This window comes from Polyodon spathula, chromosome 15 (genome assembly GCF_017654505.1).
Source record: "Polyodon spathula isolate WHYD16114869_AA chromosome 15, ASM1765450v1, whole genome shotgun sequence".
Taxonomy (NCBI): domain Eukaryota; kingdom Metazoa; phylum Chordata; class Actinopteri; order Acipenseriformes; family Polyodontidae; genus Polyodon; species Polyodon spathula.
Genome location: NC_054548.1, coordinates 1,118,158 through 1,190,246, shown reverse-complemented (window position 1 = coordinate 1,190,246; position 72,089 = coordinate 1,118,158). Strand labels below are relative to the sequence as shown.

The following is a 72,089-nucleotide window of genomic DNA, read 5'->3' as shown; positions in this document are numbered from 1 at the left end:
ATTACATTTATTATAATGAGGAGGTTCCAAGAATTATCAAAGTGTAAATGTTTCTGATCCCAGATTGAATGTATGATGAGCTTATCTTTAGAGTGAGGTTGTCGTTTATAATGATGTGAAATCACTGCTGTCTGTTTCTGATCATCTTGTCAGGACACTCTTGTAAATGAAGCTTCGGTCTCAATAGTTTTTTCCTGGTTAAAGAATGAATAAATAAATAAATAAATAAATGAGTTTCAGGGTTCCAGATGGTCACTATTGTAAATCTGTTCAATCAATAGGCTGCGATGGGTCACCACACTCATTACAAAACCCTAATGTAGAATAATTGGCAAAATAGTGCAATCAGAAACCATCAGGGAGGATAACAGACAGACACCTGAGCCCACAAGGAATTAAGCCCAGTTTGAAAATTGCTAAATGAAGTGTTTTTTAAAAAAACAAAACAATAAATGCACACGTAGATACAGATTCATACTGTACCCCATCATAAGTTATTTGGCTGCGCGACATGAGGCATTTCCTGTGGTTTTGGACCCTGTTTTTTCATTACTTGTCTTGTGCTGTGTCATCACCCAGTAAAGTTAAGGTTCAAGTAGTCTTTATGATAACACTTTAGATTCAGTGGCTTTATGCTGACTTGCAATTTAATTATACAGACATAGGCACACAGGTGGCCACGTGGTGACTATGTACCTGATCCACAATTACAGTTTTTTTCAAAGGTGCTAAAACTTTGTATACTTTTATACCCTTTCCAGACCAGCTAAATAGGGTCCCTTCACTATGCATTGAAACCACAGGATTACCATTCCTTACATTCATAGTCACATTTTCTAAATAATCACTCATTATTAAGGTAGCTTGGATAGGGTATTAGAGTATGGAAGAGCCACAATCAGCTTTGTGTACATTAATGTAAAGTTAGACATATAAAAAATCTAGACCTTGCCACTCTCCTAATTCAGGTAAAATTGTTTTGGTGAGTACCACTTCACAGCCTAAATAAGGATGAATACTGCATTGGGAATTCGTTCTCAATTCGAAAACACTTGAAGTAAATGTGCTCCTAGATGACAGTTAACATGAAAAGCTGTTTAAATGTAAATACCAGTTTTGAATGTATTTTCTCCAATACGAAATGGTGCGAAAACCAATTGGCAATGGACTGCAGCTGGAAATAATCAGTAGAATGTGTTGCGGTTTGAGAACTGATTGAACCTCCCTGCACAAAATATAACAGCTTACTCTAAACTGATGGAAAATGAAGTTATCACTACTGGAATAATTGAAATATCTAGAGAGTATGACTATAAACACCCCAGCATTCTGCGGCAGTTCCAGCCCCACTGATGTAATGCTGCGGAGGTTGGGAGAGCTTGTGTGCATCTTCTGTGTAGAGAGCAGCACTTTGGGGACTCATGAGAGGACAGCTGTTTGGAAAACATTTATTTTGTTATGAAACACTCATTTCTGACACTAAGGCTAATTGAAAGAAAAAGAGGGCACATATGGTTGTAATTTCAGTACAATAGAAGATTAATTATTATGTTATTTAATGCAGGCTTGGCTATTGAATTTAATGTGCTTGTGTGACTTGCTTTTTTTTTGGGGGGGGGGGCAACAGAAACTATTTGAGTGAAATGAAAAGAAACTCAATTTCACAATACAGAATGGGGAGAACTGTACTTCAAAGATAAGTCAAAAACAGTGGTGTTGCAAGGGTTAGGCCTGGTGTTGCAGGAATTTTCTTTACTACTTTTTGTTGGGTCACATTCAAGAAAATGTATTGCAGTTTCATTTTTGTGGCAGGGTATTTGGACCCCCACAACCTCATATACAAAACATCCTTTTTAAATGTATTTATTCTTTTATAGCAAAAACCCATACACAACACAAACTGAACCTATGAAGTCTTTGCAACAATAATAAACACCTTGGTCCAACAAATCTGACTTTTTGGTTCATCTCTTGTTTGTCTTTCTCCCCACGCACATCTTAAACCAGTTGAGTCTGTAACGAGTTCATACTTATTGCTTTAACATTAACACACACCATATGCACACTGCCATAAATCCCCTATTTCCTCCTAATTTCCTAATTTGTACAAGTCTGTAAAAAAATGTGCTCACATCCCCTCCATATTGTACAACCCTCTGTTAGACCACATTGACGTCTCCAAAGTTCCAATGAAAATAAGCTCAAACTTGTAGCTTTCATGCTCAAAAAGCTGTACCATACTGGGACAGGAGAAACAGTTTCAATACTGTATGCACAACCATTGTCTAGACATTCAGATAATCTGAAGAATAGGGATATTTCTGGGTCTTGTTTAGCATAGTGTGTATTATTTTAATAGATCTAGTACGATTTTTTCTTTTGTTGTTATTAATTAATAAGCATTAATAACGTATTTGTTGTTGCCTGTTTAAAGTGAAACATTTACAGCATTTGATGCTATTGAGATCAAACACGAAATCTGCTACGGAGGCTTGCCTGAGCCACTAGACAAAGCGTTTAACAAGGAATTACAATACCAGCCCGCAGGTGGTGCTGCATCGATGATTCCATAGCGGCCAGTTAGTGCCTACTCTCAACTAGACGCTCTTCTCCAAATAAGCACCCGGGTAAAGAGAAGATTGAGAAAATAAGAGTCCGGGTAAAGAGAAGAATGAGAAAATAAGAGTCCGGGTAAAGAGAAGAATGAGAAAATAAGAGTCCGGGTAAAGAGAAGATTGAGAAAATAAGCACCCGGGTAAAGAGAAGAATGAGAAAATAAGAGTCCGGGTAAAAGAGAAGATTGAGAAAATAAGAGACTGGGTAAAGAGAAGAATGAGAAAATAAGAGTCCGGGTAAAGAGAAGATTGAGAAAATAAGAGACTGGGTAAAGAGAAGAATGAGAAAATAAGCACCCGAGTAAAGAGAAGAATGAGAAAATAAGAGTCTGGGTAAAGAGAAGATTGAGAAAATAAGAGACTGGGTAAAGAGAAGAATGAGAAAATAAGAGTCCGGGTAAAGAGAAGATTGAGAAAATAAGAGACTGGGTAAAGAGAAGAATGAGAAAAAAAGCACCCGGGTAAAGAGAATATTGATAAAATAAGAGTCCGGGTAAAGAGAAGAATGAGAAAATAAGCACCCGGGTAAAGAGAAGAATGAGAAAATAAGAGTCTGGGTAAAGAGAAGAATGAGAAAATAAGAGTCCGGGTAAAGAGAAGAATGAGAAAATAAGAGTCCGGGTAAAGAGAAGATTGAGAAAATAAGAGACTGGGTAAAGAGAAGAATGAGAAAATAAGAGTCCGGGTAAAGAGAAGAATGAGAAAATAAGAGTCTGGGTAAAGAGAAGAATGAGAAAATAAGAGACTGGGTAAAGAGAAGAATGAGAAAATAAGAGTCCGGGTAAAGAGAAGATTGAGAAAATAAGAGACTGGGTAAAGAGAAGAATGAGAAAAAAAGCACCCGGGTAAAGAGAATATTGATAAAATAAGAGTCCGGGTAAAGAGAAGAATGAGAAAATAAGCACCCGGGTAAAGAGAAGAATGAGAAAATAAGAGTCTGGGTAAAGAGAAGAATGAGAAAATAAGAGTCCGGGTAAAGAGAAGAATGAGAAAATAAGAGTCCGGGTAAAGAGAAGATTGAGAAAATAAGAGTCCGGGTAAAGAGAAGAATGAGAAAATAAGCACCCGGGTAAAGAGAAGATTGAGAAAATAAGAGTCCGGGTAAAGAGAAGAATGAGAAAATAAGCACCCGGGTAAAGAGAAGAATGAGAAAATAAGAGTCCGGGTAAAGAGAAGAATGAGAAAATAAGAGTCCGGGTAAAGAGAAGATTGAGAAAATAAGAGACTGGGTAAAGAGAAGAATGAGAAAATAAGAGTCCGGGTAAAGAGAAGATTGAGAAAATAAGAGACTGGGTAAAGAGAAGAATGAGAAAATAAGAGTCCGGGTAAAGAGAAGATTGAGAAAATAAGAGTCCGGGTAAAGAGAAGAATGAGAAAATAAGAGTCCGGGTAAAGAGAAGAATGAGAAAATAAGAGTCCGGGTAAAGAGAAGATTGAGAAAATAAGAGTCTGGGTAAAGAGAAGATTGAAAAAATAAGAGTCCGGGTAAAGAGAAGAATGAGAAAATAAGAGACTGGGTAAAGAGAAGAATGAGAAAATAAGCACCCGGGTAAAGAGAAGATTGAGAAAATAAGAGTCCGGGTAAAGAGAAGATTGAGAAAATAAGAGTCCGGGTAAAGAGAAGATTGAGAAAATAAGAGTCCGGGTAAAGAGAAGAATGAGAAAATAAGCACCCGGGTAAAGAGAAGAATGAGAAAATAAGAGTCCGGGTAAAGAGAAGATTGAGAAAATAAGCACCCGGGTAAAGAGAAGATTGAGAAAATAAGAGTCCGGGTAAAGAGAAGAATGAGAAAATAAGAGTCCGGGTAAAGAGAAGAATGAGAAAATAAGAGTCCGGGTAAAGAGAAGATTGAGAAAATAAGAGTCCGGGTAAAGAGAAGAATGAGAAAATAAGCACCCGGGTAAAGAGAAGATTGAGAAAATAAGAGTCCGGGTAAAGAGAAGAATGAGAAAATAAGAGTCCGGGTAAAGAGAAGAATGAGAAAATAAGAGTCCGGGTAAAGAGAAGAATGAGAAAATAAGAGTCCGGGTAAAGAGAAGATTGAGAAAATAAGAGTCCGGGTAAAGAGAAGAATGAGAAAATAAGCACCCGGGTAAAGAGAAGATTGAGAAAATAAGAGTCCGGGTAAAGAGAAGAATGAGAAAATAAGAGACTGGGTAAAGAGAAGAATGAGAAAATAAGAGTCCGGGTAAAGAGAAGAATGAGAAAATAAGAGTCCGGGTAAAGAGAAGATTGAGAAAATAAGAGTCTGGGTAAAGAGAAGAATGAGAAAATAAGCACCCGGGTAAAGAGAAGATTGAGAAAATAAGAGTCCGGGTAAAGAGAAGAATGAGAAAATAAGCACCCGAGTAAAGAGAAGAATGAGAAAATAAGAGTCCGGGTAAAGAGAAGAATGAGAAAATAAGCACCCGGGTAAAGAGAAGATTGAGAAAATAAGAGTCCGGGTAAAGAGAAGAATGAGAAAATAAGAGTCCGGGTAAAGAGAAGATTGAGAAAATAAGAGTCCGGGTAAAGAGAAGAATGAGAAAATAAGCACCCGGGTAAAGAGAAGATTGAGAAAATAAGAGTCCGGGTAAAGAGAAGATTGAGAAAATAAGCACCCGGGTAAAGAGAAGATTGAAAAAATAAGAGTCCGGGTAAAGAGAAGATTGAGAAAATAAGAGTCCGGGTAAAGAGAAGAATGAGAAAATAAGCACCCGGGTAAAGAGAAGAATGAAAAAATAAGCACCCGGGTGCTATTTGAAGCAAATACTTCTTACTGATTTTTTTTTTTTTTTTTTTTTTTTTTTATATTCAGAATGTATGGGCCCTATTCACAAAAATTTAAATACTTTTTTTTTTAAAGTATGTTTTGATTAATTAAATAAGGTTTAGTGTTAATGAAACTGTTCCAGAATTTTAATTTATTTATTTAACAGACAATTTTAAAACTGTCATGTTTTAGTCATGTGTTTTGCAGGCTACAAAAGGACAGTGTTGTGCTTTCAAAGCATGCAAAGAACCTAACATGATCAAGAGGAAACCTTTCAGCCCTTCAGTGTTCATGTGGTTCCTAGCAGCTGATTGATCTTAAAACCTTGCCATATTGTTCCCAATGATTCAGCATCAACAACATGTGTACAGAAGTGTCTGGTACTGTCTGTTGGGAATCTGTCTCCACTGTTTTTCTTAGGTCCTGGTGTCTGTGCTGCTCTTAAACTATGGCTACTCCTTTTAAGATTTTAAACACTTCAGTCAAGTCCCCCATAATTCTCCTTTGTTTTAGGCAGAGCAGATTCAGTTCCTGCAGCCTATCTTCACAGATCATAGAGCTCCGGGGTTAGTCTGGTTGCCGAGACGGGCACTCACAGTGACAGTTAAATGTTGCATATAGACACCCATGACTGCTGTAGGAATAGCCTGGTTGACTACTTGACATTGTACTGTTGTTTAGTCGATAGTAGATTTGCATTACAGCAATAGAATCCCACACAATCAGCTTCAATACACTTTAAAGGTACAGATGATTTGGGACCAACAAGTCTCCCATTCATCCATTTTTAATCCGCCCCCCACCACCACCACACACACACACTTGCTAAAGTAACCTGTATTTTAATAGAGAAATTTCCATTTTCAATTAAAAACCTCTGGCCACTGGGGGAGGTAATGCTGCATATGTATGACCCTGGATACAATTTAATCAGGAATGTACTGTTTGATTTCTCATGTAGTCAAAAGATATCAGAAGCATAATTTTCCTCTTAACCACTACACTGCAATTCCATTAAATTTTTTAAAGGTTGCAAGAAACCTGTTTAGCATTTTGACCCTTTTCTTTCTTTCTGTCTCTTTCTATGATGCACTCAGCCGAACAATCTTGGCTGGTTTAAAGGGAGATGGAGTATGATCTTTGGCAAACTGTAAACCCAACTTGAAATATTTGTGTTCTGTGATGAAAGAGACTAAATCTCATTTACACTTACAGACAGCATTGTTCAACATTCCCTGAAAAAAGTGCTTATTTTTAGATCTTATACTAAGTGTGATTTAACCCTCAAATTGAAAAGAATCAACCGTTTCTTTCTTGCTCTCCCAAGAGAATAAGGAGTTCTGACGACTGACCTTTATCTATGATATCATCTTCTGATGAGCCAGGTGGGAAGGATGAGAAATTATAATTGACATTCCACCTGGCATTAACATCTGGTTATGGCCAGTTTTTTTATGTTAGCATTGGATTGAACCTAGATAAATTAAAAAGGAAAATCCAGGGTCACACATGCATGTATTTTTAATCCTCACCTCCAGGGATTAGGGTTGTCTTTAACAGTATCAGACTAATCCTGAAAAAGAGAGGCCAAAGACTGAAGTGCTGGCCTATCTTCTAACAGAAAGTGTGCTCTGTCTGGGACAGGCTTTGGCATTCTCTGAGACAAGAGGAAGATAAATTCGTCATTGAATGTGCCTGCCCCTATCAGCAGAACAGTGTGCTCCTTGAGAGCAAGTTACAGAAAGTGTGTCAGCACAGAGGCAATGCAGTTATAGGAGTAAAACATAATACTGTAAAATTAGTTTTAAACTATCTATTCGGTGCACACTAGTCTGCAACACAAAAGCACTGCACAATTCAGAACTTTGAATGAGAACTGCCAACCTCACAGTTCCCAAGAGAGGGATATAATATTTTCATTTAAAGGGATCCCTGAGTGGCTCCCCTAGTAAAGGCACAAATATGTGGTGTGCAGGGTGAGTCCTACAGTCAGCTCTACACCTTTGCTGTGTGAAGTTTCTGATCTACGCCGAGGATTCCACAGGGAGCGTCGCATTGGCTCTGGCGCTCCGGCAGGTCGGGGAGTCAAAATCAGCAGGGGCTGTTTCCCTTCATGTTTGCAAGCACTGCATTAATAATATATTTACAATGAGCTTTTGGATTTAGGGTACATGTCTTCATTGATCTTAATCAAGACAAATGATAAAATCAGTTAATGATATCATCACAGGTGAGAGGAATGACCTGCTCTCTGTGCAGGATTTCAGGTTAAACAATGGCCTAGCCTAACGTACCTCTACTCGCTCACGGTAAATGGTGGGATTGTGCTGACGTGTGATTAAATTGAGATAAACTGCTGCGGGAGGCTAATACATCATCTCATAATTTATATTTGCAGACAGATAACTGACCCCAGAATAAAAGTTTAAGTGAGAAGTCAGCACTCACATAGAATCCTTACAAAAAACATTATGTTAATTATGGAGTCATTATGGGAAAGTTATCATTAATGAGGTGCCCTGAAATTGGGTACAGCATTCTTATTTTTCTCAAAGGATGTCCATAAATCAAGTTTAGCTTTATTACTAACCAAATGAGTGTGAACATTTGTTATCAAGGGTATGTGCAGTATAACAGTAATGAAATATTATGAAATTTTAAAGAAATGATTTACTTACATTATACAGTACAAACAAAGCGATGGTATGAAGGGTCAAAACAATGGATTAAGCTGTTACAATAACATTAATCTTTCCATGGCTGCCAGGAAGAAAACATTAACAGCTTGCAAGGTAATTTAATATGATGCCTCACAGGCTTTAAAATTAATGTTTCTTCAGAAGATGGGCTACAAAGTGTAAAGTACAGTTAGTTTTACAACCAATTTGAAAAGCAATTGAGACCCACACATTACTTAAGGCAATCCTGAAATTAAAATGAACTTACTTCAGTGGAGATGAGCCATGATTTAAAAAGAGTTTGCATTACGAAATAAAAAAAATTTAAATTTAAAAAAACCTCTATTTTCCCAAGGGCCAAACACAAACCTTTTTTTCTGTTGCTCAACTGTTATCCCTAATCATAGGTCATTACCAATAAAATGCTACAAAAAAGACGTTGCTTGAACTGCCAAATCACTGTAAGTTAAGGACGTAGCCTTCCACAGAAGTCAGGGATTCAAATCTGTCTTCTCAGTTCACCAATGAAATAGAAAATGGTGTTCTAAACCTTCCCTGCAGTGGATAGAAACTGTAGCTAGTATTTCTAAACCTTCCCTGCAGTGGATAGAAACTGTAGCTAGTATTTCTAAACCTACCCTGCAGTGGATAGAAACTGTAGCTAGTATTTCTAAATGTAGCACTATCGAATGTTCAAAAGCTGTGGAGGAAATTGGCTGTAAGCCAAAATTATTCATTGCTGGTTGAAGCCAAGGAATGAGCACCACTGTAACAGACTCAGAGAAAGCTTCCAGACCACCTCTATATGCATCTCTTCATACAGGAAAGTACGACAACAAAAAAAATGTGTTCCTCATTTAACCGGGGAAGGAGATGCAGAGAGAGAGTCAGTACAACACTGGCCCCTGCAGTATAAAAGAGGAAGTACACGTAATGCAACACCAGGTCTGTAACTGAAAGTCTCTACCTGTCCATTGAATCACCTTGCTCTGCTGATCCCTATGTCTCATGGCATTGTAGTGCTTTGTTTTTCATAATCCCACATACAGTTTGTACTGTGATTAAAAAAACAAAAGACGTGTTATTCATGTCAAAGTTTGCATGTCCGTCATGTTTAATCTTGTAGCTCAAAAGGATGAAACATGACTCTGGGCAGGGAAAGCAGCTTGACTTGCTCTCACTCAAACATATACGCTGGATTTCAAGCACCCTTGCAAGGAGCTCATTCTTTTTAATCTGCACAGAGATTCTGAAATTAAACCAGTCACTCTGTGCTTTCTGCCTCCATGGTGTGATAAATTCGGTGCAGTCCAATGTCCAGTAAACAAAAGCCCCCACTTTAAAGGCTAGAGGCTCGACAAACCTAATCCTTTCATATGATTTTCACACAAAACAACCACAGAGTGGGTACTGCTTTGAAGGTATGCTTATTGTTGCACCACAAAAAAGCTTTTATTGGATTGCTTTGTAGTGTAGCTAAGGGGCCCCATACAATATAAAGCTGCTATTATTGCATGCCAAAGTACATATTCAGGGGCCGGTAGTATTATATCAATGCCAATGCTTTTTCTCATAGAACACTGCTATCTACTGTTGGACACCTGTTGTTTACCACACCAGAAAGCCATTTCTTTCTGCAAAATAGTAATGTTGTTTGAACCCTTGCCATTGCTTCTAAAACACACTGTGCACACCCCTTTCCTGAGAAGATTAAATAAGCTTTTTTTAAATGAACAAAGTCCTGAAGATGCTCACTGTCTTGCAAATAAATCTGGATTTCTTTACATAGAAGAAACTTCCAGCTGGTGGGATTTGATGGTCTAGGTGTGTTTAAACTTCCCTGTCTGGTGCAGATGCAAGCAAACTCTCTGTAATACACAAACTGTGCATGCTAATAATATTCAGATAATTAGGCAAAAGGGGGAAGCAGTTGGAGGAATACAATTGAAAGTCACCCAGTACCAGTGTTGTTTCCCTCTCCTATGGCAAGATTCAAACAAATTTTCCATACCCTTCTGTAAGGGTTTATAGAATGTTAACACACACTTTTACATTCTAATACCATGGTGTGTTCGGGGCATGTCCTCTGGTGTATGGAAGATTGAACGAATAACACAATGCAAAAAGGAATATTTAATATAGCAGGGCTGTACTATTGACTATTTCCCTAAGAACAGCTGTTCTAAGCTTTAAAAAAGACCACATTCCCATTTAGTTGCTGAATGAAGATAAAATTCTGTGTTGAGAGACTGTGAAAGTAGGAAAGAGGGATGTGCAGCGTATCTTGAACATCTGTGTTTCAAACTAATGTAAGAAATCACGAAAAACCAGGACGTACTGTATAACTGATACTTACAGAGACATGGAGTCAATGATGGACAGAGATTCTGAATGCGATTTGTGTGGTGAAGTGAGAAGCTTTGTAGAACCGTTATTGTATTAGTTTATTTTCCCAGTAAATAAAGAAACAAATTGTTCACACTGTTAAAGTAATTGAAAACATGTGATTGCTAGTTCAGAAAGCAGGCTTGGTTTGAAAAGTATCTTTGAATCTGCTTGTGGAAACCAGTAACACACACTGGTGGTGAAGCAGCCACAGATGTTCTACAATAGGGGGGTTCATTTAATAAGAGGGAGAGATCCAGTCAGAACAAAAACATCTGAAGGTTTCTTTCTCTGGGACCTTTTCAATCTACTCTTATTAAATGATCTTCAATGGAGATGCAGTGGATCTGCACTTGCAAGGCATTGGTTTGCACTAAGGGCAACAGTAGCACCAGGGCATCTAGAATTTTGACGCCACAGACATGGTAAGGGTCAAGGTGGGAACTGAAGGATACAGCAGCGTATCCACCTACAAGTTTTTTATTGCTTACATTTTAGTTTTCTTTCTCTGCATACAGACTCATGTTGTCAATTCATCTTGTAAAAAATGCTTCAGGAAATTAAGCAAAACTGACACGATCAGTGACATGACGTGATCAGTGACGTGACGTGACGTGATACTCTGCAGTAGGCAGTTTAAATAATGATATGCTCGCTTTGTTCGTGGACACTCGCCGCAGATGGATTTCTCAGCGGACAGAATGACAACTTGTAGTACATTTCTGCTTTATTCACTGAGTGACACTGTTGCAAGAAGACTTCAAAGAAGGAGGGAGCATGTGTCCCTGTTGATGAAATTGCTGTTCCTCTTGGCTTCTGAGGGTAAAGTACAGGTTGTCATCCACAGTCACATCTTTCCTGTAAATGAAGCATCATGTGTACTAGCACTAGCACAGCGGCCCCACACACCACATCACGTGTACTTTTCTTCCACTAGCACAGTGGCCTCACACGTCACATCGCGTGTACATCTCTTCCACTAGCACAGTGGCCTCACACGTCACATCGCGTGTACTTTTCTTCCACTAGCACAGTGGCCTCACACGTCACATCGCGTGTACGTCTCTTCCACTAGCACAGTGGCCTCACACGTCACATCGCGTGTACTTTTCTTCCACTAGCACAGTGGCCTCACACGTCACATCGCGTGTACTTTTCTTCCACTAGCACAGTGGCCTCACACGTCACATCGCGTGTACATCTCTTCCACTAGCACAGTGGCCTCACACGTCACATCGCGTGTACTTTTCTTCCACTAGCACAGTGGCCTCACACGTCACATCGCGTGTACTTCTCTTCCACTAGCACAGTGGCCTCACACGTCACATCGCGTGTACTTTTCTTCCACTAGCACAGTGGCCTCACACGTCACATCGCGTGTACTTTTATTCCACTAGCACAGTGGCCTCACACGTCACATCGCGTGTACTTTTCTTCCACTAGCACAGTGGCCTCACACGTCACATCGCGTGTACGTCTCTTCCACTAGCACAGTGGCCTCACACGTCACATCGCGTGTACGTCTCTTCCACTAGCACAGTGGCCTCACACGTCACATCACGTGTACGTCTCTTCCACTAGCACAACGGCCCCACACTCTAACCCGGTGATCTGCCAACACTGGAGAAACATTAATGATCTATCATTTGTAACTCACTAACATTTGTTGATAAACACAGTGATGAAAACGGTGAACAAAAATGAAATAGTTGTTGGTTAGTGTAACCAGACTATTTTGGCTGTCTGCATATTGCTTTAAATTGACAAGAACATGCCAAAAAACCCCACCATACTGAGGCTTGTATTTTATAAGCTAGTATTAACCCAAAGTACTTTTTTTCTCTCCTCTGATAATATAGACCACACTGAAGCAAACAATAACATCCAACGATACAGTTGGTTTCTCCAACACATAGTTATTTTCTTCTGTTTATTTGTGATTTAAACATCTTAAAAAACATCTTTGTGTTTTGCTTGGATAAGAGGCTGAGGAAACAGCAACAGCATGCAGACAGACTGGTTGAGGATCCCTGCAGTATAAATCGTCAAATTAACATTACGTGACTATAGCTCATATTGAAGAGAATAATTTATAGGACCATAAATAAGTAATGCTGTTGAGTTAGAATGATTCACATTTCATATATAACACCGGGAGAAATATTTGAACAGTTTTAAGTGACTGATAGTTAGTTTCATGTATGTCGTATTAAACAAGCAATGACACCAGGTCTGTTTAAGTAAAATATGTCAAACTGAATTCTAGAGATCTGTGTGCTCTGTGTATGCAGTGCTGCCATTTCTATCACTCTGCTGAGACACTAGAAACAGTATCAGTGGAAGCTTATATAAGAACTGGAGTGTAGGTTTTGAGGTTGAAAGCAGGGGGTTGGATATTTTTGGAGAGCTGTATGGCCCTGTCTCAAAAATCTAATCCAACGTCACGTGGATTGCAGACTCTCACCTTCAGCTGAATGACAGGATGAATACACACTCCTGATGTTTGCCTACTATTGTTATCCCACTCGGGAGATTGTTCAATACAATCACGTCCCACTGGCTCCCAAAGAGTAAACATTCAAGTGTGGTATCAGGGAAAATATATGTAAAGTTTGATTAAAAAAAATAAAATAAAAAGCTGGCGTCAAATTCCTATGAATTTTAATTGAATAGCTGAGGATATAATGCATGCTACAGCCCCTTCAATCATCTTTGTGTATGTCACTTACCTTTTTACATACACTTAGAGAAAAGCATACTAATTAGTGTTCCTATGGTGTTCTACTTTGAAATTCATTACAAATCTGGAATTGAAAACAGGTAGTATGGTATTGAGACATTCTAGCTGAGTTAAGATGAATCAATCTGGGACACTGTGTAGGTTAGTGCCTCTCTGCTCAATATAGTGTGTTTCACAGGAAGCCACTCCAGTGTGTTATACATAGTGTTAGCTGGTTTTTAACTGAGTACAGTAGGGCTTTCTCTTTCCTAGCATCATGAAAATAGCACATAGTGAGAACCCTGGCGCTATACATTGTGAAGTGTATAGACTTATCGAAGGAAGACTTGCCATCTGTTTGCAATTGTGATTACATAATTATTACTATGGAAATATATGTATACATGTTTTGTTGTATTTGCAGTTCTGATACAAGATACAAGCTAAAAACAGTACAACAACACCACCTAAGTAGCAGACTTTGCCATTGGATTATTGACAACTGCCAGTTAACTGCAAAGCCAAATGCAAGGGTAATTGGTGTAAAACAGGATGGACTGTCAATTTAACTGAAACTAGGGACGGTATTATTGCTTTATGCATGTTTTTTAAGGCTAAAATCTACACAAAGCTGACTTTTATTAACTGGCTAAAAGCAGAGTTTCTATTTTGAAAATCTTCTCAGCTCTCCATCTCTGTTATTTTTCTTTTCTGATCAGCAAAAAGTGTTCAGCATGGAAGGCTGACAGCGAGGAATGTGTGAATTCATCAGCAGCACACTTCCAATGATGCTGTCATGTCTCTGTCACAGAGCTGTCAAGTAATTGGCTTGGAAACAGGCTCATCACAAGTCCTTCCTCACCTAATTTAAACAATAAGAGGTGTTCAGAATGGACAGCGACCACCACAAGACACGGTTAGAATAAATAAGATGCCTTCTTTTGTGGAGGATGACATCTTAATAATACATTTTTTTATGTACAGTTCTGTTATGTATAACTTGTAAAAATTAAAATATTATTTACTAAAATGACATTAAAATTTACCTTTTTTGTCTGTAAGGGAATATTAATAGTCTTAACACCGAAAATCCTGTTTACCAGATAAAGAGGAATAGAGCTGTAATGGTTTAATAAAACTAGCAAGAAGCTACAAAGAACAATGAACTGCTCCATCTGGTTTTTATGTAATGTACTTTAGGTGTTCATATTAATACATCTCTTAAATTTGAAGAACATATTAAGAGGCTGATGTAAGGATAGGTGCGATAGGTGATTTGCGGTTACAAAACACCCATATTGCAGCCAAAATCAGCGTTTTGCACGAGCAAACTATATTTAGCAACAGTAAAGTGGGACTTTAGCGGCTATTAAAAATGCAGTGTATGCAAAGAATGGTTATCACCTGCCGTTCTGCACCCACTATAAAATTAGCAGTTTGCCATTATGAATCCATGTAAATGATACTGAAATATATTCAAATGAAGAGCATGGAATTGGGTGGGTATTTGGAATACTAAGCGGGCGCAAACATTATAATGAGATGTAAACAAACAACAGATATAGTATAGATAAGTTCATTTATGTTCCTCTGCTATCTTTTTATTCCTAGTTTTTTTTTGTCTGTTCTTATAACATTTACAAAGAGAAAAAGGCAGGTTCTTTTTTATTTAAAATATTTCTATAACGTAATATTTTTAAATGCCATAATTGCCGCTATTAGAACATGGACTACAAGGAAAAAACCATCTCGATCCCAACTGATTCAGCCCCGATGGCAGGTCTGATTCTCTCCATGTGGAATCCCAGCAGATGTTTCTTCAAAGTCCATAGCAAACTGCATTACAAAAATAAACTCTGGGTGCAATCCTCAAGAGGTAGGAATAATTATCTTGCATCAGTCAACTTCTTTAACTCAAATCTGATTGCTATATACAGTATGTGATCTTGCCTAGCTGAAACACAAATAGAGTTATAACAATAGGAAGCTTTAGTCTTATCAGTACATTGTGTGTGGGCGGCATTGCTTACAACAAGGTTCAAAGAGGCCTTTTAAATTTCACTTAGGATATCACTTACTCACGAGAGTCACAGCAAATGGTGACGCACATGACTGACTACATGGCAGTTGTTACCACATTCAAACCAAAGCTGACACTCAAATGTGACACTGAAAACTATTAGAAGGTTGCAGAACCTCCTTGCCAGGGGCTCAGGGAAACACTTCTCACTTAAAGAGAAGACTTTATTTGAGGGTTTTAACTCAATACCGTGTGTGCTTTTTTGCTTTTCTCAACTTGAACTGATTGTTCATGGAATAGAGAACAGGAATCTCAGCTTCCTCCACAAGTCCCTCTTAAATGCAGTGCATGAAAGCACAGGGAATAGTGCCATGTGTCCTGTGTCTGATCCTCAGTCCTCAGGGTCTTGGGTTTGTCAAGGATGAGCTCATGTGGCAAATCAAAAAGCCCCAGAAATGAGTTGACAATGTACTTGTGAACATAATAATATAAAGACAAGCACCTGAGGGCTGTCAAAACTGTGCATTATAATGTTCTTTTGGAATTCCAGGAGAAGAAACTTTTTCTTTTCTGGTTTTAGAATATCATAATTTGACTTTTATTTAACATTATGTAATCAAAGAAATTACAAAATGATATTGCAAAAGTCTACCGGAAGCCATAATAAAGTAGTACAGTATTTCATGTTAGATTTCAAAATGTCAAATTTTTTAGTTGTTGTCTGTGTTTTATTAAGTATATAGAAAACTACAAAGCGGTATGTAATTCAATATGTTAACGTAACATTAGTCAGCAGATTTGATGAAGCGAAATGTGTTAATTCTATAGGGTGATGCAAAACCTATTGGCCATAGCTGGATATTGAGAATAACAGCAGATACATTGTGTCGTACATGTTTGCTGTTTGCAGTGTTGCCGTTCACTTCAGGTGCCCCCCGATATCTGGATCAAATCACTACCTTGGTTCATTTGGATTGCAACACGTATATGTGCACAACAAATATGATAGCTCATTTTGTGTTGCCAGGCCTACTGTAGTGTCGCTCAAGGCAAAGAGGTATTGCATGTCAAAGCAATTTCCAGAAATATTACCTTGAGTTAATGGAGACATTTCTTATATTTTGTTCAGGCAGTGATTCTCTGTTATAACAGGTAGATTAGCAGTATGATGCATCGTTCAGTTCTCGGAACAACAGCAGCTCATTTTAAATTCAAGAATTCTCTTCTTGGGAGTCCATTATCCACAAGACAGTTAACAGTGTTAAAACTCAAATTAAAGTATGGAATGCATTCAGTCTGTGTTAATAATTGCGTATTGTTGCATTTTAACCACAGCAATATCCCTGACAACATCCACTGCTTAGAACTTATTATCACGAAGCCCAGTGTTAGCAAGACCTTCAAAAGGGCACCAGGCAGCATTTTTTTTTGTTTCAGCTTCAGGCGCAAAATATCAAGCACTCTTGACCTCATCTGTATGTGTATATGCTGCGTGTGTGGAGAGCCTCTTGAGTTTTTCAGCTCCCTGGAGGAATTCCATCAAGCTTTGCAATGCACTTATTATTATTCTTCATGCTGTCTCGTGGTGAAAAAAGTTGTCAAACTGCTTTGTCACTTCTTATTTTTGTTTTTCCCAGGCCCAGGCCTCTTGGCAGTGATCACTTGTCTCATAGCTCGAAGGAGCTAAAGACATCAGGCCCATGTGCTTTACCATGGAGAGGCTGTCTGTGGTACGCCCTTCTTATCAATGCTTGCCTGCCTTCTTTTAGCCCTTTGTAGCTCTTAGAAATTCACTTGAGATTTTCTGCTGCAAAGTGGAGGCTCTATCATCCCACTCCATCTGTTAGTCTGCCACCGTTTCAGGATCAAGTCAATTCAAATCTAATTTATTGTGATCCCTTTCTAACTCTATAACATGCTTTGGACAGATTACAAACAATATGTGGTTAAATGGAATGGCTATGACCCTAGTAATACAGTTCAGTTTGGTTTCTTTGTTTCCTTGATTTTTTCGTCCACCAACATTCCTTTGAAACTATTCTTCCAAACACACCAAAAAAAACCCAAACAATTAAAACCTGGAAATGTGACCTCTCCAACACTCACAATACAAATCATTTCTAGGGGATGTTTCAAGAGACAACCAATAGCACTTACTCCTCATCTATTCTCTGTAATACAACATTCACCCCGGATTAAGGACTGTATTGTCATGGGTACGTTTATTTGTATGACAACAGCTTGAATGTATGAAATCAGTTTTTCAAGGTATACCTATTTTAGTTATCCGAACAGTGGAGAGATTTAGTTCAGCAATGGGTAGATTAATTCATTAGATACCCATATAGCACAGGTGACGATAATGCATTCACACTACCCAGCATGCTCTTCACCGGGACTCTTGTGCCTGCGCTATTTAATGTTATTATATTTTTTGCTAATGCTGTTAAGCAAATACAGCAGCACAACTGCAAGTTTTTATAAAGATTAATATTATCAGCACACATGGACAGGGGGTGATGAGAAGTTGACTGATTTCAAGCTATTTACCATTAAAACTGAAACTATTTACCATTTACTAGGTCACAGTTGCAGAGGGGACAGAAAAACAGTTGCAAACCCCTAGAGGTCATTTCTAAAACCAGAGAAATGTAGCTTTTCAGAAGCAGTCTCGGGTAAAAGAAAAGGTTTTGAGACAAGGACTGTTACCGCGCTCTGATTCATGCTTGAATGTATTGCTTGTCGCTGTTTCTCTGGGATTGTTTTTTGTACTGGCAAAGCAACCAAAACTTTGAAATTAATGTATTTCCAGTTTTAATGAACATTAATATAAATATGTGCTCACTAGACTTGGCTTTTTATTTGACAGACAGTCTGGCTCATGATTTTGAATCTTACTGCATACAATTGACTGAACTCATGAAAACATGAAAAGATGATCTGTAGTCATAGTTGTCTATATTCTATAGCTAAATGTATACTTTTCTACAGTGGTTAAGGCGATAGCTGTGAGGCCCACAAGATAACCGGTTCAAGTCCAGCCCTCACCAGTTAGACTCATGATGGTGCCTACTGTCAGATTCGCACATACTCTTTTTATTTATATATATATATATATGCTCTGAGCACACTCTTAAACTCAGTGGAGATGTTTAAGGAGGACAGAGATGTTTTAAACTCCTGTAAGTGGTTTTGTTCATGCACTGGGCATGCTATATGTCCAGACAACTTTTAAATAATCAAGAAAATTTCTCATTTAATTTGAACTTTTAACAAATCAATTTCCAATGCCTTTACAGGGTTAACAGCATTAATACTTCAATAAGTTTATGGTTATAACATGTTTTTAGCTCTTAGGATATAAAATGCAAAAAGCTAAAACGCCCGCTGCTACGTTCTAGAACATTCAATATATCACTCTCTACTGCTAAAATATAAATCCTATAACTTCTAGCAATGCATCCAATATAAACGAGATATTAAATTCAAATATATTCTTACCTTCCAGTAGTTGGAAGAATAGTGTAGGATACAGTATATTGAAAAATAAGAACTCTCTTCAAAAGACAGAGACTAACTTTGACCAAACAGCAATCAGTTTTTCAGAGACCCTCAGAGCATGGACCACGTTAGCTTTCAAGATCAAGTTCAATGGTATCGAATGGTCTTTCTCTGAGCTTATATAGGATTTTCCCTCCCTTGAATACATCAGAAGTTCCAAGCAAATATGATCATCACTTGCCCTTGACATTTCTTATCTTTGAGTTAATGATACACTTTAGAAGGATCAGGTTAGCTCCTTTTTAAAACTGATTGGATATATTAAAACATGATTGCATAGCTCATAGTCAGGTTAACCTGAGCTCACAGAATCCTTGCTATAATACAATACAATAACTTACATGTTTACATGTGTAAAAATAGATGCTGTAACAGCACCTTTCTCTGTGATTATAGAAAATTATATCTCAACCTTTCTGATTAGTTTACTTTCATATACAGGTATGTTAACAAAGTATGGGACAAAGACTGTAAAGGGGTTTATCACAAGCCTTTGAATAAGCATACTGTGGTCAGTGCAGTTATTTAAATGTAAGCTATAATAAACATGTTAAGTATAATAGCCTTATTTAACTATGCCATTCTTGGCCTGAGCCTGACCTCTATTTCTAAAAGTTGTCCGCATAAGCAAGTTTTAAAACACCCTGTTTTCTTGCCAAGGTTAGTGTTTTGATTACTATGAACTCCACTGTGAGCACTTCTCCAAATTCACTGCATGAAGTCAGTTTTCTCCCAAAGAAAGTTGACACTTATTTGATAAGAACTGATACTGGACACAACTCCCCTAATTCATGGAATGCTCGCTTCGACTGTCAGGTTTTCTTATTACAGAAAGGCTTTGGATTGAAAACTGCAGGACGACAAGTAAATCTCACTTTGATTGCCTAAAAGAACCGTCCATATCTAGTACCACTCTGCTTGCCAGCAGATAAGGGCAAGGCTATTTTTCTGTAGGTTTTTTGTGTACTAAAATTATTGAATAGTTTACACTTTATTTGTCTAATATTCTAACCTAACAGTTCCTGCTTTTATTGCAATAAAACTTTTATATAAACTAAACATTTATATTCTTTAATATTTTTTTGTTTAGTTGGAGAAATAAACTGAACTAATTCTTAAATTGATTAAATTAAATGCTTGCTCCTGCTTTTACAGTCTATTTGTATTACAGTAGAGCCTTAGCAAGCAAACACTTGCTAGTTTAAATATTATGTTTCTTATTAGATCAAAACACTTAAAACGTTAATTATCTTCAGAAAATGTTGTCACTCTATTATTAGATCAGAATATTTTTTTATTTAAAACCTCTAAGCTTAGTAACAACACAATCAAACAAAATCAGATAGGTATTTTTAGTTTCAAATATCATTGTGTCTAAAAAGGGTTGCCCTTTTGATTTTGCTAATTAGCAATACCTAGCCTCAGTGTTTAGTTTCCCCTACTTCTTTCAAGGATACAGGCTTCCATGTGCAATAGTGTATGTGCACTAACAACAAAGGCACATAGACAAGATTTTTTTTCAAACATAAACACTTCTTCAGTTTTCTTAGTTCAAATCATTGTAACCTGTACATAATTTGCTGCAATATTATTTATGTTGGTTTTATATTATTTATAACACAGCACAATTATTACAATATTCTGACAGTGTCAGTTAGCAATATGTTCTTTCAACAATAATACTGCTATTTGTATAACAGTTTAACTTTAAATGAGTTTATAACATGTATTTCTAATTCAGTTACTTCAGTAAAACAGTTGCTCCAAGAAATTGTAATATTATTTTACTGAATTAAGTCTGACCCCTTTTTTCATTTCCTACAAAATCCAGTTGAAGCAGGTGTTAAAATATCCTAGCCTTTTGGCCAATTTTTTGTAGTTGATTAATATGAGACACTACGTAAGCATTTTCTAATACTCCTACCTTCTGTTATCCGAAAGTAATGAAAGTAAAAATTGGCTGTCTTTTCTCATAAAACTGGAATGAGCTAAGAAGGTATTCTTCTGATAAGAGCCTGACAAGTTTGACTCCCTCTAACTGTTTCCTATTAGTTGTACAGATCTATTTGAACAGAGCATATACAGTATTACTACAATTTATGACAAAGAGTATATCACATTATTTCAATCAATACAGGTTAGTTTAAATGATCCAATTCATGTCTAATAACTCAGCACGTTCCCAACAGGGTTCAAACTCTGCGCCAGGCTCAGCTCGGACTGGTTATGTGAACACCACGACAGACCTGTGCATCAGGTGTTCCACATCAGAGGTGTGGCCAACCAGGGCCTTTACTTGATACCTGGAAAAACTGAAATCTTTTTAGCTGGGCTCCCATCTCTACATTCCCATTCCCATCATTAGTGGGAAGACTTCAAATAAATGAAACCGTTTCTATCAAAGATACATCTATCTCTGCCACATATACCTTTCACTCAAAAAAGGTGCTTGCACCTTGTACAAGGCAAGACGGGTTTTAGGGTGACTCTGTGACACCCCTGTCCTGCTACTGGGTTTAGGAAACTCACAGCCCGTACCTGACCGCTGTGTACATAGGTTATGGTACCTGGTTAAAGATCGTGAACCAGCTTTATTGTGCAGCTACTTACACCACCGATCTAGACAAGGGGAGGCTGTCTAGAAAAACACTGCTAGTCTTCGGCTTGGAGAGATTGCTCCAGCACTGACCATCTCAGTTAAGAGTTGCCTTAGCAATTTAAGGGCTCTGTTTACAGTAATGAAGTGTGGCGATGCTAAACTGATGCATTTCTGCAGAGGTTTTGCAGCATCACAATGCTCAGCTCAATACAAACAACCCTCCCTAGTGCCAGCTAATTAGAGGCTAATACAAATAGGATGTTATTTTGGGGTGGTACCAGAGCGTAACTGAACAAACCATGGACACTAAATTAAACCAACCTTCCCTAATGGAATATTAAAGGTGATTCCTCTTGCAACAAAGGGTCTTTTTAACTATCTTTATCTTACTGTGACTCCTCAACAGCTGGTAACATTGAGTGTGCAATTGTTTTATTCTGAATGTTCAATTATTGCAAAAATAACTAATGGAAAATACATTATTTTAAATATGAATATATTCCATAGGAAAAATACCACAAATCCTCACTGAAATATATGTAAACATTACAGAAATAAATACATTCAATATACACAAAACTGACTTTGTTTTTTAGTGTTATGGTTTTAAAAAATGACCATAATTTCTAATGTGTAACTGGAGTTTCCTTAAAGTGCATGGAGCTAACAATACAACTCCAGAAAATGTCTTGTAATATGCATTGCCATCATTGCATAGACCTCACATTTTCATTTTCATTTTAAATGTACTGATCGCTCCTAAGAGATATCTTGCTGCTGCACTTCACCACTTCTAACGTGCATTCCACAATAGTGCTAAGGCTAAAGAAATTACAAAAGGCCAGCATTGTCCATTCTGGAAAAAAGACTTGCAGCACATGACAATGAGCAAATAATGAATACAAATCTGGACCCTGATTTTGCTTTTAAATAATGCACACAAATAAAGACAGGGTTTATTTTAGCTGAATTTTGTCAAACTCAGTATAGTTATATTGTTAATGTCTATCATAACCAGTTGTCTAGTTCAGTACTGTGAGCTCCATCCTTAATGCAAAATGGCCGACAAACAGTATCACACAGCAGCATCTAGTGGCTACAGAGAATAACATTTCAGCCTGTGCAGTAAAGACTGTGCAGTGTTATTATTGTTGGGATGAATGGGCCCTTTTCATAAAGCTTAAACATATGAGCTATTAAAGCAATAATCGTTTTAATAAATCATATGAAGATGTTAACAAACTCTTTACTTTTGTTGTTGTTTTTATGAATATCAGCCATTATTTAATAAACATTCTTTAAATAACTTGGGAGTTAAACCTTTATGAAAAGGCCTCACTGTTTTATATAATCGACTTCCTGGTTTTTGCTTTAAAAAGAAGTGTCCCACCTGTATGACCCTGTCTGAAAATAAGCACATGTAAAATCTGAAAAGCCTCGGAACAGTTTCAGCACTCATTCTGGGAATGCCTGGCATTGTATCCTGTGCTGTGTGCCCCTTCCCATGGTTAAAGCAATGGCAATGGCAATGGGAGCACGAGAAAGATGTTTGTTCTTTCAGTTTCACTACACTTTTCACTTTTCTTCTTCTCCTTTTGGTCCAATCAGATGATACACATCTATTATCCAAAAATATTCAAATACTATTTGCCATATCTAGTGCAATGTTAAAATGTTATACTGTTAGGAAATTTTGAAATGCTGACTTAAAAGTTCAAGATAATCATCCTGAATTAAAAGATGTGTTTAATGCCCCCATTCATTGTTCTCCAGTTCCACTGAACCTCCTTTTATTAGATCCTTCAGAGATGTGAATTCAATGGGTACGTACAGTGTAAACAATGTGCTGGTTCATCACCCTCAAGACCTCAAGTCTTCAGAGTCTCACTTAAGACAAATTAAAACATTCATCACTTTTTCAACTTTTTGGTTGAAAATGTATGTATAGAGCTTGCAGGAAATATTATGCTATGTTGTGCAAATAAGCAATAACTGCGCAGGTAGCATGCCCACTGGTTATAAGACTTTCTCGCACCAATTCAATTTACATAATGAAGTAGACCTCAAATTGTAAATGCCATTCAAACCTTGATTACGTTTGCAAAAACTGCACCTAATGCAATTCTGCCACTTAGCCTCCTGAAATAGCATATCTGTTGTATCAGCTGCTTTCAGTAACAAGGTTAAGATAATTGACTCCATCAACTAAACAATATTAAAAAGCAATGGCGTCATGTAATCTGCTCATTTCTGAAGATGATGAGGTCAGTGTGTCTCATTTCATAGAGCTTGACTTTCTGAATAATCCCATACAATTGAGCCCAGCTCTTAATTAGTCACTTGCTTGGGTAATTACTGCAGGCATCACAAGAGCTATGTGTTGCAACATAAAAGGGTAAGGGAACTTTGCAGATGAGCGGTTTGGTACATTACAAATTAACTTGAATTACTGACTCTTCAGCATGCACAGCACCAACATGCTGCTTTCGGCTCCACAATGGAGAATCTGAATAGCATGATGATGGTGTAATTGTTGTCTAAATTATTGTGTTCAAAAGCTACCATTCACAGTCAGGTTTGAGACCGCCCAATACATTTTGCACACTCTGAGCCAGATAGTAATATTATATTACACACTTCAAAGTTATACTGCTATATAAATATCACAACCCTAGAGCCTGACTACCATGCATATCACACCCCCACAGTCAGACCGGCACTCCAAACACACAGCTAGACTACCATGCATATCACACCCCCACAGTCAGACCGGCACTCCAAACACACAGCTAGACTACCATGCTAGACTCCACCATGCATATATCACACCCCCACAGTCAGACCGGCACTCCAAACACACAGCTAGACTACCATGCATATCACACCCCCACAGTCAGACCGGCACTCCAAACACACAGCTAGACTACCATGCATATCACACCCCCACAGTCAGACCGGCACTCCAAACACAGAGCTAGACTACCATGCATATCACACCCCCACAGTCAGACCGGCACTCCAAACACACAGCTAGACACCCCCACAGTCAGACCGGCACTCCAAACACACAGCTAGACTACCATGCATATCACACCCCCACAGTCAGACCGGCACTCCAAACACAGAGCTAGACTACCATGCATATCACACCCCCACAGTCCAAACACACAGAGACTACCATGCATATCACACCCCCACAGTCAGAACGGCACTCCAAACACAGAGCTAGACTACCATGCATATCACACCCCCACAGTCAGACCGGCACTCCAAACACAGAGCTAGACTACCATGCATATCACACCCCCACAGTCAGACCGGCACTCCAAACACACAGCTAGACTACCATGCATATCACACCCCCACAGTCAGACCGGCACTCCAAACACAGAGCTAGGCAGAAATGTGTCATCCTTGTTCAGAGAGTTGCCAATAAGATGGAAAACAAATGTACAGCTGTCCTTATAGCAACTAGAAAATTAACATAACATAAATCACTAACAGTATGTCGTTTAAATAGATCTATATTTCTGTCACTTGCTTAGACTTCACTGATCACTTTGTTAAGTGCTCCAAATCAGCCATGACACATGTGGAAAACAGAGAACTATACCATGTTTCCATTTGCAAAAGCACTTTGAAATCAGTTCTGTGCATTTCCCTCTACAGGAGACTGAGATTGAACTGTAATCATTGAGCTTCTCATCCCTAGTAAGCATTAGAACAACCAGCCTCTCCAACCAGCTCTGACGTAGGAGCCAAGGAGTGTCCACTGGGCAGGGGCTACCCAACCTGTAACACGTCTCGTTTGGTTCTGCACTTCTTCAATTGATTAGCTCACTGATACAGAACAAGATCCAGGTAACTATGGAGGGGGTTAGCAAGGGTGTGGTAGCTGACACCTGGTCATTTTAGTAACACTTCTGAAACAGGAAAAGTGAATCACTTTGGCTAAGTTTTCTCAGAACAGGTCAGATTGGGACAAGGTTGGGACTATTTCATTTAGATTTTTTTTTATTCAGTGACTCTGAAGGATGCCCCTGATGTGATGTTCTTTATATGTGGAGTAAATACTGCATGGGATATTACACACAACCATACCTGAGATGATGACTTTCCACTCACACATCCATACTTGTATATACAACATCCATACTTACATTTATACTCAACTATGGCTGTGCATCTGCAAACCATTATTACAAATCTCTCTAGAGATATTTTAAATATTACCATTAATTGTCAGGCACACTGTCTACTGTTTTCATAACATTGTCAGCAAATGCTACCAGAAGCAAATGGAAGAGTCTCTTTGAATATACCGACATTAGGCTGGTTTCATGTTTTCTAACTAAACTAACAAGATTATTTGGAACATTTCCTCTATGACACAATAGGAGGTACACAGGCCATTACAGCATGTCTTTGTGCTGATCGTGGTTATAGTGACTCAAAATTAATGTGGTGTAAATCGCTCACATAATAGAAAACATTTTGGTGTCATGATAAGGCTGCTCGATCTAAATTTCTTGATTGCGGCTCCATCGTTAGGTTATTTGACATATTACAACAACAACAGAATTTGGGTTGGGGTTCCCAAACTATATATATATAAAATAACAAAAATCAATAATTATTTGCAGAATCAGTTGTGCAGAACTCTGCTGACCAGACAAAATAAGAAAACAGTGGGATTCATATTTTAATAATTACCCGTATATGCCAATATTCATGTATGTAACAGACAGTTTTGTGTAAGATGAGGGTCAAAGTTTTATAACTGTTATATAGCTGCTGTTGTCCATTCACTCAACTTAACCACTCTTTGAAGTGATAGCTTTTGAAGATAACAATGGATCTAACAATTCATACACCTATAATATTGCTTGTGGAATCACAATGTTACTGCACTTTTAAAACAGCAGTGCAAATACACGAAATATACCTCGGATTTTCTTCTGTTGTAATATGCCTAAACCAGTGTCATTTATATCTAAAGTTTATCAGGATAATACAAGAATGCATTATACTCACAAAATCCATCACATTCTTCAGATGAAGTCAATTCATGTCTATAGGGGTAGCTGGAATTTGTAAAGGGAATCTTGCCGCCCTCTATGTACACGTGCATATAGCCTGAACACTACAAAGCTGCAATACCCTGTAATTGTTTGGATTACTTCCACTAGATGGCACTAAATCATCCATATCCTTCTTATCGATGGACTGGTAAATTGTGGATGATAATTCGGGTGAAGCGTCACGCTTTCTTCCTGGCCCTTCGTCATGACGTTCTACGTGTTGAAAGCCGCAGCCATAGCAGCGGCGGTATAAACAAAGCAAAGAGGGCGACAACATCAGCACCCCAGACAGGATAAATAACAAGACATCGTGTCGCGTATCGGTTCCGTTGGGGGATTTTTAAGGATTTTTTCAAATTATTATTCAAGGCATATATGCATTCAGCAACGACATTTAATTACAAGCTTCACATCAGAGATCGCGTGAGATATAAGGGGATTTGATTCCAAAATAAAACAGAAAGCCACGCGTGAATAAGCAGTCTGCACGTTTAACTTTTTTATTTTTTTAGAAGAAATATCATCTGATTTATTATTTTGAGATTTGCATCGGCAATGTGCCATAGTTGTAAAACTACTGAGGGTAGCCTACATCTGGACACAACAACAAACACGATCGTTTTGCTTGGATTTGTCTGCAGCGTTGGCCTTATACCCATATCACATCCCTGAAAAACCAGCGGAGTTTATTAATTGTGGTATTTAATTTGTGATTGTGTACTTGAATTACTGCGAGACGTTCTTCTCGTTACTGGGCGCTGTGGTTATGATGCCCACCCCTGCCTGTTGCAGATTTTCGTCATGATTAACCCCAACAGAGTTGTGTGATTTATTTTCCAAAACCAGCGGGTGTGGTGTGCGATGTTCAGTCTGATGGCGAACTGCTGCAGCTGGTTGAAACGGTGGCGGGAGCCTGCCAGGTGAGGACTTGCAATGGAATCGGTTGCAATAGTAATATAATAATATTCATTGAGTGCTGTATAATTAATGGTGTCACTATATAGATGCCAGTGCAACTGTGTTCATTCTGTCATTGAAAAATGACTCTCAGTTGGGGGGCGGGGGGGGGGGGGGGGGGGGGGGCCCTACGATCAGCCTGCAGTAGTAATTTCAAAAGTATGCCCTGAGCCAGTTGACTAATGGCTTATGAGGTTACATTACTGTACAGAAACAGTAGTTGGTGTACATTTGAAGCTGGGAGACCGGGATTCATTCCCTGAAACTTGGCTGTAAGTCTTGTCCAGACCTGGCTTCTTTAGTGGCATAGGGTCCTTTCACTTCCTTTCCTTCCCTTGGTCGAGCCAGGATTAAAACTGATATAGTGCAGAAATATCTGTAGTCTGACTAAGATGTGGAATTACAGGTAAGGATTAGCGTTTAGAATGTTCCACACAAACACGTGGTGGGTGCCATATTATGATTTTTTATTATGTTATGTACACATTTGAGGATACTCCTGCAGAGTTTTGTTACAGAAATGTATTTGTGAACAGTGTAGTAAATCGAGAGTGTAGTGATTAAGTCAAACTGTCTGAGTTTGCTCCTGTTGCTGCAAGTGGACTGTAGCTAAATGAAGGTACTTTTTAAACAGATACAGTATCTTACTGAAGTTAGACAAGGTAAGCAACAACCACAATAACCCTCATATATAATAAGTGTGTATTAGACTCTTGTTGTTACATTGTTCTTCACCAAATAAAATAACTTTGAGTAGCACCTTTTGAAAAAAGGTCCTTATTCACAAAATTTATTGACATTTGATAGTCATCATACTGTTACAGACTTGAAACAATTCTTAATTTATCAAATATTACAGAGAAAATCTCTGGGAATACTCAGACCACTAGAGTTGTTTTTTGTGTGGATTCTTCTATCTGGAATACTGCCATTTACCAATGAATGTGAGTGCAAACAATATAAGTAATTACTTTGAATTATTAGTTTGCTTTAACTTTTAGATTACAAATAGTTTACATGATCTCTTTCTCTTTTTTTTAAGTTTTCCCAAATGAAGCATTTAGTCTCTGTTTCCATATTCAGTAAGGAAGTGCCCGAGAATGCCCCTCAAACTCCACTCACGCCAGTCTCTCTATGAGTCTGACCTGGAGCACAGTAGCTCTGAGGTCAGACGCAGCTGTTCCCTGAGTACTCCTGCTTCAGACAACATGTGCTGACTTGCCAGCAGGTCTAGTGCCTGCTTTCCTGTGGGAGGTTAACACTCTTCCAGTAACCAACTCAAAACCAGCGACTGAACCCGTGAACTGTGCCAGTTTTATCAGGGTTTTTAAATCAGATGTGTGCAGACCCAAATGGATGTAAACTTAATCTGTAAAGGTACAGTGTCCCATATTCTTTTGAAAACATTTGTCACCACATACTGTAGTCCTGTGTGAAAATGTCAGATCGTAAGTATCTAGTAAAGAAAGGTGGTACAGCTATGTTGGTGGCAGTGGTATCTGCAGCAGAAGTGTGCCAAGAAAAGCCTGGGTGGGGCGGGGGGGATTTTAGTCAGCAGTCTCTTTGTGATTAAGTAGTATAATGTTTGAACTGTGGAAGCTTGCCTTTTTTAAATTGAATTAATTCCTAGGTACAGTATATCTTTAGAAATCAGAATTTAAAAGAATATAGAACCCTAACCCAAAATATAGAGACTTAGGAAAAACAGAAGAGACTTGATTAGGCCTCCCACTGGGGATGAATATCATATGTCAATGTGTCTCATTTTTTTCATTTGTAGAGAACTGCTGGTTTGTGTGGTGAAACTTACTAGGGACCTTTAGCACAAGTGAATAATCTGTGGTATATCAAAGTGCATTGTTTGTCTGTATGTCACTGTACACATAGCCTGCATATTGTCAGTGATTTATGTACTTCCAGTTAAATAGATTTACAGGTAAAAGTAGACTAGTACCTAATACTGCAGGCTTTTAGATCTGGTTCTGTAGGGTTATTTTATTTTGAGCAACAAAACATGTTTTCCACCATTGCCCTCAAAACCTACGCCACTGGCTGGCCATTGCAACCTTGTGTTGTGTTACAAACAAACTCCCCATCTCCTGGCAACTTGTGTTGCATCCCCACACCTAGAAAGAAAACAAATAGGCCTGCAGCACTTCATATTGTCCTACTATTTGTGAATTTAGTTTAGCACTGTTTCTAATGTACTGTGCTTTTAAATACTGTAAAGATTACCTTTGAGTTACTGCACATTTAATCATGTTGTTCAATTTGAGTTTTAGAACTGCGTGATGTAACACACTTCATTACTTTAAGTAAGAGAGTTCAGTGCAGTGTGCAAAACCTCACTGCGGTGCACCATATCTGCTTAGTGTTGTACTAATCCATCTCAAAGTAATCTTCATATAAATAAAATCTACAGTTCTAACCAAGTGCAATTTGGAAAGTTGATTGGAGTGTTTGCTAAAAGGAAAATTCAGTTAATGTTTTAATCATGTTGGTCTAGAGTGTGATAAACAGATGGATAATTAGAAGATCCATGCAGTCATTTTCATTATTTTATAATTAAGAACAAAAAATATATACTGATGCACAATAGAAAGGCAACACTCAGGTCTAATGGGTTTAATCAAATATTTTAAACATAGATGTCGAACACAATCACAGAAAATGTGAACAAAAATACAGATCAAAGAATCATGGTAAGTTTTCAGTATGAAACGTGACACACTGTCAAAGTGAAAACATTACAAAGTTAGTATCGGTATGACCTCCTTACACAATCCTGGCAGCACTGATGCATAGCCCGGATCAGCTTCTGGATAGGCTGCTGTGGGATGTTCCTGTGCAGCTGCAGCCAGCTGGCGAAGGTTGGCTGGTCATGGTTGTCTCCTGTGGATGGCACTGGCGATTTGGTCCCACAAATGTTCTATTGAACTCGGGTCACGAGAAAAAGCTGACCACAGCAAGACCTCAATATTGTTTTCTTGAAGTCATACAATTGTAATCCTAGTACTGTGTGGTCTTGAATTGTCCTGCTGGAAAATTGACACCTCCATATTGGCTTGCAGGAACAGAAAAACTGTTGCATCAAGGACTTGGTCCATGTATCACTGAGCAGTAAGGTAGCCCACAATCTGCACCAGAGGTGTTCTTGTGTTAAAGGAGATTCCTCCCCACTCAGCGGAATGCTCACAACAACATCTCCACACATGTTGTTTTCTGTCAGGTCTGTCAAGGGCAAAACAGCATTCCTCAGTGAATAAAACACTCCACCACTCTCTCTGCCACCACCTCCGATGTTCTCAGGCCCACAGAAGACGACGATTTAATCTCTCAGCTGTCAGCATGTTACCCCTGAACGGCCTCTGAGAGTGCAAATCATTTTCATGCAGACGTCGAGCTACATTCTTTCTGGAATTTCTCTTGCTGTAGCCACTGCAGTCTGAAAATGATTACGCAGATGGATCAGTCAGATGTGACGGTCCTGGGCTGGTACCCTCTGCCTTCCAGTACGTGGCCTGTCCCTCACAGAGCTGGTTTCTCTGGATTAGTCTGCTGCTTGTTGAAGCAGAACATCTCATTCTCCTGGTAACTTCTGTCACAGACAGACCGCCTTCATTCATGCCAGTAGCAACCAGGCGATCTTCATTACTCAAGCGGGGCATGGTTGTGTCTTTTACTGTTCTTGCATTATTTAAAATCGGTCTTTTCGAATGGCTATTTATACAGATTCTTAATCAACTCATTTTGTTAGTTTTAACTCAACTCAAATACCAAACACTGAGCATCTGGTGTTTTTATGAAATCTCATGACTTGAGCTCAGTATTTTGTTATCCCGAGGAACAATAGTACTTAAACAATCAACAAACCTATCTGCTCACTATTTAAAATGTAAATAACATTATGTACAATATGTGCCCAATGAGCTATTGATGTAAATCTTGCTGTTTTGTTTTCATTGTGCATCAGTATATAAATAATAATCTTGGTTATAATAAAATCAGACCTCTACAAAGGGATTGGAAAAAAAATGAATACTTCTGTAGTATTGTAATCAGTAAAGCTACCTTAAAAAAAAAAAAAGACAAATATTGAATTGCATTGAGGATACCTTACTCCCCACTGCCAGTCACTTCACTTATTTTAGTCAAAAACAAATTGGAACCTTTTTTCGTAAGGTTGTTTTAAATTCCTTCAATATCCTGCTCATCTTGAGTGTGAGTGTAACCCAAGAGCAACTCCTCCTAATCCGAGCTGAATGAAATCCCTGTTAATCTGTGTGCTGGATGGGGGAGCAGCATTATGGACTGTTTGTAATCAGTTGGTAATACAGCAATCCTCATTGCTGCTGCTCGTGAAGCCCTCTTGGGTGCTCAAGACCGTCGGCTGGGTATTTCATTTGATGCCTCTCAAGCCTAAATGCCACAGTTAAGTATTAAACAAACAGTATATGAAGGTGAACACTGTTATCTCCTGTCCTGTTTTTAATGGGACTGTCTCCTTGGTGGGCATGGGATGTACATGTAGAGGACGTGGCCTATAGATCCTTCTTCAGCACCTTTCATTGGTTCTGTAATCGTCTCAAAAGTAGATAGGTTGTGAGACAGTGTTGTCTAAACTCTGAGTTCGTTTCCTAGTCATTAACAAAAGCCTTCTGTTTGTATTATTTATTTTGGATTCTGCACAGTTCCATGCCACGTCTAATGTAAAAACACATGTTGTAGAAAACACCACCAAATCTTAACTACTGTGACTTTTGGCTGTCATTAACTTGCAGGCCTAAAATGAACCTGCATTGTTCACATTACAGTGAAATTGATTGAGCGCTGCATGTACAGTACAGTATAGCACTATGTAACCTTACCACTTTTCTACATTACAGAAGATGTTTTAAAGAATGCTGCTCACAACTTGTTAATACAGTTTGTATTTTGAGCCTTTATTCCGTGATTGAATTGCCCTGTTCATGTGGGTATGCTTTAAGATCCTATCACCTCCCAGTTTTGACTTTGAAATATCTGTTTTATTTTGCAGGAAAGTGACGTTGGTGATGGTTGGACTGGACAATGCTGGCAAAACTGCAACTGTAAGAGGCATTCAGGGAGGTGAGCAAACCCCTACATACTCACTGAAAATCCCAGCATAATCCTTTACCTCCAAGAAAAAGCAATAAATGAATAAGAAAGAGTATGCAGACGTCAGCCTAAGAAGTAAATATTAGTACTAATAACAATATTCATAGCTGATTAACAGCAGGACAGTTAAATAGCCTGGTGATTTAAAACATTAAGCATTATGAGTCTGTGATCATAGGTTTTTAAATGAATCGTAGTGTTCACTCCCCTGTGCTGCATTCCTACCTAGCTGTAAAATAAGATCAATTCAAGATGTAAAAGTTGTTATGATAAGAAAAAATGATAGCCAATTTTTCCATACCTGTAGAAAAAGCTTAAATATTTAGAATTCTGAATAATTTCAAGTTAACAAAGGTAAGTCACCAGCCTGCTGGTAACTGCAAGACCAGGTGGGTTAAATGGAAATGCTCTTCCTGTTGTTTATCATACAAAATCTTTCTTCTTGCCTGGCTCTTCGCATCAACATTTGTAACACATGTGCTATTTGTTTTAACAGGTGTAGGGTTGTAACAAAAGCCATCAAAGGTATTGATTTAACTGGTTATTTCTGCAGACCTAACTGCGTAACTAACTTCATAATGTCCCTGATGTTTGCCATACCTGTGTATACACAGTCTGTAAAAAAACAAAAAGGTAGTTGCCCTTAAATCTACCAAACTTAGCTGATAATTGGAGCTCAGTTGTCAGGTGCTTCTTTATCCAACACAACACAGATAACCATTGATTTACAAGGAATAGTGTGTAAAATACATAACTTGGCCACTAAGGAGAAGAGATTTGTTTGCAGATTTCAGCCCAAATCTTGAGTAATGGTCACGTAATGGTTTTATCGGAATATTGCCATCCTGGCTGCGCTGAGTCAGATGCATCTATTTGTTCCTTTTTTTCTGTCCAGCATGGAGCTTTAAGCTGTCAAACACAGGGGCTTCTTGAAGCCTCTAGTGTACAGCCACCTGTAATGTCTGTCTGTGATCCAAGAGAGGCTTGCTTTAGACAAGGGTCATTATCAACCATTTTTTTTCTTCTTTGTCTAAGATGCATGTGTTTAAGTTGAACTTAAGTTATTCATTTTAACTTTATTACATGTTATTCCTGTTTTCAAAGATACTGTTGTAAGCAAAACCCCCCAAAACAAGGTGGTGTAGAGTCCAAGCCCTTTCACTTTTTACATCCAATAAACCTTTACCTTTTACAATCACAAAAGAGCAGTGACAAGGTGTGTACAAGTGATATCAACAATCTCTGTATTATCAAGTGTTATCAAACGGGATCAAATTCCCATCTGCACTATGAAGTTTGATGGACCAATTAATGCACCACTGCTGCATCGTAGCTGTTGAGTGTGCATTTACAAACAATAATAATATAGCACCTTTCATAGTGGACCGCCATCACAAAGTGCTTTACAGAGGTAGGCTGTGAACTGTGCATTATATGCAGAGTCACTTACAATAGGACATTGATTTAACATCTCATCCGCAGGATGGAGCACAAGAAAGTTAAGTGACTTGCTCAGATCACACAGTGAGTCTCAGTAGCACAGGTGGGATTTGAACCGGTGACCTTGCGGTTACAAGCCCTGGACTTTAACCACTAGACCACACTGCCTCCATGCTATGCTCTGTGTTACAAAGAAATAATGACAGATGCAAGCGTCAAAGCACAACTGCTCATTACAGAGGGAACTGCTAAGCTTGTTATTAGGGAAGGGGTGTACTTTTAATTTTGAAGGGAGTAGATCGTTTCTTTCTTTTTTAAAAAAAAAAAAAAAATTGAAGAGACCCGGAGAAAACTGTGCATACTGGAAAACATGCTTTTTTTTTTTTTTTTCTCAGAAAATCCCGAAGATGTCGCTCCGACTGTTGGTTTTTCTAAAATCGACCTGACACAGGGAAAGTTTGAGGTGACCATTTTCGACCTGGGCGGTGGGAAGAGAATCCGAGGCATCTGGAAGAATTACTACTCCGAATCTTACGGGGTAATCTTCGTCGTGGACTCCAGTGATATGGACCGAATCGAGGAGACCAAAGAGACGATGTCCGAGGTCCTGAGGCACCCCCGCGTATCAGGAAAGCCAGTCCTAGTGTAAGTGAGAAAGCTTTGCTGTTTAAATCATTAGTGCTACTCAGTCTTTGAGTCTAGCAACGAAATGATGAACAGTGTTTGTTTCTGCACCTCTTTCATACAGTGGTAACGCATACATTCTAGAGTGAAATGTCTACAAGGATTTCATGTGTTGAGAATGAAACGTAAATGGGACATTCTTCTTAAAAGATCCCAATCAATGTCAGTGTCATGTTGTGTTTATTACATTTTTGCAGATGTGCACAATATATTACATACAAAAGAGGGAGATTATAAAATGTGATAATACAGCAGTTAATATGTTTCTGTTCTCTAATCAATTGGGTATTACAAAAAGCCATCATTAATGTACGAATGGAGCTTAGTATTACATTTGAAATTATATACTGAACAAAAATCTAACGTAACATGCAACAATTTCAAAGATTTTACTGAGTTACAGTTCATATAAGGAAATTGAAATAAATTCATTAGGCCCTAATCTATGGATTTCACATGACTGGGAATACAGATATGCATCTGTTGGTCACAGATACCTTAAAAAAAAAAAAAAAGGTACGGGCGTGGATCAGAAAACCAGTCAGTATCTGGTGTGACCACCATTTGCCTCATGCAGCGCGACACATCTCCTTCGCATAGAGTTGATCAGGCTGTTGATTGTGGCCTGTGGAATGTTGTCCCACTCCTCTTCAATGGCTGTGTGAAGTTGCTGGATGTTGGCAGGAACTGGAACACGCTGTCGTACACGTCGATCCAGAGCATCCCAAACATGGTCAATGGGTGACATGTCTGGTGAGTATGCAGGCCGTGAAAGAACTGGGACATTTTCAGCTTCCAGGAATTGTGCACAGATCCTTGTGACATGGGGCTGTGCATTATCATGCTGAAACATGATTTGATAGCGGCGGATGAATGGCACGACAATGGGCCTCTGGATCTCGTCACGGTATCTCTGTGCATTCAAATTGCCATCGAAAAGCAATTGTGTTTGTTGTCTGTAGCTTATGCCTACCCGTACCATAACCCCACCGCCACCATGGGGCACTCTGTTCACAACGCTGACATCAGCAAACCGCTCGCCAACACAACGCCATACACGCTGTCTGCCATCTGCCCGGTACAGTTGAAACCGGGATTCATCCATGAAGTGCACACTTCTCCAGTGTATATATAGTGTACATAGTGTATATACAATATCCTTTTACATATTCAAGCTATCATAAAAAAAAAAAAAAAAATCCCGGTCCTTTCTCTGGCAGCGTCTGGTTGTTCGAAATGACGTGGTGATTTTCTAAAGTAGTGTCCACTGAGGACTAAATTGAGATTACCAGCCTCTAACATGTGACCCGAGCCAGACTGCCTGACCTATCCAGTACCATTTGTCATAACGGCTACAGTTCAGGAATGGTCCCTTCTGATAGATATTATATTATATATTAAAACAGCTAATAAAATACAAATATTTATGCTGATAATTGGGCAAACACATAGCAGACAGAAAAAAAGGTCCCTCATATCTCAAAAGTTGCTTATACTGTAGTGCTTTTGTTCATTCTTTTACATATAGAATTACTAAAGTTCGTGGCAGTTTGTTCTCCTATTTTCAAGTAATGGCTGTCCACATGTCCCTGAAAAATGCAAGTTGTCACCCGGACACTGCAAATATAGGATGTAATAGTATGTATGGAACTGTCATCCTCCCATAACCAACTGCTTCTTAAGAGATTCCATCGTGATGAATAGTAGGCTAAGCCTTGTAACCATAGACCACCTCATCTCTGTTTTGTACAGTACTGTACATGCAGCTGGACTGAGCTGTCATTTACAGCAAGGAAAACAACAGCAGCACATCACCTTACAAGGGTGCTTTTTCTTGTACCTCACCGCCAGCTTGAACTTCTCATTCGACTGCTGAATGTAATCCTGAGTGTGGCTCACGTTGGCTTCGATGTTGTTCACCTGGTCTCCGTGCAGCTCAACCTGCATGTAGATCTCAAGAAATAGTTCCCGCAGGTCCCTCATCTGGCTCTCCAAGTTCATCAACTCCTTGTGGCGCTGCTCGATCTCAGAGAGCTGTGACTTGGTGATTTTTACTTCGTTAATGATGTTCTCATTGAACACTTCCCACTTGCCTTGCACCATCATCTCATCCACCTCCTCCTCCCCCACCTCCTTCCCTGCCACCTCCAATTGCCGGATGATGAACTGCTTGCACTTCTCCTGCTTGCCCACCAGAGTGCCGTTGTACTGGGACATGACCTTCTGGAACTGCTTGAAGAGCATGGCATGCTGGGTGTGCTGGATTCTAGTGACTGTAGAGGTCAGCCCGTTGTCTGCCCCGGTCTGCTTGACGTCTTTAGACATGGCCTCCAGTCTCTTGTGAATGTGCTCGGCTCGGATCTTGATGTCCCTGGTAATGTTGTTCTCCTTTTTGATAACGCTAAAGCGACGCATGGAGGACACCAGGGTCTTCTGCTGCTGGCTAAACTTCGTGATGTCTTCTTCCAGTTCATTGATTTCATCCTGGATCCGCTGCACGTCATTCAGGATGGACTCCACAATGGGCTCCTTTTCAAAAATGATGGCTTGTTGCATGATGACCACCTCTTCCCCTTGACTTGAAGGGTCAACATGGCTATTTTCCTCTTTGGAGAGTTCAGCCTCCTTTACACGTTGTTGTAATTCCAGCAGACGGTCTCTCATTTTCTGTTTTTTTTCTTTGATATTTTTTGCGACTTTATTAGCTTGTTATACTGTGCAGCCTAGAACCTGCTTGTAAATCCATTACACCACTGTACTGCGGGAAAAAAAAAAAAAAAAAGATACATTAGTAACAATATAGACAGAAACTTCAAATTGCTGCAGTATGTTAGGCAGGTGGGGAAGTAGTTTAGCTGCATTTCCCCTATGGACTTATTGTTTTACTGTCCATTTCCCTGTCCTCTGTTTACGCTGCTTAATTATTTCTGTTGGCAAAACAGATCTTCAAGATAAGTCATGTTTATGGGTTGAACATTTTTGAATACCAAACTTTTTCAATTTTTTTATTCAAGAATAGTTCCATTCATTTCTATAAAGCTCATTTAAAATAAGAACATAAGAAAAGTTTGTGAACGAGTAATGGCCATTCGGCCCATCAAGGCTTGTCTCTTGTTACACAATATTCTCCCCTACTGGGAGCATCTAATTTAAAAGGACAGAATCTACTCGTTTTTGTTCCTAGCGTTTTAGATGCTACTATGTCACCTGGTTGGCTATTCCATGCATTTCTTTTAAAAAAAGTGCTTCCTACCTTTGGATCTAAACTTACCTTTATTTGGCTTCCATTTATTGCCTCTTGTTCTACTTTCTGAGCTGAATTTGAAGTTGTGTCTTGGGTTAACCTTATCTAAACCATTAATGATTTTATAGAATTCAGTCAAGTCCCCTCTTTCTCTTCTTTTTTTCTAGGCTGAAGAGATTTCATTATTTTAACAATTCCTCATAGCTCATGTCATTCAGACCTGCCCAAACAGGATCTCATTAAATTGCATCAGGAAGCAATAACAGTGCGTTCTATTCATATTTTGACGTTTGGTAAAAAAATGCTGTATACATGTAATGTGTATTGTATGTAGATTTGTATAACACAAAGTCACGACTGATCTTCAGTACTTAAGAAGTCTGTCAAACTGCTTGCGTTCATTACTCTCAGGCCCTAACTTCAATTCCCCATGCCACAGCAGTACATGCATGTTTCAGTGAGGTGCTTGGCTTTGTCATCTCGGTAAAAGAAAAAAATCTATATTTTATTACAGCTTTCTGCCAAAATATGGACCTCATACAGTCAAAGAAAGTTTAGTTCAGAGCATGTGAATGTAACCTTTGGAGAGGGTGGGATGAAACATGATTTATACAAAGTGACCTATTTGTCAAATGCTTGTTAACCGCTTCATATCCGAGGCAGCAGATTTTAAAATGTTTCAGTTGAACCCCCTGTTGATTTAAAGCTGTAAATAGTGCACACAGGCTACACCCAGTATTTCAGTGCTGATCATCTTCTTATGGTTGAAGGCTTATTAATATAACAGGCTGCTTTGTTCTGTACAATGCAGGGGTTTCAGAGACGCTGGGCTTTAATTAACACAGTGCTCAGTGCTAGTCTAATCCAATCCAAACAAAACTTAACGAAGGAATTACACAACCTTCCAAACTGTACATTTGAATTAGTTTTGCTTTATACATACTAGCTCTCTTAGTTAAGAAGAACACATGCTTTAAAAGTATTTGAGACACGTACTGTGCACATGCGCATACATACACACAGAAATAAGTATTATTAATCAGGTTTGCAGATTTGTACAGATAAATAATATACTTTTACTGTGCATTTTTGTCTGTTTGTATTTAGCAATTCATAGTTCTGCAAATTATTGTTAATCATTTGCCCAAAGGTTAAATAGTACGTTGAAAAATTATAATAAACATTCACTAAAACAGTTGAAAAATATGCATTTATCTGCAAATTTGATTTAATTAATCACAATGGGCTTTAAAAAGACTATTTAACAAAACATTCCTTGAAACATTTTTGTGAGTTGTTTTTGGAGTTATTTTTGTCAGTTCCTGCAGTTGTGAATGCTGTATTATACACCGGCACATTACCTGACTTGTGCATAGTACTGCTATGTCATGAGTATAAATATACAGTGCATTCAGTAAATAATTCATTATGAGGGAAAAGCATGGTCATGCATGTGTAGACTGTACCTCTTTCTTGGCATAAGCAAGTACAGCTGAGGGCTGTTTTGAGATCAGGTGTAACTTTTTATTCCACTAGATTTAGGTCTATTGACTTTTCTATAACATTAGTCATTTGAGCAAGAACAAACTTGCTAAGCTTTTACTCCAATGTAATTAGAATAAAAAGCTGTTAATGTTTTGAAATGAGAAATAAGGGATTTTTAAAAATGTATTAATTTTTATTTTTATTTATTTGACTTTGAAACAAGTGGATCAAACTTTGCACTGGAGCAAAAGTTTAGTCAGCGTATCCCAGTGTTAAAATAAAGTAAACCAACATAGTTACCTTGTGGGAAGCATGTAATCCTTAAAACCTGTATCCATAGCTATAAATGAAATGGGAGCATTTCTGTCAGCAGTCTTCAACAATCCAGCTGCTTCAATTTCTAACAGCAGAGCAAAGAGAAGGAAACGCCCCTGTGCTAGAGATCCTGAGAGGTCTGTTGAAACTGCGACTTTATTGTTCTGACAGCATTACAATAAGGAACAATATGCAGAGAAGGAAACGTGTGCTGCAGCTGCCATGATGTCTCACCCTGCACTCCTGGAAAATCAGGCTCTGCTTGTTTTGAGTCCTACCCCTAGAGTGTTTTTTGTTTGACCAATAGGATGAAGCTTACTGTGGCTCATTAGACTATCTACAAATGTTAGTATGAAACGCTTTAAAAACTATAGGAAACTCACACAGAGTACTGTGAACCAAATGCACTTGCCATTGTGTTGAATACATTGTATTCAAGGGCTATTCATTTAGTGTTGATGCTTTCAATTGTATTTGTCCATGTAAAGGTCAAAAGAAAAGTTAAATGCTTTTTACAGGTATATTATAGTGGTTAAACCGAATTCACAAAGTATATTTGGAATAAATTAAATAGCATGTTGAAAGTTTTTAATAGTAAAATATTTTAATTTATATATATATATATATAAAAAAAAATATAGTAATACTGATGCAGATGTTTACCTTTTAACAGATCTTTTGTATAAAACAAGATTAAAAGGCAAATACCTGAATTAATGATACAGATCTTGTAAGGCGATATTTGTAGTGGTTTCTGTCAGAGAGAAAATACATTATTAGCAATTTGAACTAGTCTTCTGAGGAACAAAATAAAAATGTTAAATAGATCAACTTTCATATTTCATGCATATATACAAAGCTCAGATTTTGACAACCAAAACCTTTTCAACATATTGTTTTCCATCAAAAGAAATGGCCCATGTCATTTGGAAATATTTTAAAATATAAAACCTACCCAATGCAAAGAGCAGTGCAGCTACATTACACTGCGATGAGAACATGAGGAACAATGCACAGTGAACCTTTCCGTGCTGCTGTATACGGTGTCTTGTTTATTTAACTCCCTCCAGCTATTCTGAATGATTGGCTCAATTTCTAGTTTCAGTACTGACGTAAAAACTGAGCTTGAAACCAGATTTGTAGTCTTAATAGAATGGGGTGGAGTATCTTTGGGTTGCTAATGGGTCTTTCTTATTGTTCAGCAACTGCTAATATCTTATTAACATTAAGGTGATGCAATGTGATTAAAACCCTTAATCCATACACTTCAGTCGACAAATGATTAAGGTTCATAAAATGTTTAGCAAAGATTAGATCAAAAACAAAGTTTTCAACCTGAATTGTTTTCAGTCCCTGTTAAACTGACTGCATTTTACAGCACAGTATATTGTACTGCAGTAACACTGCACTTACCAATATATGTTTTTTTAGGCTGGCTAATAAACAGGACAGAGATGGGGCACTAGCTGAAGCAGACATCATTGAGTACCTGGCCCTGGAAAAGCTTGTTAATGAAAACAAGTGCTTGTGTCAAATTGTAAGTATGCTGTGTAGAAAGAGCTCTGTTTGTGTTCCAGGCGTGTCTGCCCTTGAGACGCTTTGTTTTTTTTTTTTACTGCAGGTGATGAGACTTTAGACTCTGTCAGCCTCTTTGGGCACTCATTTTAAAATAATAAATGAAAACATGAAAACAATAGATAGTTGCAGGATTGTCCTTTTTCATCAAATATTTGATTAGCAAAGCTCACCAAACAGCACCATTCAAACTATTTATCCAGCCACTTCCCTATAGAATCACTGCTGCAGCAGGTATTACTTTATGATGCTCCCTGACACCACTTTCAATCCCATGTGCAGCAAAGGGAGTTTAATGTTTTAAGTGTGGTTTTAAGTCCCCATATTGCTGCACAGAGTAGGTGCTTTGAGGTTGATTGTCCTTGCATCTTAAACCCTAAACCCCAAACCCTTGGTCTGTTGGATTTATGTCCTTCTAGTGATGTACTCATTTCATTTCACAGTATTCATTCTGCTTGTGTTTTTGCCTTGGGATGAATTAATGACCCACTTAATAGCACGGCTAAATAGAATTCAATGTAAAAGACTGACAAGGAAGGATTCACAAGTTTTGTGACAGCTGCATTACGATCTATTATTTAGATCATTCAATTAGACCCAATTTTTTGGTTTTACAGGTAATTTAAAATAAACTCTAAATACACATGGGCTCATCACCATTGACAGACATGTCTTCAGTACCAGCAGTAGTTAACACAGGCTAACTCTACGTGTATACTTCCAGGAGCCATGTTCAGCAGTTCTTGGATATGGAAAAAAGTTTGATAAATCCATAAGAAAAGGTCTCAGCTGGCTGTTGAACAATGTGGCAAAGGATTTCGAGGCTTTAAGTGAGCGGGTGCAGAAAGACACAGCAGAGCAGAAAGCACAGGAGGACCAGGAGAAAAGGGAGAGAGCCGAGCGAGTGCGACGGGTTCGAGAGGAAAGGTGAGTGGGGTAATACTGTACAGAACAGGATCGTGAGAGGAAAGGTGAGTGGGGTAATACTGTACAGAACAGGATCGTGAGAAGAAAGGTGAGTGGGGTAATACTGTACAGAACAGGATCATGAGAGGAAAGGTGAGTGGGGTAATACTGTACAGAACAAGGTCGTGAGAGGAAAGGTGAGTGGGGTAATACTGTACAGAACAGGGTCGTGAGAGGAAAGGTGAGTGGGGTAGTACTGTACAGAACAGGGTCGTGAGAGGAAAGGTGAGTGGGGTAGTACTGTACAGAACAGGATCGTGAGAGGAAAGGCGAGTGGGGTAATACTGTACAGAACAGGATCGTGAGAGGAAAGGTGATCGGGGTAGTAGTATGAGTGGCTATGGAAAAAAGCATCTGTATTTCCTCTATTTTTACCTTTTTTTAAAATTAATTCCTGATCTTGTATATTAGTTTCGCATACAGATGTGATGTAGACAGTTTCAAAATCACCTCGGATTTCCAGTAAATCACCTTGGGTATGTAATAAATACACTAATGAGCAATAGCATTTACATTCCCCTGCGGAAAAAGATAAGTAGCTGGGTTTACTTGTATGTTTCTTATGCCCTCAGAAGTCTTAAATAAAGGCTGGTAAAGGGATCCTGTTCTCTCACTTGAGAAATGCTTTCTCCAGGACTTGGGATGCTTCCTTATTAGGAGATGTGGGAGTTCAGCAGGAGGCAGCTGAGATCTGGGAGTATGAGAGTTGTTTACATATTTGGCCTGTTTGTTTTGTCAGAGAGCAGGGAGAACAAGAAGAGGCTGAGGGAGAGGATCCTGAGGCTGGCACCATGGTTAACCCTTTTCAGCCCATAAGCAATGTGATTACACAGGTGCGTGCTTTCAAAAGGAAATCTATTACTCTGCTAGACAGGATACTGTGGGACCCATAAACTAAACTTTAAAGAATGTTTTTAAACCACCTTACATTAAAACATAATTTCAAAACTGTCAGCAAACCATTACTTAAAACATTCCTAAAGCTTTATAAACAGGGCACTGTATTTTGATAGGTTTTTTTTTTTCATGCCCTCTTCACCACCTTGGCTCATACCTTTCTTCATTAAATTGGTCATTGACACCGCTGCCTAATAGCAGCACCATTGTGATTTTGAATAGATTGCAGTCAGAAATTAGTGTTTTAAAATATTCTTTATATTCAATTAAGGTTTAATTTTTTTTTTCTTTAGTTAACTTAATCTGTTTAGATAACATTATTTGTTTGCTTTAACAATAGCCCTTTAGCTGCCCCTCTGTATTATTGTTTAGTTCAACATTCATCATCAGAACCAGTTGTGTTTAAACTTGGTATGGACATTCTTTAGCACACATTCTTAAATTGATCAAAATGTAGGCAATATCAAGCATATATACATATTTCAGTCTCACTTTTTTTGAACAGGCTCTTGGAGACAGTATGTTTAAAATATATTTCATATGTCGAGTCTTTAATAACTGTTACTTAAAGCGTCTTACCTTTTTGACTTTGATCTAGTTTGAGCATGGAATGTAAATGCCTTATTTTCTCCTTTGTTTATTTCATTAAAGTATTCCACATTATATGAAAGTGTGTCATAATAACCAGCTTAATCAAGGTACACAGTAAGCTATACCTGTCAAAGCTCCAGAGTAGACATTGATATGTAGTATACACTTTTGTGCAAAGGAACTGTGTCTTATTTGCATATGTATATAATTAACCTGACATGCATTTTGTAATTTTATAAGAGCTGTATCACCTTGTTGCATGTAAACTTTAGTCATGATTAAGGTCAATCACAGGTCTGACAGGAGCCTTCTTATTAAAGTCTGTCCACGGACTGATGATTGACAGCGAGCAGTCTCATAAGTGGTGTAGTTCTGGAAAACAGACTTTGCTGCAAGTGGTAATCGCTGGGGTCATGTATTCTTCCAGAGCAATTTAAACATCTATCAGACTTACCCATGGTGGTGGCCCTGTTCTGAAGTGGAAGTGGAAGTGCCATGACCTGAAGAATTGGGATGTTAACTACTTTAGTGTCCCTTTGTTAAGCAAGCTTGCATTACAGGGCGAAGGCTTGATTCTTTTTCTGGCTTTAGAATGAAGAAAAAATGAAAGGGGAAAAGGAAAAGAAGAAAGAGCAGCCTGAAAGCAAGTCTGGCGCAATACCACTACAGCCCACTCAGGGTGCTGAGGATATGGAGACTGGGAGCAACCCTGGCAGAGAGCTGAGCAACAGTGGGATGGTCCACAACTACATCACCACTCTCAACCAGCAGCTAGAGGAGCAGGGAGAGGGAGAGGAGGAGGCGAATGAGCGCCAGACCCCAGACAGCATAGACTCGGGTGAGAGAGAACAATCTCTGCAAGGCTTTCCATTGTGTGTGTTTAGGATTATTTTCAAAGATTGGCAGGTGATAATGCCAGATTAAATTACTTGAACTAAATGTCTTTTGTCTTTAAAAATGTAACATGTATAAACATTGCAACTGTTGGGTATAAGAAGAGGCAGTCCTGCCCATGGAGGCTCATCAGTCTCTAGCATACCATTAGCACCTGTGCAGCCTTTATCTGTACCATCAATGAATACAGTGTTTTAAGCTGTTCTACACCAAATAGCTTTAAACATAGACAATAAACACTCTGCTTAAAATCCTTCCATTCTGAACTTGTATTCAGTTTCCATGCAATGCCCTCCCGTCTAAAACTGTGTACTGGCTGTTATGTTATTTAGGCTGACATAACAGCTAATGTTAAAATAATATTTTAACACTGGCTGTTATGTCAGCCTAAATAAATAATATTTGTTAAAATAATATTTCAGTGCTGTGCCGTGCGAGTCTCAGAGGATCCTGTATGTCAAGGGTGGGCCACTCCGGTTCAAGGGCCATTCTACGTGAGGTTTAATAGGTTTAATGAAATGTTACCTGCACGCAGGTTTAATTGGCCTGATGTTGCTCACAGTTCCAGTTCTTGAGGTCCGGAGCCCTCCTAGTCTTTGTTCCACTTGTACCTGACATGACATATTCAAACCAGTTTTAACCTGCTTCCATGCCTTAATCAGCTTATTAAACAATGCTGCTAAAACCAGGCTGACCCCTGACCTCGAGGGCCGAATGTGTGCAGCCCTGGGATACAGTATAAAAACATTGCATCATTTAAAATTGAATCTTTTCTCAATGTTCTTGACCAAGCCAAAAAGAAGTCAAAGTCAAAGCTGAAGTTAAAGAGGAGGCACAAGGTTGAACCAGCCAGCACGGACGATGCTGTCCCTGAGAGCCCAACACCACCCCCGCCCCCCGGTGAGTAACGGCAGTGAAGAGAAAGCTGAAGAAAAGCCAGGTCAGGAACATTTTATAACCTTTTAAAACAGTCCCGTGCTTTGTGAAGCACTTGCCTCTCATTATCCTTAACTTTCTTTCAAGTGTCTTCTTTATTTATTTATTCATTTTTTTAGATTGTTAGTTTGTCAAGCCTTATTGTCACTTTGACACCCTTTGAAGCCCATTGAACTTGCCACCACCCTATAGATCAACTTCCTGTGCAGCAGAGATTTGGACCCCTTCTTATATGTAGCATTAAACAAGAGTGCACGGTCAAGAAGGTTCCTACTACTTACGTAACAGGAAGGGAAAATATTCTGCAGTCAGGGTGAAAATAAAGAGTAGAAAACTATGTAGCAAAATGAGAGAAAGTTGGTATGTTAATGAAAGGTCTGACACTGTTATTAAACCACCCCATTGCAGCACAAAGTGCAATTCTTGAGATAAATATATGAAAGCATATTTTACACACATGATGCAGAAACCAGTTTTAAAATATAACCTAAAAAAGAGGGAATCTTTTTTTCAGAATTTATCAGCCTGTTGGCATTAACCAAAAAAAAAAAAAAAGGTTCATATTATTGTATTTTTGTATTTTTTTTAGTTGGCTGGGGTACCCCCAAAGTTACTAGACTTCCTAAACTTGAACCACTGGGGGATACAAGACATTCTGGTAACTGTATATGATGTTGCTCAGCATGGCTTTCAGTTCCATTCAGCCAGGCATTCATCATTGTAATCAATATTGACAACCGCTTTTCTGCTTGACGTGTATGAGCTAACATTTTCATTGTCTATTATCATAGTTTGTTTTCTTGCTGTTCTGTGCATCCAACAACATTTGTCCATTACTTTTTAACACTGTTGTGCAATATACTCTTAACAATTCTACATACTATTCTATACCCCTGTCTTTAATATATTGCTTTCTTCTGTTTTTGCATCCTTCCAATCATAATGTTGTGTGTTTTTGAGTGTATGCGTCTTGAAAGCTACCTGATGAATACTCTCCTAAGTTTTTTCAGTAGTTGGAGTACAGTTACGCTGCACTGATAAGCCCCAAACAGGGCAAAACATGTGTCCAGTTGCTTGAATGTTTTTGGCAACTTTGACGCAATTTCATTGGCTCTTGTAATGCTTACATTTGCATTTCCCAATTACCCATAATTCTATATTTACTACTTTCTCTCACCTTAACTTGAAAGCTGCTTGTGTATGAATCAATCAATCAGTGGTTTGAAGACTGTCTTCTGCCATAAAATTGGGCTAGACTGTAAGTTTCAATCCAATATAAGGTTCAGGTAAATCTTAAATTTTGAAATAACCATCTACATTTACATACTTTCTTGTGTAATGTAAAAAAAAAATAAAAATAAGGAAATAACAGTCATATGCATATATGACATATACCAGAAACACAATGATTGAATAATTACCTCACTGTGGAGTTCGTAATCGAATACATCAGTTATGTCAACATTTGGCACATCCTAATGCATAGGGCAAATGAAAAACATAGCTGTGAAATGTCAAAGAATTGTGGTCTTAGTGTAAATGCTGATGTGTTTTTTTTTTTTCTTCTTTTTCTCCTTCTCTTCCAATAGATTTTTATGGCAAGCCTCTCCCTCCCCTGTCAGCCAGGCAGAGACCGAACAGTGACGCTCATGATGTCATTTCTTAACCGCTATCCCAGCAAGGAGTTTATGTGCACTAACAGAAAACTTTCTTTTTAAGTTAGAGAAAAGTGTTGGCTCTTTATCACAGACACACACTTATTTAAGCAGTGCTACAGTGAGATACGCTACATCATCACCAAGTCAATTCAATGCACACAGCTACCACTACAGACTTGATGCTGCTGCTATTGCCACTGCTTCATATTGATTTTGAAAGAGGAGGAGCAATATTTCAGAGGATAGAACCAGTATCCTATGTGACTATGGTTACAGTACAATCATGAACTCAAATGTGACCTTCATACATTTCAGGAAAATGTGGAAAAGAGACTCCTACAGTTCATACTGTAATATCTGGAATGATTTGTGTGGTTTTTAGTCAGTATAGACAAATTGTCATTCATATCCTCTGAATGGCATGAAGCATGCAGGCAACAACCTTGGGACCATCATTTTATGATTATCCTTTTTTTCCTACTTAAAATCAGTATTTGTACAGCATTTGTAAAGATTTTGTGGTTGCTGTCTTTTGTACATTTTTAAAAGCACGCGTACAATGATTAAATGATCCAGTGTGTTGCAAATGATCAGGGTTATTCAGAATGTGTACAAACTTACCATAATGCTACAACTTACCATAATTTCATACATCTCAGTACAGTAAAAGTGTCCATCTCACTACAGTATGTCAATTTGTACAAGTCTTGAAATACTGAATTTTCTGGTCTGGGTTTAGTAGAATTGCTCCAGATATTTGCAGCGTGCCCACATTACTATTGGCAATTTTTTGTACATGAGATGAGTGCTGTGAAAGGTTGCTATCCAGCTACTGAAAAGTGTGGACCTCAAAATGCGTAGGAGCGCCAGCAGGTGTCATTAACAGGAATGAATCCATGCGTAGTCTGCAGAACCGACATGTACCACTGTGCTGTGACAGTCTCTTGGAAAAGTACTGTAATTGATTTGAACAAATTTTACCCATTGTCTTAATAGAAATAGCATTATTTTAAGTTTGCCCATATTTACAAATCGCTCTATAGTATTATCCCTGGATTTAATCATCTGTCAGGAAACAAATTTGAATGTCAGTTTTCTAATATCTTATCCCCAGAGATAGGAACAACAATACAGCAGGTAGTGAATTGAATGATGTCTGTGGGAACTGGTGAAGCATTTTGGGGTACTGGGCTAAACAGTATGTTTGTCTTATGAACCCAGTGTGTTATACCACATAAACTCTAAAATATGTATTATTTAACAGCTGGTTTGTGTTTAAAAGTTGATACCCAGTGAAATGTAATCCTTCGATGGTTTACTCAAGGGTGTTCATGTAAAATATGATGTGCCTCTCTAACGTTTACAGTCAACTTTTAATATTACTGTGCTATTTGGTCTCCTTCAAAAACTAAATATGAAAGTACCACACACTAGTGAAGCAATTTTAACACTGCATTTTTTTGTCTCGCTTTTTTGAGACATTACATGGATGCTTTGTAACTACCTTATATGCTAAATGCATTTGTTAACTTACACAAAGAACAATTTTATTTGACTGTAACCCAAATACTGTATACCAGTGTGCAAAATATATTCTCCACATTTTTTGTATGCTTGATATGATCTTGTTGCTTTATAGTAAAATATTCTGTTAAATACATGCTTGATTTGAAACAAGAATCTTTGCTTATTTAATTGCATGTGTTGTCTATTGTGAGGTTGAATTCTTTAAATTAAACGATATTTGAAAAGCTTTGAAAAAAGTAAAACGCACAATTCTCACTCTTACATCAGTTCACAGTAGCGTACATTTTTAATAACAGAAATAATGCAATCAGTATTCAATTTCACCTTTTGGATGAAAAACAAACATGTTTAATAATTATAGCAAAAGAAGCACATTTTGTGCATTAAAATACATTTCATTCCAAAATGTGTGTGTGTATGTATGTATATATATATATATATATATATATATATATATATATATATATATATATATATATATAGCTCAAAGAGCCAGCTGCCCAACGTTTCGATAAATAAAGAAAAATAATGCAATTTCTTGTATTACATTATGCTATTAGAAGTAATTTGCAGTCTCATCAGTAGTGTATAATTAACATAGTTTTGGCATGAACAGTACAATAACACGTCATTGTTTTAGTGGGGTTAATAGGTGTGCAACAGGAAATGGCGTTGCGGTGACGTCAGGCCAGAAGGCGGAAAATAACTGGTAACTGCAGTTCGGAAAGATGCAGCGCGCCGTTTATTTTTAATACACAACACCTTTAAACAAAAACAAACCCTGCTCACAGAGCGAAAATAAATATTTTCAAATAAAACAAATCACGAACACAAAAACAGGTCAGGCTGGGCGATCGCCTTCACTAGTTCTATATGTTCATAAATTCTCACTCCTCGCTTGCTGTCGTTCCTCCTCTGAACACTCACCCTGAGGGCAGAGATGCAGGCTTTTATGCAGGTGAGCATCTCCCGATTTAGCAACAGATTAATCACTTAATTAATTCGGGAGATGGCCACCTTTTGCACGAGGTTTTTAATCATTCCTGGCAGATTACGAGATACTCCCTCGCCTCTGCTAGAACACGTCTAAATAAACACAAAATAACAAAACTAACACGGCTACGCGGTCATTTAAAAATACACACATTTCCAAAACAATAAGAAACACACGGCGCTTCGCCGTCACATAAATAAATAACAAATACAATAAATAAACCATAATACATTAATACGAAATAACACGGGTTGAGGGGGAGACCCCGTTCTAAAAAATAAACGAAACAATACATTCAAACAGCAGGGCATTCCTACCGCCCTGCTACAAGGTGTAAGATTGCGAAAGGTAATTTTAAAATGCATACTTTTCCTTCACTGCTAATTTTAGTATGGTGTACTACAGATAGCAGTTAAAGTGTATTTAGATAACATATCTAGGACCAACGTGAGGTTTTAATGTATTTTTAACACATTTTTAATAATCCCACCAAATAAAAATACAAAAACACATAGTTATATTAATACCGACATAATGTAGTGTCATAACAATGCAATGGCCCGTGCTATAACAGCTTCTTGATGAGTTAAAAAAAAAATACTTGAGTATATTATTGTTATTGTCACGTATTTCAAATTCACTCCCCTATTGTGGGAGGCACTCGTCTCTGCATTGCACAATTCATGGCTGCTTTGACACAATGAACTCGAGACTCATCTCAATTGTCCTGCACTTCTCATCACTCTGAGCAAGGACCCTCTCAATCTGGGTGGCAGCACAGTAAACAGCAGCTTCTCATCTGCAGTTGCAGGTTATCAAACAGCATTCAGTTGTGACAGCACTGTTCTTGATCGGTGGAATACAATTTCAAAAGCATTTCTATTAAACTGCCAGTGCAGGCTAAATGTACCCAGAAAACTACAGTAACACATATGGGTTTTATTTTGAACCAACATGCATTAAATATATTCCAGATTATTATTATTATTATTATTATTATTATTATTATTATTATTATTATTATTATTATTATTATTATTATTTTACAAAATACAGATTTATTCAGATTTGTTCAATCAAATGTCTAAGCAAGATCAGAAGTAACCAAATCGCTACTGTAAAATAATACTGGAGGCGGAACCTGAGTTAAATAGAAAAGGGGGAAGTATTTATCAGATGAACTTGTTCCAGTCGAGAAAGAGTTCCGCTTTGTGAAAAATAATTTTTCGGTTTCAAAAAAAAAAAAAAAAAAAAAGAGGTGTTGAAAAGGACAACGTAAATGGGCACGCAGATAAAATGCAACGCCTGCATGCACGTTTACAAAAATGCTTTGCTGTTTTTGATCGAGACGTTTACAATGTGAAATGGATGTGTAGATACACCTGCATTGCCGCAGACATTCATACAGCTGAAAGAAAATACGATTGCTGTACTTATTTAAATAAGAATGTAAGAGGAAACTCTGATAAAAGCTGTAAGAGGGTAAGAACAACTGAATACATTGAATTAATATGAAGAGAATTAAAACTTTGGATTTTTTTTTAACCCAAAATGTCAATATTACTCATTATTATTATTGTTGTTGTTGTTCATATTCATACTGATCTGCAACAGTTAAGGTAGATCCTGTCTTTTAGACTCCGCAGAAGCAGATTTGCCAAGTTGTTCTCCAGCACTTTGATCAGCAGTACCATGAAGAACTTGGAGAAGCATGGAGCACAGCCAGGTAACTAATGGAACGCAGTTTATAAAGACTATCTGTAATGATGGGCTGCCTTTATAAACAGTCTGCACTACTGCATGCCCAAGTCTGGAGTTCTAGAAATCGTAGTTAGATCAGGCGGTTTTTGAAATCTAGAACTGGCTGAGTGTACGTGTGTTTGTGTGTAGGTATGTTTAAATAATATATAACACAGCACTGTATGAAATATGTAATGAGTAAAAAACAAACAAACAAAAAGCAACAAGTGCATCACAGTTTAGACAGACTACATTATGTGCATATATGCAGTTCATTTGGAGGGGAGAGTAGTTAAAACTCTTTATTGTTATGAATTATAATGACAAGTAAAGGTTTGACCAATAGGAATTGAACTGGATCTAATATTTAAATATTAGTATAATTAGTTTAATGCATTTTATTGTATTGTCTATGAAATTAATACAAGCAATTCACTATAGTGGAGATATAGCAAGAAAAAGTGTGTTTGTTTTCTTTTTTTTTTTTTTTTTTTTTTTTTTTTTTTTGCTGTCGTCTCAGTGAGCCCTGTCCTGGTTATAAACTTGTGAAATAAATATCTTTGAAGTTGTGGGTCTGATGCACTCTTTCAGGGAGGCGCTGCTATGTCCCGCTGGCTGGCAGTACGCTGTGATGATGAACAGGTTCAACCTCTCTGTTGAAATGATGCAGAGTCTCAAGTGTCAGGGATACTCCAGTCTCCTGAAGGATGCCCCAGGCTCCTCATACAGCTCCTTGCAGTGCTTTGTCAGCAAGACTCAGTCTAGACTCCCCTCCCAGCAGCACCGGCCCGGCAAGCTCAAGCACTACTACCTCCTCAATGCAGCCTCTCTTCTCCCAGTTCTGGCCTTGGAGGCGAGTGATGGAGACAAAATATTGGACTTGTGTTCTGCCCCTGGAGGCAAATCCATTGCAATATTGCAGACAGGTACTCCAGGTAACCCGTCATTTTACAGTGATATCATAACACAATTAGCCTAGCTCCATTGGAAACAGCCACTCAGAACAGCAGACCAGTGAGCTTACAGAATATACAAATATTTAGCCTATATCTTGGCCCAATTTATTTAGCTTTTTCAGTATTGTGCACTTACACTATGTTTATATATATATAGATTATATATATATATATATATATATATATATATATATATATATATATATATATATATATACACACAAGAATTGGGAAACCAACGAAAAATTAGTTCCTTGAATACAAATCCCAAGGAGGGACGTCCCTAGTTGCTTTTTAATCAACTACTTAATGTTTAGGGGTAATGCAGGGATAACTAGCTTGTTAATTCAATCCAGGGGGCTTACCTAGTGCTGTAAAATACCCTAACAAATCCAGTTTAATCTGTGTATTTCCTAAATGTTTTAGTTAGACCAGTGTGCAGATTTAAGCTGCATGCACACATTAACCCTTATAAAACGGATACAAACAATTCCAAAACCAAGTATAGCTCTGCTTCAGGAAAGGACTTTTTAAATATTTCTTTAAACATTTTTTTTTTTTTTAAGGTGCAGTCCCCAGTATGGTTTTCATAATAGTTTTTACATATTTGTTTAAAAAATGTTACAACTGTGTTGTTAAAAATGTTAGGTAGAAGCATGAGATTGGCTTTATGACTTTCAAAGTGACATAGTCCTTTTTGTCCAGATCTCTTCTCCGTTCACTTCCTGTGTTGCAGTTAATAGGAACCTCACTTAGTTTCTATGTGCAGCACATGGAATGTGAATGTAAGGCTCAAGGCTCAAAACAAGAGTGCAGGTAATTGTCATTGAAGATGGTTAATATGTATTCAGGTATCCTACATTGCAATGAATGGGACATCCTGAGATGGAAGTGGCTGAAGCAGACCCTGGAATCATTTTTACCTACAGACCTGTATAATGCAGTCATGGTATCAAATCTAGATGGAAGACACATTGGAGAGAGGGAACCAGGAATGTATGATAAGGTACGAATCACAAGTCTTCTTTACTTTTTTCAAAAATAACTTAAATGTATGTTAACCCTTCCCTGCTTCATCTGTGTAAGAGACAGGATTATCCTGCGTAACTAGTGTGTCTGTGATTTGGATGGAGCTAGGACAACAAGTTTCTAATGCATTCTTTTCTGTGGAAGAATAAGCTTCAAAAGAGAACCAAACTGCTTCAGAGTTGATAACTACAGACTAAATCTCCTCATTGCATTCATGTACCTGTCTGTGCATGAACACTAGGCACTTGTAAGTTCTTGTATTTACTATGCCAGAGCTTGGCGCTGTCATTTCTAGCATGTTACTGCTAGCATGAGCATGCTGATTTGGCTCACAAGATGAATTAAAAGGTTTCAAGGGAGGATGATGCCTGTTCCCTTACTGTTAAAGATTCCTTTGGGGGAATGTATGCAAAGCTAACCTGTCAACCAAGCCAGCACAGAAAGCTAAAATGTGCACAGGTGTGTTAATAGGCCCCTGATTAAGTACAAGTAATATCAAATTGCACAATGTGGGAGACTGCAGCTTTATGCTGCAACTTTCTCCAGCGGGGGGAGCTGTTGCATAATAATTGCATCAGTAAAATGCACATTTAAAGAAGTACTGATGCTAGGAACCGTCTTGTTATGATCCGGTTTTTGTTTCATTAAGTAGTTTTGCGTTATTATGTCCACTGCCTTTAGATAAATAGCTGGTCATACAATAGGTGGTAAAACATACAAGTCACACTTTAAATATATTTTTACATACTGAGGAGCCAGCCCAGTTGTGATCACTTTATTAATTTAAAAAGACATTTGTTAAAAGAAACTCATGAATTTAAACTTGGAATAGGGTCCACCGTCTCACTGAGCAATTGAGTCATCTATTGGGAGATGGCATCTAAAAATATGTCCAAAAAAGGAAAGCTTTACACTTTGATTGCTTGGGTACACTATTTAATGAAACCTGCCAAGTTTGGACGGGAAGAACCGCAAATAAGTAGCTGGATTACACCTCCTCCCACGATCCCTTCTTTTGGAGAGTATAATGAAATAAAAGTAAAACTAAACCACCTTGTATTCACTGGAAAGTAAGAAAACAATTATATCATAGTTTTGATGAAGAAACACTGCACATTAGGGGCTCTAGGTTGAGATATATATATATATATATATATATATATATATATATATATATATATATATATATATATATATATATATATATATATATATATTATATATATATATATATATGGTTTTTAATTGGAGGCAGTTTTTTGTTTTGTTTTCCCCCAGTAGATAAGATTTATTAAATCGGAAAACTGCCTTTTCTCCTAGGGCAGGCAATAAAGCATCAGTGAGTGATGTGATATTATCATTGTTGTCAAGTATAATACCATGCACAAAACCAACTAGGGAGCTTGAGTAACAAACAACAGAAAATAATGAGGGTCCAAAGATACAGCCTATGGGACATCAAAAAGGAACTGAATGGATGTAAGACTGACACATCGTACTTCAGTATGCTGCGCTCTCTTAAATCAACTATTTAAGGTTGAATCCCAATAGCTGGTGATTCAGCAACACACAGATACAAATAAATACTTTACAGAGAACTCCAACATAATTAGCATATAAATGCTGGGACCCCAAAAGACATCTGCAGTGCTTTCTTCATTTTCTTTTCTGTTTATCCACTAACTTTTACATAAGCTCAATCCCTGTTTCTGGAGTACGTTCTTTGTAAATGAGAAACTATTCATCCACTAAGTATTGTGAAGCTCATGTTCTGGTAGCCTTTTTATATATTATTAACAGCATATATATATAAGCTATGTTGTTAATAATATATAAAAAGGCTACCAGAACATGAGCTTCACAATACTTACAGTGGATGAATAGTTTCTCATTGCAGTGGTAAATAAACACAAACATCCCACAGAGCTCCCAAGCATAAGAATTTTCTTACCCACGCTCCTTGGTGGTTGAAGTCACGGCCTAGATAATTCGATTTACTTGCAGGATGACCCCATTAAAGCGCTTCTTTATGGCACCCTGTGTTTCTGTTTAAGAAGCCATAAATAATTAGCTGGTTGTTTGTATGTTCATTTAATTGTTTCTGACCAGAAAAGCACAATTGAACAGACCTACACTAATTTATTACTGAAACAAAAAGCATGCTAATAGGTGCTGGACCAGCGTGATTAAGCAACAGCAGCAGCTGATGTACAAGTGTATATTCAAATGAATACATCCAATTAACATTGGAGAGCACAGGCTGTGTGTCTGTTTTGTCGAATTCAATGCCTCTGTGGGATAAGAGCTCAGTATCAGCTTGCATTCAGAGTTTCAGTGAGCTTATGCATGTCTTTATTATACAATCCGTTAAAATACTGGTGCTGGTCCATTGATATACAACCATCTCGTTTACAGGGCCCATACAGGTATCATTGTGCTTGGAAGAGAATAGATAGATCCTTTTTGTTTTGGTTTGAAGATTGTATAGGGATGCAAGGCACTCTATGGCGTTGGTTTCAAAGAGGTAATTAATATTAATGTACGAGGTGCTAATAAAGCAATCTAGTGAGTGTCGCCTAGTACTGTATATGTAGTGCTACCATATTGTTGATGTCAGACCTATGTGAAAATGCACTGTGGCTGCGGTTTTCAAATTGGGGTACGCAAGCTCTCATTGGGGTATGCGAGAGAAATCCTGTAATGACGGACAACGTATTTTACCAAGTTGTAGTACTTTGCAACTTAGCAATCGAATCAGCAATGTTGAATCTCCTTTCAAATAAAACCACAGGTGTACTGGTGTACGTTTTCTTTCTGTTGGGCGAGGTTAACTCTCTAAACACCCATCTGGCTGCTGACAGTGAGTGAGCGTTGAGCGCACACATGGCTAATTGGTTGCTTACTGCAAAAAAAAAATAATAGAAGTCAACGATTGCCATTGTGTGATGTTGAAAAAAGTAAAAAAGTGTAGTATTTACAAGTGTACTTTCTGGAGTTTAAATGTTCAGTGTGAGTATAGTCAGTTCATTGTTTTATCTAAGTTTACGTTTTTAAATAACAGTGTTGTTGAGTTGAGCAGGCAGCTGGGCCATGTGAAATCACTCACTTCTTCCTTTACAATGCTTGTGTGTGTTTTTTTTATTATTAATTAATTCTGTTGAAGAACTAAAAAAAAAAAAAAAAAAAAAAAAAATCAATACCTAAATCCTGGGATTGGAAAAAGTGCCCAGAATTGGATTCCTTACTCCAGACCTATTAAGTGTGTTCATATCATACAGTAAGTGCACATCAACAAGCTTTACTGGTCTTGCAGCTGACTACTAGACAAACAGACTACTGCACTAAACACATGAACCAGGGGCGTCATTTCAGAAAAAAAAGCATGGTACTGGTTTTATAACAAACTAAAAAAAAAAATGATGTATTGCATTCATTTTCATGTATAACACTGCTTACCAGAATGTATCTAATACTGTAGTGTACCACCTTAAATATTATTTTTTGTGATCCACTGTGAAAAAGACAACAGTGAGTTTATAGAGCAGCTGTGCAAACCCGAAAACACACAGCACAGCCCTACACATGAGCCTAAATTTGTTTTCAAATCTATTATACCTTTTTCAATGTTTAAAGCATGTATAAATAATTGTGCCTGGACATAAGCAATATATTAGTGAGTTTCTTCTGCAAGTGAATCCCTCCTTGTTGTCTCGCTCTGTTTAATATCTTCTTTTTTCTACCTGCTATGACAAACATCTCCAACATTTCTCTGTCAATAATATTATATTAGTATAGAAATAATAGAATGCAGTGTAATTCTGTGTTGTCTATAATCACTGGACAAAAACTGGATTTTCTCACACAAAATGGGTCCTGAAATTGGAATTATCTCACTCAGTGCTTGAAGAAACCAAGCAAACTCAGCTTGATGCAGTTTTTCATCTTTAGAGCCTCCCATAACTTTCCATTGCTAGCATCCAAAGAAACTGTTGGAACCCGATGCACTTTTTAAGTTCTAAGGCAGATGTTTTAATATCAGTCACAGTGCTGTTTACAATTCCAAAATCTTGTGCTATTTTCCCCTGGTAACTCCCTTTTCCAGAAAAAAAGTATTTCCAACTTTTTTCAATTGTAAGCACCACTCGTTTTCACTTTCCTGTAGCCAGTTTGCATTGGCTCTATACACGTGGGTAATGTTGCTGAAGAGCACAAGGAGGTTAAGTGACTTGCTCAAGGTCACACAGTGAGTCAGTCAGTGGCAGAGGTGGGATATGAACCGGTGACCTTCTGATTACAAGCCATGGACTTTAACCACTGGACCACACTGTCTCAAAATGAAATTCTTTCTCCTTGAATCCCAGCCAAAGAAAAGGGCATTAATGCATCCACAACTGATACGTAACATCTCAGAGTTAAGGTGGACTCTTGATTCAGGTAAGTGCGGTGAGGACTAAAATACTGGTGTTTTGTTTTTCTTTTCTACGAAGGTGCTGGTGGATGCACCGTGCTCCAATGATCGGAGCTGGCTCTTCTCTTCAGATTACGTGCAGGCTGGAACTAGGATCGAACAAAGAGATAAGCTACCTGCTTTACAGAAACAACTGCTCAGGTGAGCTGAATATAGAGGAGAGAAGGGATAATCTTCAGACAATTCTATGCTAGGCACCTACTTTTTTTTTTTTTTTTTTTTTTTCTAGAATACTGACTTTGTTTATTTGAAAATCAACCATCAAATGAGAATCTATAATAATAGAATTATTTGAAGCTTGGCCTTTAGCAGTACTGTATGCTGTTTGTAACATCAAGAGACAAGTATTAAGCAGTCTGAAGGTGAACAGAATTTCACATTTCATATTTACACAGCACTAGAAGAGGAGAGAAAGATTAATATTAAAAGTCTTTGTCTTATTACATGTCCCCTATTTCCTCCTCTGAAGAAATCAATAATATATAAAACACAAGTGATCTCTATTCAGTATCTAGCATGTAAAATCCAATTTGAGAACTTGTCGAAAGGCAGCATGCATCATTCTATATATATATATATATATATATTATATATATATATATATATATATATATATATATATATATATATATATATAGTTATTACTGATTTAATTAAATCAGCCTTTTATTGCACTGCTTAGGGGCTTAAAGCAGATTAATAAACTACAGCACATTGAACAGCATACTCTACAGCCTCTTAGAGTGCCTTAAAAAGTCAAAAGACAAGAAAACCATCATGAAATCAGATGTTTAAATAAAACAGGGTATGTTTCTCTTTCTGCACCCCATAACTCTGCAGAAAGACAATCCTAGGATAACTAATTAAATAGTGTCCTATACTGAGTAAATGACTGGGCATATATTTACTCCAGTCATTTCAGATCTGAGACATGTGTGACTGTGTTACTGTAATGCCAGTCAGTCTGTCACACTACTCAGGGTATTCACCTATTTGAGGTGGTCTTTTTAAATAGGCCATTATACTAAAGGTATTCCTAAACATGGCACCTCACTGCTAGCATTCCTGTCCTTCTATAGTTCCTTTGATTTTTTTCAATACACTCAAGTATCAGAACTGAGTTTTCCGATATCTTTTCAATTCGTTCCAGTTAGCAGGAAAATGCACAGCATGTCACCTGAAAGAAGTAAGCCGATTATTTTGCCTAAGTGGTTTCACAAACCTTCCTTACAGTTGTGTAGCAGTGCCTGTTGCTTAACCCTGTTAGGCACACAAGGAATTGAGCTGCTGTTCTTAAAATACATTTGAGAGTAACTCATCTAGCATGAGCAAACTGACAATTTAAATGACCAGATCCAACCTGTCAGTACATTTTAAGCCCTGTTTTGCGCACCTCATTGCAAAAACAAGAAAGGTAGCATCATTGTATTTGTGGGACACACATGTCCCTTGTACCTTAAAGGGTTAATACGGTACGTGGAGTTTTCATCCCCACTTATTTATTTATTTATTTCTTGGCCGATGCCCTTATCCAGGGCGACATACAGTTGTTACAAAATAGCCGATGGAGGTTTTTATTTTGTGACGTGCTCTTGGGCATTGACTGTTTGAACATTATTCCAATTCAGCTTCCTCTGAGCACCTTGGTATGAGCACAGCACCTCCACACCCGCATTTACCATCTAAATACACCAGTCATCCATGTAATACACACATATTGTGGAGGATTAATCACAAATAACCTTTGCAAAGTGTTGAAAAGATTTGTCCACATTCTCAGTCACGCTGAGTCAAAGGCTGACTGCCGAGTGAGGGGGTCACAGATGGTGGTTCAGGGAAGGTTGGGAAATAATTGTAAATTACTTTTTACTGAGTACAGGTCATGCAAGCAGCAGATATGTTCGTACTTGTCGTGATCAGAAAGGGTTCAGTAGTAAGCAAGCTCTGTTTTGTCGCTTTGCTTTTGAATCTGCTTTCGAGGACTGCTTTCTCAGGAGTAAAACCAAAAAATGTGAATTACACTAAGAATCCAGTTCAGTACCTGGTGGAGGAAATAGGATCATGGAAATGTCAGTGTGATAAATTGAATGAAGGTGAAGCTATATTTACTATTTATGATGGAATTAACATAGTAGCAATGATACATTAATAAATACAGAATACATTTTGCCTGTTATATACATTTCTGTTTCCCATAAAAAAAGGATTGCTAGCAATGGCAATGCAATGGATTTGACACAAACGGTGCTCTTTAGTTCTTATTTGGTAGCATGCTGTTATGAAAACAGTTGGTTTGGTCACTAAAGTGTGCTCGGTACTGTTTATTGATGTAATTGCAGAGAGCAACAGTGCTTGGAGTTACTTGTTAACCAGTTCTACTATATTTAGTTTAAAGCTTCTGCAGGTTGATCAGGGCAGTTCTGCCAGTGGCTTGTTGTTATTCAAATTGAAGTAAAAAAAGAAATGAGTTATAGATGCTTGTGGCAGAGCAAAGCTCTGCCCTTTAAATTGGCAGGGATGGGGTTAACTTCCCCTACCTGCCTGGGTTTATTATGTTCAGGTGGCTGGGGTTGATTAGTTGATTAGGTTGATTAACGATCAATCAGCGCCCAGCCACCTGATATAAAAGGAGGCCTCTGCTTCTCATTTGGGGAGAGGGAGCTGAGGAAGCAGGTTGGTTTTTTTTGGGTTGTTTAAAAAGTTTGAATCCAGTGAAGGCATCGCCCAGCCTGGAAATTGTTATTTTTGTAAGTTTTGCTTTTTGTCTTTCTTTGTGTTTAAATTGCTTTGTTTTTGCCCTTGTGCACGTTTATTTTGTGTTTATTTATAATAAAATAGTTATTTTTTTGAACTGCAGTCTGTCTCTGGGCCTCTTTCCACTCGCCAGCCTGCCACAATGCTATAGCAGGATTTAAAAAAAAATAGTAACGTTACATTTTAGGCAATTAGAATGTCTGAAATTCCATGTACGAAAGCCGCCACCCCCCCACCCCCCCACACCCCCATTTCTTGTTACTTATTTGGACATGAGTATGATGTTCGCAAAATAATATTTCCATTTTTCAAGGTCATTGCTTTTCTTGCAGTATTTCTAAAAACGCACTATGCAGAAATTGCTGAGTCTAAATCAATCATTCCATGCTGTTTCACCCGACTGCCTGCACCTTACTATAGGCATTTATATCACACCTTTGCCCAGAGTCATGCTAATCTGGCAATTTGTATTTGGAGATTTGGAGATGTGTAGAGAAATTATCTATCTGTCTGTCTATCTATCACATCATCTGCAGTTGTCACAAGGTCAGAGGATTGCATTTCCATTTTGTGAGAACTATTGCATAGCTATGAGACCACAAATAAAAAATGACACTGTAAATGTGATAGATGTTTCTTTTTTTCTTGCCAATTTCTCTTTCAGTGTTACACAGTCAGCACTTTAAGAAACAAGTATCCCAGTGCAACAGGCAGCGCTGTGTGATACACTGCTGTTACAGAATCTGTCCTGCCCCCTGTCGGTAAGATGACATGAGGTTAAAAGCCAAGTATCCCAGTGCAACAGGCAGTGCTATGTGATACACTGCTGTTACAAAATCTGTCCTGTCCCCTGTCGGTGAGATAACATGAGGTTAAAAGCTCTACTACCATGAATGCAGAGGCGCCTGGCTCTTTTGCATTATGGTTAAGACACTTAGTTGCGGTGTGAAGGGTCACTGGTTCGTGCCCAGCCTCCACCCTGTTACACCACGATTAAATCAATTAAGACAGATGGACTGACAGGGCAGACATATCTTCTGCATGTACCTCAGTATTCTGATACACTCAATAAATCTCATCACATGAGTACCATCATGTTTTCCCCTAACAACAGTACATTGAATGACCTATCAAAGCATGACCTTGTTCTCCCAAATGTTGCCACTGTAGTAAATGTCCCCCTGGAGTGTATATCCAAGGCAGACTCAAGTTAGTATCAATGTATGGGAGAACAAGGTTGCACTTTAATGGGCCATGCAGTAAGATGGGGTTTCCTTTCATTTATAAATACTGCACTTCTCTAACCAATACTGTGTATTAATGGATTTGCACATTTTTTGCTACACCATGGGTGTTGAAATCATTGTCACACATTTTGATGGTCCTTGACAAGTAGTTCTTTTATTACCATTAATGGAGTTTTGTCTTGTGCATATTTTAATTTCATCAGAAGCTCTTTGAGGGGGCATGAATACTGTTCTTGAAATGTATTTAAATGTGTCAAAGCAAAAACTAAAAAAAATAAAATCTACTCTGCTGCATTTCACGAGCACTGTTTTCCCCAGATCATTGTGGAGTTGAGGTTTTGTGTTACTGTTGATGTGTATTTTTTGTCTGGCCTCAGTGTGCACTCAACAGGTAGAGGATTCTTCCCCTGCTATGTGCTTGTCCTGTGTGTATCTGTACAGGAAATGTGTCTCGACAGGAGACCATACTGTGAAAAGATTGAGGCATGTTCACAAGTCTGGATTGTGCCGGCATGTGGGTTTGTCACTCTTAGTGCCTGTGAGTGCAGATGCAGCCCGAAGGCGAAGTGGCTTGAAAGACCCAGTACATGTAGTGTTGGTGAATGCTAGAGCAGTGACGATAATAAGATGCTCACAAAACTGTACTTGCTCTTCTGCATTTCTGTAAAATGCTCCAAAAATCTAGCTGTGGCTTATCCTGTGGGGGAATGGAATCTTCCCAAATAAATGTAGTGTTCAAGTTTTTTGTCAAGACTTTGAAGACTGAGGTCTTGATTTTTGTATGTATTTATGTTTTTGGCTGTGTACTGACTTTCAGGTTGGGAAACCTGAAGAAATCTCATGAACTGACCTCTGGCCTTTTGAGGGATTTGACAAGATAACATGTTATACAGATGGTAGCTGATTCTTAGAAAATCAATCCTTCTGAATAAAACATTTTTTAAGATGGATGAAAGAGAGATTCAGCCGTCTAATGAAGTCCTCGGAAAAACGTAATAAAAATCCCTTGAAAGCTGCCTTCAGGACCTTATAAGGGTTTGTCCGTACTGAACAACTGGTCGAGTTGTGAGCAGTATTAGTATGAGTACAAACACACAAAGTGAAGGATAGTCAATTCTGTTGAGCAGCTGTTTTAGAGCTTAGATTCCAAGGGGGATCAGTTAGTCCCCTGAATAAGTGAAGTCCACAATACAAAAAGATAATTGTGAATGATGAAATAGGTAAATGTCACTGTTTCTTTATAAATGTAAAGGACAAATTCTATGGTTGTCAAAGTGTCGTGTTTTTTTTTTTTTTTTTAATCAAGGATGATTTATCAAATTCATGGACAAATAAGGGGGCTAAAGCTTTGTTTGAAACCTGAAGGGATGTGAACTCAATAAGCCAAAATGCAGTATTTAGCATTTTCATTATTTAGCATAGGGGTGGATTAAATCTGCTAAGTAAAGAGCGTGCTGTATTTCCCTGTTCTGTCGCAGCATGCAATAGCATATTTCAGTTTCTATATGTGTGTTTTAAATGAAGAACTGGATTAATATTAGCATATGAAGATTCAATGGCATGTTCAATGTCTGCCCTGTATTTTACACATGTGAAATCCATGCTCTATTTTCTAAATGTATTTTGAAATTATGACAAAATGTTTTCTTTTTATCTTGGTTCAACATGAATAAAACATAATCTGATTTGTATAATTTTCCAGCCGCGTTCTTCTGTATGTATTTGCTTTTTTACATTCAGCTCATCTGCATGCTCACTGTCCTCACCAGGGTCTTGACCTGACTGCAGTTCGGAGTCGTAACCAACTTCAGTGGGCAAAGGCTCACCTTCGATGACCACTGGCACGCTGGAGAAGTGTGCTTTTCATGGATGAATCTGGTTTCAACTGTACCGGGCAGATGGCAGACAGCGTGTATGGCGTTGTGTTGGCGAGCGGTTTGCTGATGTCAGCGTTGTGAACAGAGTGCCCCATGGTGGCGGTGGGGTTATGGTACGGGTAGGCATAAGCTACAGACAACAAACACAATTGCTTTTCGATGGCAATTTGAATGCACAGAGATACCGTGACGAGATCCAGAGGCCCATTGTCGTGCCATTCATCCGCCGCCATCACCTCATGTTTCAGCATGATAATGCACGGCCCCATATAGCAAGGATCTGTACACAATTCCTGGAAGCTGAAAATGTCCCAGTTCTTTCACGGCCTGCATACTCACCAGACATGTCATCCATTGAGCATGTTTGGGATGCTCTGGATCGACGTGTACGACAGTGTGTTCCAGTTCCTGCCAGTATCCAGCAACTTTGCACAGCCATTGAAGAGGAGTGGGACAACATTCCACAGGCCACAATCACCAGCCTGATCAACTCTATGCGAAGGAGATGTGTCGCGCTGCATGAGGCGAATGGTGGTCACACCAGACACTCTGGTTTTCTGATCCACGCCCCTACCATTTTTTTTTTTTTTTTTTTTAAGGTGTCTGTGACCAACAGATGCATATCTGTATTCCCAGTCATGTGAAATCCATTGATTAGGACCTGATTAATTTATTTCAGTTGACTGATTTCCTTATATGAACTGCAACTCAATAAAATCTTTGAAATTGTTGCATGTTCCGTTTATATTTTTGTTCAGTGTAAGTTGTTTCTTACAAATTAAGTAACATCAGGAGTTTTTATTCATTTGTATTGGTGTCAGTTTGTGAATGGAGCATAATGCACTGTACATTTTAATCAAGGTATTTGTAGATTGCAAAGGATTCACATTTTGTTTAACGCAAGGTTTCCTACAAATGCATGTTCTCATATTACAGTGTAAATGCAAAAGCATGTCATTGCTATACCGGACAAGGTATATTGGTTACAGTAATAGCACCCATTAGGCAGATAATGAAACCCTCCTCGGGTGCTGTGGACAAGGTATTAATTGCCCATCAATATATGTGTATGCCTTTAATCTAATAGATGATTTGAAATGCATTTTACAAGTAACATGATGAATGAATATTAACTGGAAATAGCAATAAGTTCACCCCTTTCTGACCCCAGTGTAAGATTCCCAGTCTCAATGAAACACATCATTTACCGTCTCCGTTAATGAAGTTTAGCTGTGCTGTGAGTGGGTGCATTACATCATAAAGGTCAATGTGGGCTTCATTCTTATAAGTTAGAAACAAGTTTCTTTTCTGTTCCTGGTTCTATGTATATGGTAACACTTTAGGGGTATCCATTATGTGATTATAAACATGTTATTAATTATGCTATTAACTATTCTAGAATATGATTAGAAATAATAAGACTATTGTAAATTCATGCTGTTGTCTTTTTTGTTGCTCTTGTTCATAGTCAGTTATAACAGATCTAGTCTTTTCAGCTCTGTTTATCTTTCTATTACTGATTGTCTTTGTATGCCTGTCTCTCCAATGTTATGGGCGGCTTTACTTTTGCATTACAGTTATACACTTTTGCCACATTTTTCTGCTATTGGTTCTATTAACTTATAACAGATACCTAACCCTAAGTGTTAAAGGAAAATTTTACCATGTAAGAAAAGGAAACACACAGTAGTTGGTCACTAATAAAAAAAAAAAAAAAAAAAAAAAAAAAGCCTTGCAATCAATGAAAAAAATATAATTCAGAACCATTCAACTATATCGGTGGAAAACAATACCTGAATGTGCTTAAAAGTTATTCAAAATATGTAAAAAGGTATTCATTTTGACAGTGGGGTAATTTTAAAAGAGCTCTGTTGAATATGGGCTGTATCTATAGCAGATGCATACTTGTTTCCAAACTGCCTGAAGCGCTTGATCTGCCAAAGAAAAAAAACAAAACAAAACAAAAAAAAAAAAAAAAAAAATATATATATATATATAAATTCATTCTTTGGCAGATCTCCATTTAAAATATATGCTTCCTGCCTTTTTTTTTAATTCAAAACCACGCTTTACTCCTAACTCATACTTATTACTGATACCAAAGTGATCAAAACTATTAAAGACCAGTAGATAACTCGACACTGTCGTTTCAAGTGACTGACCTCTGCCTGGAAATGGATCGTTCACTCATTCGCAACTACCAAGTGCAGCGGGTTACAGTATCATAATGAGTGAGAAGTGAAAAATGAGTTCTCGTTCAATCAGCTTTAAAGCTCATGTTATTCAGGATAGCTAGCTTACCAGCACAAGTTTTACAGCGGGTGTTTTTGCTTGCGAAACAATCGACAGTGTTTGATTTCCATGTGAAACTGTAAGTTATTGTTTTTGTTCACCGAGTTCTATTTAAGTTGTCAAATTTGACAGTACAAGCCGATACCTAAAAGTCAGCAGTTTGTACAGTTTGTGGTTGGATTGTTTTCGTAAAAATAGTACTGTATTTATTTTATTAATTCTTATTTCAATTGAATTATACGAGTTGTACCGAGTTTGTACAGTACTGCATACTGTAATTGATTCATTCACTGCAGTTCTTTCAACTGTTTTCAAAAGGACATTAAACTAAAAATAAACTTGTGAATACTGTAAATGTGTGAGTATGCATGCTAATGCCATGGCTCATGTGCACCCGTGGTTAACTCTACACCTTGGATAAGTCAACACTAAAAGGCATCCCTGTGGGGTGTCGAGTTAACCAAGGTTGACTGTATATATTGTTGTTTTTAAAAAATGTTTTTCAATAATTTATTGATACCATTTTTTTGTATACATACATTGAGGAATGATGTGTTATTGTTTTAATATGTTTTTAAGTTTATAATTTTATATACTACAATACATTTGTGTATGATTTGTATTTGCACTGTATTTAAGAGAATAATAATAATAATAATAATAATAATAATAATAATAATAATAATAATAATAATAATAATACCAGAAGCAGTGCTCCTGTCTCAGATGCCGTCTTGCTCTTCTTGTCCTTACAGGTCAGCTATTGAAGCGCTGCGGCCTGGAGGAACAGTGGTTTACTCAACATGCACTCTTTCACGGGCTGAAAACAGTGATGTCGTAGCGTCAATGCTCTCATCTTGTGACAACGTCGAGCTTGTGGACCTAACAGGACAGATGGCCTCTGTGTCACAGCACTTCACCTTTGCCCCTGGCAATACGCTTGGTCATTTAGTGATCCCAGAAAGGGGGAAAACTTGGGGACCAATGTATGTTGCTAAGTTAAAGAAACTTTACTGAACCCTTCGATGTCTATTTCTTTCCTTCAGGACTGTCTACTTCTAAACCTGAAACTAAATGGAAGACATATCTGTAATAATGCTGTATATACCACCAGCTCAGAGATGCTAAACCACGTTATAAGAGGTGGTTCAGTACCTGGAACCCCTATCTTAATTTTAACTTAATTTAATTTTAGCAGATGCCTAATTTAGCCTCCCATGTGTTAGTTTATCATTGTGCATTTGTTATTCTTCCCACTAGTTTAAGAGTTGACCAGACAGATTTTCTTCTCAGCTTAAAATAGCAGTACAAAGTGTACACTAATAGCAAGTCCATCATTTAAATAAATAAATAAATAAATAAAACAGCTTAAACCCAGTTTGCAATGAATGTAGAGACAGCCCACAGAGCTGACGCCTGTCTGAAAGTATATGTGTACAGTTTTTCTACATATATATTTTTGTATTATTATTTTTGACATGTTACGTATATAAATGGCTTGGTCTCTCGCTGTGTATAAGTAGACCTCTCACGCTATGCAGCTGTGCAAACTTGGTCTCTCTCTCTCTCTCTCTCTCTCTACCTTGACACACTTTTGTCTGAAACTCATTGTCAAAGGGGTATCATTACAATACAGTCATATTGCGACTACAACTTAAAAATGTCAGGCTGATGCCAGTGGCAATGCAACAGCCAACATCAATTCAAAGAATAAAGTACTCCTCAATTGTTGCCTTTCAAAATGTCACCTCCTTGCACATAATCACACTCTAGCTGGTGCAGCAAGCCTGACACAGACACAACCTTCCATGTTTATTATATGCATTATATACATTCACTGTATTGAACAGCCGTCTGCATCACCTGACAGACAGCATTCTGATCACGTAAACAAACTGGTGCGATTACCGTGGTGAAGGACCAAGAAAGGCACACTTTAATTCACTGGGGATGCAGACTTTTCTGGTGTGAAACCTGTCGGAGCAAAATGGCAATAGTAGTTCATTTTCAGCTGAATTCTAAATTGGATCTTTATAAACGAACCAGGAGGCCCTCATCCCTGTCAGACACTGTATGCCCATCGGGGTCGATGGTTTTCAACTGTACACCTCAGCTCCAGTCCATATTTGTGTAATATGGCACCTCTGGATTGAAAGTCATTAAAAAAAACTTGGAAATAACTTTTTTTTGTTTTAATTAAATCTCTCCCTTAACAGGCTATACAGGTGTTTGTCGCTGTATTGTAATAACACTTTTCTCTAGCTGCAAAAGGCTGGCAGTGTGCTTGTGTTTTGTTTGTCATTATTTCAGTTACGTCTGCCATTTTGGAAATGTACAAATACAAATAAAGCACTGTTCTTGGCAATAAAACTGCCACACGTTTATAAAATAATCTTTTAAAATTGTGTTTAGGTCACAATCTCCATTCTCCTCTACAATAATGTTTTTTACTGTATTGTTGTAGTGCCGAACACACACACAGTGTTAAAATAACCCCTGGAATCTGAAAATAATTAGAAACACGCTTGTTGTTTGAGGTTGGTTCACAATGAGATGTGTTCAATTCCCAGTAATCCCCAATGAGAGCTGATGCATTTTCTATGAGGCATAAAAGCTGGTTCTCATCAGCTTTGCACAATTACTGAAAAAGCTGCATGTATTTTTACCAGCCAGATTCCCGTATTAAAAACTCCACAATGTACGCCTTCTTTTACTTGCGTATCATTTTTTCTGTATTCTTATTTAAATGGCTGTTGTTTACATTTCATTGACACAATAAACCAGTATTGAATTTGTTTAAAAAGCATGTTAAAAACACACCAGTGCAAGAAAGGATGGGTGTGATAAATCCTGCCTGCAGATTGATTAGCAATAATACAAATAAAAAAATAACTGTCTTAGTACAGTGCAAACAATAAGGATCAGACATGTTGCCATTGTTGGCTGGCTTGTGTTGTCCCCTTGAGATCATGCCAGCTCCATCTGGAAATTATGTAGAAAAATGAACAATGGCTCCTCTGGACAGTAAACATGTACATATTTATGAGGTGTTTATGAACAGTTCCTCTGTAATGTGCAGCACTTAACTGCTCAGCTCTTGCTGACTATAGCATAGCTCATACAACCCAGCCTGTAGGGAATGCATGGCTGTATCTACTATGAGCAGTGTCTGGTTCCAGTGTTCATCTCCTAGTGCCAAACATGCAGTATTTCCATGGTAGAGGTCAACTGAAATGCTCTCTGACTACTAATGTGATTTTAAACTTGAGTTTCAATGTATGTTGCTTTGTGTTTTCTGTGATATGAGTTTGCCCACATTGGAAAATGTAGTCCAAAAAACAGGTGAAGATGTGACTTTTCAAAGGTCACATCTTTTTTATTGGCTCCACCTGCGCCATAATAATAATAATCTTTATTTTTATATAGCGCCTTTCATAGTGGACCACCATCACAAAGCGCTTTACAAGATACGAGACTAGGGTGTGTGAGCTATGCATCAGCTGCAGAGTCACTTACAACTGCGTCTCACCTGCAAGACGGAGCACATATACTATAAATAAAAAATTCTATTATAACTATTACACAAGTCCTTACCCAAAGTTCAAACTCCTGTATTGTTGGAATAAAACTATATACAATACATGGATGTCGCTAAATTTGACACTTGTAAATCAGTGTAGTTTAAAAGAAGATAGACACATATGATAGCATCCAGATCTACCAGGGATAGTTAGAAAATACAATTCAAAAGAAAAAACATTTTAAAGATTACCGGTAGATTTTTTTAAATTAATTTTGCAGTAACCTCCACCAGAGGATTTGTTTATTCTTATCCTCTCTCTGTGTTTAATGTAATGTAAGAATAGGATTAGTAGCATATGATATTTCATAGTATAATGTAAACTATTAAAATCAATTAATCAACCACTTTATTATCCTGTGCATGATTTTGCAGCATGTATACTGCTGATAAATGTATTATTTTATAGATGTTAATATGAACTTCTGACGTGTATGTGAAAGAGTGATTTGGGGTGATAGGGAAACAGGAACAATTGCTTATTATAACCCAGCATAGAAACCTGCCTCCTGGCTATTCATAGATCTATGCACATTGTAGTTCAATCAGACTAGGTGTCCGCTCCCCTCTATCAGAAAATATTCAAAAAGTTTTTTTTTTTTTTTTTTTTTTTTTTTTAAGGGGATGTAACAAACCCATGGTCTCACAATCAGTGCCAGGGACATATGTCTCTTCTTATTTAATATTTTCTGTCTTGCTGTTTTGCAGGCATTCAGGGCCAACATGCAAAGCTTGTAAACATGCCACTTATATATTTCTAAATCAAAAACGGCATGGTTGAAACTGAAGAGCCTTTTGTAATTAAAATAAAATATGAATAGCAGTTTTCAAATTGCAGCTAGTGTGTGGTCTGAAAGGTTGCTGTGCTTGTGAGAGCAACATCAGGAGCTGGTATTCAATCTCGCTTTATACAGATTTACAGGAACAAGGCCTGGCAGTCTTCATCTCCAGGATCTATTTCAAGGTTAGCCAGGTTTCAAAATAGCTGCTCTAGTGCACTAGAGTTTGAGATCCGTCCTTTAAATCAGTGCATGAAGAGTGATAAAAAAATTTTTTTTAAAAACATAACAAGAAATGCTGTGGCTTTTCTGTTCCGTACACATCATGGCTCGTTATTGTTGTGTTACCTGTTTGACAATGTGGGCAATAATCCTGGTACTGTAAGTGTACTAAGCGGATATTTTGAAAAGAGCTTTGAAACAGACTTTAAGGTTGTAAGTTGTCAGGATGTTAACGATGAAAAGAGGAGTGACAGGTGTGCTGTTTAAACAGTAGTGGTAGTGCGTGCGGTCGTGCAACGCTGTACTTTTCGGACCCCTGCTACTTATTCTTTAAGGTCACGTTACTGACACATTCTTACAAACAGACCTGCGGATTAACGTTTCCTAAATGCCTCTAGCACAGCACCACTTGGAAAGTATGTACCCAAGTGCATGGCAGTGTTTTAACAGGAAACCCTTCTCATATATGTTTGTCCAGTATATATGTTTGTATTTACATTATACAAATTATCAAAACTAAAAACATTTTTATATGTTCGTTTGAAAATGAAATATGTATAAGCTATGTTATTAACTAGCCTAATACGACTATTACCAGACAATCCAGTTAGTGTGATGTCATGAACAAGGCAGCAGTGCTCCAAATAATTTCCTTCCCAGCGTACCTAGGAGCTACATGTTCAATTTAACTGTCCTTTCATAAATATTTTTTTATATTCATTTTTACTGATTCCCTACTTTCTGCTGCCTTGAGAATGCAGTGGTATACCAGAGCAAAGTGGAGTAAAAACTAAATCACAAACCCCTGTAAAATGTATTGGTTAACCATGGCAAAGCTCAGTAAATTGAATCCATGCAAAACTCATACCACCCAACTACCCAGATGTTCCTCCATCGCCTTAATGATCTGCTGCCAGGTTCGCCACACCAGTCATGGACAACTCCAGTCCTCAGAACAGTACCTGCAAAGAATACACTGAGTCCTTCCAGTGTCCAAGCCTTCAACCAAGGCTTCACATTGGAACATCTGCCACAGGACTCAACCCCAGGGCTCTTCATATTGATCCCATAATTATATACAAATACGTTAAGCAAATGAGACACTGTAGTCTATACTGTATCAAAGAAAACAGGAGGGTGGAACATGTACATGGCATTCAAGCTTCAGCTTGCAAGGTGTTTAGAAATTAAATTCACAAGTAGGATATTGTTGAATCAGGGCTGTGAAGGCAGGGTGAACTAATGAAAATAAAGTTGCTAGTATGCTGTTAATGACTAAAAGGGTGTCCTCTTTTCAACTGGATCTCTGCACTTAATTCAACTAGCGCCATTTGGAATGAGGATTATAGACACATCTATGTTTACTTAGTGCACTGAAGCAACAGGAAACTGTGATTACTACCCACATCATTGTGCATTGGGATATAGTGTT

General features: G+C 37.9%; 3 protein-coding genes across 6 annotated transcripts; 2 read left to right on the top strand and 1 right to left on the bottom strand.

The window, feature by feature from the left end:
- Positions 1-26,645: 26,645 nt before the first annotated feature.
- LOC121327950 (ADP-ribosylation factor-like protein 13B) lies at positions 26,646-48,920 on the top strand. Of its 2 annotated transcripts, none has more exons than XR_005951625.1 (10): positions 26,646-27,331; positions 32,407-32,477; positions 34,343-34,592; positions 41,107-41,212; positions 41,975-42,177; positions 42,956-43,049; positions 44,296-44,542; positions 45,391-45,538; positions 46,124-46,192; positions 47,124-47,144. XR_005951625.1 is itself a non-coding variant. In XM_041272319.1 (10 exons), the coding sequence occupies exons 1-10, from the start codon at positions 27,273-27,275 to the stop codon at positions 47,198-47,200; spliced, it is 1,284 nt and encodes a 427-aa protein (XP_041128253.1). In that variant the 5' UTR covers positions 26,646-27,272; the 3' UTR covers positions 47,201-48,920. The 2 variants fall into 2 exon arrangements, 1 of the variants encoding a protein (XP_041128253.1); XM_041272319.1 differs by having other exon boundaries at positions 45,391-45,498; positions 47,124-48,920.
- Positions 35,688-40,208, bottom strand: LOC121327951 (syntaxin-19-like). 2 transcript variants are annotated; one of them, XM_041272320.1, is made up of 3 exons: positions 39,661-40,208; positions 37,903-38,043; positions 35,688-37,389 (listed from the first exon to the last, which is right to left on the bottom strand). In XM_041272320.1, exon 3 carries the CDS (start codon positions 37,293-37,295, stop codon positions 36,411-36,413), a length of 885 nt encoding a protein of 294 aa, XP_041128254.1. In that variant the 5' UTR covers positions 37,296-37,389; positions 37,903-38,043; positions 39,661-40,208; the 3' UTR covers positions 35,688-36,410. The 2 variants fall into 2 exon arrangements, with proteins under 2 accessions (XP_041128254.1, XP_041128255.1); XM_041272321.1 differs by lacking the exon at positions 37,903-38,043.
- A 1,958-nt stretch (positions 48,921-50,878) lies between the features above and the next one.
- Positions 50,879-68,762, top strand: LOC121328137 (tRNA (cytosine(34)-C(5))-methyltransferase, mitochondrial-like). Of its 2 annotated transcripts, none has more exons than XM_041272651.1 (6): positions 50,879-51,195; positions 51,351-51,439; positions 52,045-52,379; positions 53,261-53,415; positions 57,926-58,047; positions 66,832-68,762. In XM_041272651.1, the coding sequence occupies exons 1-6, from the start codon at positions 51,010-51,012 to the stop codon at positions 67,091-67,093; spliced, it is 1,149 nt and encodes a 382-aa protein (XP_041128585.1). In that variant the 5' UTR covers positions 50,879-51,009; the 3' UTR covers positions 67,094-68,762. The 2 variants fall into 2 exon arrangements, with proteins under 2 accessions (XP_041128585.1, XP_041128584.1); XM_041272650.1 differs by having other exon boundaries at positions 52,045-52,388.
- The last annotated feature ends 3,327 nt before the right edge of the window (positions 68,763-72,089 follow it).

Coding starts and splice junctions, on each gene's coding strand:
- LOC121327951 (XM_041272320.1), bottom strand. CDS start 37,295: ATGAGAGACCGTCTGCTGGAATTACAACAACGTGTAAAGGAGGCTGAA.
- LOC121328137 (XM_041272650.1), top strand. CDS start 51,010: ATGCAACGCCTGCATGCACGTTTACAAAAATGCTTTGCTGTTTTTGAT. Junction 52,389..53,260: donor ATTGCAGACAGGTACTCCAG/GTAACCCGTCAT, acceptor ATATGTATTCAG/GTATCCTACATTGCAATGAA. Junction 58,048..66,831: donor TTACAGAAACAACTGCTCAG/GTGAGCTGAATA, acceptor TTGTCCTTACAG/GTCAGCTATTGAAGCGCTGC.
- LOC121327950 (XM_041272319.1), top strand. CDS start 27,273: ATGTTCAGTCTGATGGCGAACTGCTGCAGCTGGTTGAAACGGTGGCGG. Junction 32,478..34,342: donor TGTAAGAGGCATTCAGGGAG/GTGAGCAAACCC, acceptor TTTTTTTCTCAG/AAAATCCCGAAGATGTCGCT. Junction 44,543..45,390: donor CCCAGACAGCATAGACTCGG/GTGAGAGAGAAC, acceptor TTCTTGACCAAG/CCAAAAAGAAGTCAAAGTCA.